Source organism: Dipodomys merriami, unplaced genomic scaffold (genome assembly GCF_024711535.1).
Source record: "Dipodomys merriami isolate MVZ:Mamm:240054 unplaced genomic scaffold, mDipMer1.0.p SCAF_116, whole genome shotgun sequence".
In the NCBI taxonomy this organism is placed as follows: Eukaryota; Metazoa; Chordata; class Mammalia; order Rodentia; family Heteromyidae; genus Dipodomys; species Dipodomys merriami.
Genome location: NW_027202449.1, coordinates 3,424,946 through 3,496,148, shown reverse-complemented (window position 1 = coordinate 3,496,148; position 71,203 = coordinate 3,424,946). Strand labels below are relative to the sequence as shown.

The following is a 71,203-nucleotide window of genomic DNA, read 5'->3' as shown; positions in this document are numbered from 1 at the left end:
TAGAGCTCTGGCTGAAGCAGTTAGAGCGCTTGCCTTAAGCTGAAGAGCTCAGGCACCGTGCCCAGGCCTAAAGTTCAAGCCTCATGACTGACCCAAAAAAATAAATAAAAATCTTAGGTCACAGACTTGGCTCTTGTACCAGTTTCTGGTGTGACCTAGGGCAACTCACAAAATCTCTCTGATCCTGCCTCTTCCTCCCTAAAATCAAAATAACAGCAATGGAGGCGATTGTGGGTGAGGTGCTTAACAGGTTTCTTATTTACACCTCAGGACAATTGAGACAGTTTCTAGAATGGTTAGCTTTGTAGAGAGAAAGACAAGGGCTCAGGCACTAAGATCCTGGCTTGCCAATCCCAGAGGTCTTCAGTGACTGAGCTGGATCTAGAACTCAGAGCTGAGTTGTCTTCCTCCTTCCACCGCCTCCCCAGCCTCCAGCGGGGATGGCGCAGAGTCCTAAGCCCTTGGATGGCTTATCATCAGATCTTCACAACGAATGTCATTCCTGGCCCCTGGTTCCAAGGACTCAGCCGCTAGGTCTTTATTTTTCAACTTAACCCTAATGATGACAATTTTACCATCATGAATTCATGCTCAATGGGAACTTCACATGACCTCTCCAAACGAGCCATCCCAAGCACTGTCGCAGAGGGAAGGCAACCTTTTCTCCAAAATGCCCTGGAAAAAGAAGGCTGTGAGAGCACACGCCTGGCTAGGCAGGGCTGTGGGAAGCTCGGCTCGGGTTTGTTGGCAGTAAAAGACCCTTAAATAGAAAGCAAGAGAAGGAGTGTGGAGAGGCGCCTCACCTTGTCGTCGCCTTGTCGTCTAGAGCCGGGCTGAGCTGCGCCGGGGCGCAGGTGCAGGGGCGCGGTCCCCAGCCAGGCGCGCCCCGCTCCCCCCCCACCCCGGGCGCAGGTGCAGGGGCGCGGTCCCCAGCCAGGCGCGCCCCCCCCCCCCCGCTCCCCCCACCCCGGGCGCAGGTGCAGGGGCGCGGTCCCCAGCCAGGCGCCCCCTCCCCGCCCCCCCCACCCCGGGCGCAGGTGCAGGGGCGCGGTCCCCAGCCAGGCGCGCCCCCCCCCGCTCCCCCCTCCCCGGGCGCAGGTGCAGGGGCGCGGTCCCCAGCCAGGCGCCCCCTCCCCGCCCCCCCCACCCCGGGCGCAGGTGCAGGGGCGCGGTCCCCAGCCAGGCGCGCCCCGCTCCGGTCCCTGCTGGGCACGGTCACCTGTCATCCTCAGGTCCCTCCCCTGCGCCTTCCCGGCCCGGTCCCCGGCCACAGCCCTCCCAGGCCCAGTGCACTCACAGCGACAGGAAGCCACGCGCGCTCGCGGCCCGGCCAGGTCCTTCTTTAGTACCCACTGCCCAGCTTGCTCGGGAGCCGCAGCCGTTGGACCGGCTCCTCCGGGTGCCACCCCCACCCCCGGGCCTCTCTAGGAAGCCGGGAGTTCTGGCATCTCTACGGTACATAGGCGGCTGCTTCACCTTCATCTCTGCTTGGCCATCTTCAGCCCTCCTCCCCCGCTCCCCCACCGGCAGGAGCCCTTTCAGGGTCACTTTCGCTGCCTCTGTCCACACGACTGCCCCCCACCCCCCTCGTGTAACTGAGCACACTGAGACTGAGACTGATGTAAGAGAGTGCTCAGCCCCACCTGTGGCTTTCATGGACGGACATACAGATGGATGGACAGATGGTTGGATGGATGGGCAGCTGACTGGGTGGTAGATGGGGAATGGAAGGATGGATGAGTGGATGGGTGGATGGGTGAAGCATGAGGGTCCTCAGATGACTGAGTTTTCACTCTAGTATCTTTTTTATTTTAATCTACTATCTGAGTTTCTGTATCTGTGTGACCAAATTTTCCTACCACTCTGATTCCTGACTCCATGTATTCTGGTCACTGAACAGACAGTTGGTGAAGGGATCAAGGATTTAAAAGCTGCATAGAAAGAAAGCCGGGCGCTGGTGGCTCACACCTGTCATCCTAGCTACTCAGGAGGCTGAGATCTGAGGATCACAGCTCAAAGCCAGCCCTAGCAGGAAAGTCCGTGAGACTCTTATCTCCCGTAAACCACCAGAAAACCGGAAGTGACGCTGTGGCTGAAGTGGTAGAGGGCTAGCCTTGAGCAGAAGAGCTGAGGGACAGCGCCCAGGCCCAGAGTTCAAGCCCCATGACTGACCAAAAAAGAAAGAAAGAAAGAAAGGCTGACGATCTCATTCAAAGGTCTCCAGGATAGACTCATTCTTTTCATCCTTCTCCTTAAGAAAAGCTCCATGAAAAGCTGGACACTTGTGTGCACATACCTAGATGCACACATGCCTTAGAATGGACCCTTGGCACAGGAAAGACCCCATTTGGTAACTCAAAGGGAGGTTTTGGCTTTATGTGCTATTCATGCCAACAGAACTGAGGTTCAAAGCGGCTCATATGAATTATGATAGTCTCTTCTTTCACTAAGAACACAAAGTCACAAGGGCAAACTCAAACTGTGAGAGACAAACATGAATGACTGCTAGGTGAGGATAGCCAAGTCCCTAGCATTGACCTGTCTCAGAGAGGACCCTGGTTTTCCTGCCTGAGAGAGAACGGCGCAAGTTCTGCTAATGGACAGCTTTGCGGTGGCTGTTCATGATACATAAAACATAGAAGAGAAGAGGAAGGGCCCCAGGGGGTGGAAGGCCAGCTCTACACTTCTGAGACCAGCAGCCAGGGAAGAAGTGGCTCTCTGTGGATATGTGTCGAGACAGATTTCCCTTGATGATTCCAGGATCCTCTGAGAAATAGCTGGATGGCGTGTGTGCTGATAAGCATGAGATGTGGTTAATTTAAATGTTCCTATTCCTCTGCCACTGAGGACTCATTCCAAACAGAAACACATGTCTTCAAGGAAAATTGCAAACTTTTATAATTACTTCCTAAGTTTCCACTGCAATTTAGTGAGTTGATTAAAAAATAGTCTAAACAAGAAATCGGAGAGAGAAATGACCAGAGAACAAAATTGATCTCAGTAGGAATTTATATATCAGTGTTTATTTTGTTCGGATTTTTCCTCAATAGTAAATCCAGGCAGAGGGTACATTTCAGGAAGATTAATTCATGGTCAGTCTTCTTCATAGGTGTATAACACTTTTAAACACGTTATGAAGCACTTTCATGCTTATTAATTCATCAAATGCTCATCAACACCAGGGTTTTGAGTAGACAAAGAATGTCCAGCCAGCATTAACTTAAACTGATAATTTTTAGAATCTCCAAAAGAGTGGAACACTATATATATGTACACTGAGCATCGCTAGCTTTTTACAATAGCCCTGCAATCTCAGTGATTTTTCAGCCACTAAAGTAAATTTCCTACTTTCATTACAGTGTAATTCAGCCTACAGGAAGGAGGTAGTGCTCTGCTCTACACACTAACTCAAAGACCCAGGCTCTCTTACTTTCTAAGCATCATCTTCAACCCCTGTGGTCTCTTCAGCAGGGAAGAGCTTATTTGAAGACCCTTCCAACTCCTATTAGAAGTCTTGAAACTCTTCCACCATTCATTCCCGGCAGTTAGCCTGTCTGAAATTAGCTTGCCTTATTACATTCCCTGAATCAAATCTCTGCGAGAGGAGAGCCTCTTTCTGTTTGATAGTGTCTCCACTGTAATGAAGTGTCTGGCATAGAAATAGATGTGTTCAAATTGCTGTATGATCAAGCATGTGAATAAATGGTCCCTGTTCAAAACTGCAGGTTGTGTGTGTGTGTGTGTGTGTGTGTGTGTGTGTGTGTGTGTGTGTGTGTGTGTGTGTGTGTGTGACAGTACTGAGGTTTGAACTCAGGGCCTCATACTTGCTAGGCTAGTACTCTACCACCTGAGCCATGCTCTCAGCAGGTGAGATGTTGTTTTGGATCACCTTGGGTCCAAAGTCACCTCTATCATCATCAGCTCCACAAGGGGAACAAGAGCAGCCATTAGTGCATCACTGCTACAAATCAGGATGGTTTCTAAAGCACTCGTGAACTTGGGAGACATTCCAAAAAGCAGTCCTAGCCCAAAATGTGGACCACTGACATCAAAATCTGACTGAGATTAGACCTATCCAGTAAATTGACAATATCTGTATGTTTAACACAATCCACAGGTAATTCCTACACACATGAAGGCCTAGATGCATTTTCCTGGGCGTGTTATGATCCAGTAGAAGTACTTCAGATTTCTGAGGAAAGCAGGAATTCTTTGACCATCTCCCATGACTCTTGGACACCAAGTAAGGGTAAGGTACTGGGCAAACACCACAGAACTAAAAAAGAACAGGGCTCAGGTTGAAAGCCAGACTTCTGCCTGCAAATCCCTCATCACCACTTGCTCTCTGCTGCTCTGCCTCCCGGATAAAAACAATTAAGAAGGAGGAATAAATAGAAAATTTCAAGCTACATTTAAATAGTGGTTAATGATTTCAAGAATTGATTTGTTTTGGAAAAGGAAACAAGCATTTATTACTTACAGTGCATTTGATAAAATGTTTTTTTCCGTTACGTATTAAAGAACTCTCTAAGCAACATAATGAATGTTTATATTTCATTTATTTAGCAATTAAGCATCCTAATGTTCTTTTAGAAGCATTTACAGCACTTATTAAGAATTATCAAGCATCCTATTTGGGTCAGTGGTTGTTTCTTTTCCTCAATTTTTTTGAAATGTCTCATTATTAGTACCTATGTCTTTCTTAGTACTGATTAAATTAAGTGTCTAAACAGTGTTATTAAAACTCTATGTTAGGGCTAAGGTTGTAGTTCAGTGGTAGAACACTTGCCTAGTGTGTGCAAGGCTCTGATTCCCAAGATCACAGAAAGAAAAAAAAGATCGAACAGACAAACAAAATCTCATTCTGAGTGTCCTGACCAAAAGCCATTTTATCTTCTAGCTCCAGTGATTGACTAAGAGATGGTCACATGACCATTACTATCCAATAGGGTTCTACGTTAAGACTTTTTCCTGAACTAGTAGAAAAAACTGTCCAAAGGATCTAAGAAATAAGAGTTCCTTCCTTTCCCTTCTTTCCCTCCCCTCCTCCTCCTCCTCCTCTTCCTCCTCCTCCTCCTCCTCCTTCTCCTCCTCTCTTCTTCCTTCCCCTCCCCTACTTTTTACCTCCAATCTCACTTCCTGCCTTCTTCCCTTCCTCCCTCCTTCCCTCCCTTCCTTTTTTCCTTCCTTCCTTCCTAGCTCAGTTTGATCTTTACACTCATACAAATAGTAAAGCAGCATGTTCCAAAAAGAAGAATGTATCCAAAGTCAGAGATTCTTTGAGCTGCAAAGAATCTATTAATGATGGTCAGGCTGCATTGGAATCTGCTACCAGGCTACTCTCAGTATAGTAATACATTTGAAGTAACAAATGACTTACCATTTTAGCCTCTAAATGTGGAGTAACTAAAAAAAAATTTGAATCACAGACTTTGGAATCAGCAGTGTGTGTGTGTGTGTGTGTGTGTGTGTGTGTGTGTGTGTGTGTGTGTGTGTGTGTGTGTGTGTGTGTGTGTGTGTGTGTGTGTGTGGTTGGTTGGTTGGTTGGCATCTGGTCCCCGGACACTGGAATCCTGAAGGAGGCTGTGAGATGGGGTCTGGGCCCTGCGGGACACACCGGTGCAGTGTGAGTGGCACATCTTACAGACCAGGTGCCATTTCACATTCATAATGTTTGCAAGGAACACCCATGGGAGCATTATTGGCAACAGTGCCAAAGGGAGAACAAGCCAAAGGTCTACTGACTGGTGAAGAAATAGATCCATACAATGGAATATGATTCAGCCATAAAATAGTAATGAAATAGTGGTGTTTGTCATATGGATGAACCATAAAAACCCACGATTTATTAATCGCCTACAGAAGCCAGACACAAAGGCCACAAAGCTCATGAGCTCATTGACAGGAAATGTCCACTGCAAGCAAATCCATTGAAATAGAAATCAGATTGGTGGTGGCTGGAGCAGGAGTGGATAGGGACTGTTGGGAGCCATTGCTAAGGGATATCGGGTTTCTTTGGGTGTGTGTGATGAATGCAGTGTGGATTGCACAGCTCTGAACATGGCAGCACTGACTCAAGTATTTTGAGAGGATGACTTGCATAGTGTATGGATTGGATTTCAATAAAGCTGTCCCCAAAGGCCATGCCTACAAGAATGACTTTCTCAGTTAACTGGAAAGTTGTGATGGGGAGAGGAGAGGATGACCCATCCCCCGGACACATCCATAGAAGTGTGTCACGTGAGGTAGTGTGTCACTTGGGAAGAATTTAGGAGCCATCACCTTAGAAAAACGAGCTGGGGGGGTGGGGAGGGGGGGAGGATGGGAAGGGATGGGAAGGGGAAACAAAGGAGGAGGTAACAATGCTTGATAAGAAATGTACTCATTATCTTGCCCATGTAATTGTAACCCCTCTATACAGTATTTTCACAAATAAAAAAAATATATTGATGCAAAAAAAAGAAAAGAAAAGAAAACCAAGCTGGTTTATCTTCCCGGGCTATCTCCACTCACTGTCCTTATTCTCAGAGAAAGGAGGGAGAAAAAGTACAGAGCAGGAGGCAATCTGAGCTTTGAATAATAACTGCTTTCCAATTAGCCGCATTGAAAATTGAGAGTAGACTGGTATTAATTTTCATGATCAAATTACTTCATTTTGCCGCTCTTCTTATTGCGAGGATAATTTTATGCCAGGATTGTTTTAGTCATTCGAATTATGCATGCATCAGTGTTTAGTGGGTGTTTACCTAACCTGCAGCCTACCCAAGTGTTTTTGCTTCCTTGGAGCTCATGGCTAGTGCAATAGAATATTAATAGGCAGTACGTAGTGCAGAGATGAAATTCCTCTCGTTTCTTCATCCATGCTCAGAAGGCATGTTCAGGTGATAAGTCTTGGGAAACAGTATGAATACTATTCAGATGTATCTGCAGAAGTGCATGTGAGCACTGGGGTCTCATTATGTGAACTTGCTGTGTTTCCAGAGCAGATGTTTCATTAAGGATTCGGTTATGGGAGACAAATGAAAACCTACCATTTACTTAGATTTTCTGTGTGGTAGAGAAACTTCCCTCTGTCCCGTATTTGGGTTTCTAGGTCACTGATGGGACGGGGGAACCAGTTTGCCTGTGGAATCCTTTTTCTTTAACCACGATCTGCCTCTTAACGTTGTTCTGTCATCTGCTTCTCTTCCTCCTTTGCCTCATCTTCTCTCTCTTCTTACCCATTTCCTTGCATTGTCTCTTTTGCCAGTTCTTAGTCTGTTAAAACCCAAGAATCAATCCTTGCCCTTTTTTTTTTCTTGGTCTGTCGTGGGGCCTGAACTCTGGGCCTGGGCGCTGTCCCTCAGCTCTTCAGTGGTAGGCTAGCTCTCTATCACCTGAGCCACAGTGCCACTTCTGGCTTTTTCTGCTTATGTGGTGTTGAGAAATTGAACCCAGGGCCTCATGCATGCAAGGCAAGCACTCTACCACTGAGCCACCCTAGCCCCAATCCTTATCCCTTTTTTCCCACTCTCCTCTCCTATATCTGCACCTTTTCCTTCAAAGAACCGTTCGATTCCCTTGGATTCTGTCAACTGTGACCCTCAGCTGGGGATTGCCAGATGTATGTGAGTGCATCTGTGGAAAGCGTTCTTGGAGATGGCCCGCTTTATTTCCACCTCATGCCCACACGTGGGGTATTCCCCCCATCAGCACTTGGCATTGGCTGTGCCATTTTGACACCCTGTTCTCCCTTTAATTCTCAGATTATTTAATTTTGCTCTGCAAAAATCTCTCGAATTCACTCTTCCTTCCATGACTTCTATATTAACTAGAATGGCATCCCAGAGTGGGACCAAGTTCCTCTTGGCAGTCTACATAGGGTTTAGCCCTTCTTAGAAAACCCGTCCAGAGGATGGACCACAGGGCTGCCTTCTTCCTTTCCTTCTTCCATTTCCAGGCTCCAGAGACTTGTGGCCCCTGCACCATTCTCCCTCATCCTATGGGATAAGATGAAGCCGAGAGCTAGGGGAAGAGAGTAGGAAAAAAAAGGATGGATAGGAGGCAATAAGGACTCAAGGGGCAAGCTGGACCTTGGGGCCCTGTGAATGTAGAAGGTAAAAGGGAAAACACCATTGAAAAGTCTTCCTGTCTAGCAGCAGTGCGGCTGGTGGGGCAGCTGGAGAGCACAAGGGTACCATGGCCGGTGGAGAGTAGGGCAGGGAGGAGCTGAGTGATAGAGGACTGGCCTTCTAGAATGTCTCTCACTCTGCAAATGCCAAGACTTAGTTGCATGGCACCCATATCGAGGTTTTATAAATTCATCTGGATTCCATAGAAGTCTCAGACCATATTCCCCCCTCTCCCATGTCTGGCTGGTTCATTGCTCTTGTTGTTGAATTAAGGAAGGTAGCTCCGTAAGCTGCGGCCCATGACTAAGTCGATAGGGTATGTCAGGCTGTTTGGAGGTAGAATTTTCAGCTCCTTATTGCACCCAAGGGACTCGAGATCCTGAGAGTTCTTGCCAATTAACAAAAGGTCTTATAGTACCAGGATGATTTACATTTTATGCTGTCAAGCAGAGATACACAAAACTTCTGATTCATGGAGAGTAAAACTGAGCAACCTCATTACACAAGTACAGATAATCCCCAACCATGGCACATAATGGCTTAGTTGACCAGAGTTCATGCAGACTGCAACAGAGGAGGTGACTAAAATGGGAGTATTAGCTCATTAGTTAATTCGCCTATTCATATATTCAATAAGCTGCCTGTTTGGGCCAGGCCACCATCTTGGCACTATAGAAGATGATGAAGATGATGATGTATGATATTGTATGTCTTCAGAGTTCAGAAGTCAGTGCTCAGTAAATAAGCAGTTGCATAGCAATAACATTTCTCAAGATGTTTTATTCATGATACCTCTTGCAACAATCACTTAGGGTGTGTCTTACACATGAATTTCCTGCACCCCATCCTACTATACTGAGACCAGGAGCCAGAAAGTGTAGCAAATGACCCAAATAAGTTGTTTTCACCTTGTGTTTCTGGAACTGCAGTACTGTACATAGAGCGTGTTTCTAATGGAGAGAACCTCAGTGTGGGGACTGAGAATTGAAACATTGATTCTTCCTCCTTGGTGGGAATTGTGGGGGGGACAGTAGTAGGCTAACTCTTGGAGATGGTATCTAAATGGAGTCCAAGAGGACCAAAGAGTTTAGCAGAAGAGATGGAGTGGTGGAGCCCAAAGAGGTGTGAGGTGGCCCATTGGGAGCATTTCTATGGGGTTGGGCACAGAGGAGAATGATTTGGATCAAGAGAGAATGAGGTCTTTGGTGACACTGAGGACCAAGGGACACTGGGGGTCCCCAGTTGCTATGGCCATTAGCCCTGCACAACCCAGGCCAATTTAATTGGTATGCTGGGCAAGTTTGATGAACGCTGCTGCCTTGTTACCTCCTTGGAGTGACAAGCCAGGCTTGAATGACAAACAGGAGAGGGAGGCTGCGTCTCACACTGATGTCAGAATGGTAGAGAAAGGAGCTGTTGCCAAGAGACAGATAAATGCTGGGAAGACAGCTGTTTGGGACCTTGAAGAAAGCCCTGAGATGGGGAATGCCAACTAATCTTGCCTAGATCTCAAAGTTTTGTTGGTTCTAGGTGGTATCTGGCTCATAATAACATAAAATATGATGATACCACCCACACTACGTTGTATCCTACTTTTCTGGCTTAAAAATATTGTGAACATTTTCCCATGCCATTAAATATTCTATAACAACACAATTTTTAAAGGCCATCTAGCAGTCCATCAAAGGAAAGTATCATAATTTATACAACACATCCTTTCTAATAAACATTTTTGGGATGTTTTTACACTTTACATAAGATAAATATCACCAAAATGAATAACCCTCTTTATAAATCATTATGCACATTTTTGATTATTTTCAAATGGGCTCATTTTAAATAACCATGAACCATGTATTGCTATTTTGTGATAGCATTTTCTATTCATTGTTTCCTTTATGAACTAAAACTTTTCCTTCAGGCTAAAAAAATGGAAAGGAAGTTCTTGGAACATCTGGCTTATGGTGTCATTTACTTTTGATATTCAGCTGTACACCCTGATTTTGAAATGTCTCTTTTCTAATAGTCTCATCCCAGGTTTAATTTCCCTTCTGGAGATACAGATGCAAGTGTGTTTCCCTCTGTGAACCTTTGGCCTCGAGCCATGACTGTGGGAGCAAAACAATGCTGAAGTTGTAATTCCTTGCTGAAAATGATCATCTCTCTATTTGTAAGGCCCAAGGAGGAGGGGGAGAAAACTAGAAAGGAGTGCAGTGCAGGAGTGCATATTAGACCCCCCAAAGACTCTGCTCCCATCGAAAATAGTGAGGTATTGGGCCATTCACCCAGACAATCAGACAAAATCTGAGAGTTACGTACTATTAGTTTGATGATCGATGAGCAGGCCTAGAAGAAGGAAGGTCACACTGTCAATTAAGTCACAGAGTTAGAATTATAACCCAGGACGAACCAAACCCACTGTGATGTGTCAGGGGAAGCTCTCAGAGCTCTGCTTTGCTAGTATTCCAAACTGAAATTTGGTGAATGGTGTAGATGTGTCAGCTTTGATTGCCAGGCCAAGGTGTCAGGGCAGCGACAGTGACTGCCCAGCACTCTCTCCCACCTGGATTTCATCCTCTGGAAGTTATTTTCTTGCCTAAAAGAAGAGGGGATTTCTGAGCTCTGAAGACAGTCCATCTGATAAAATGATCTTATGGAAATGCAGGTCCTTATCTGTACTGATGTTCGTCATCTCTCTGCGACAGAGGAAGTGGACATCATCCCTGGACTGACTTCTAGAGGCCGCGCTGCCATCATCCTCTGGAAAAATGCTTGCTCTGCCTTGGTTGACCAACACAGAGGGAGCTGCAAGGCCTCTTTTCTGCCACAGGAAGGAGCTAGAAGGATGCCTATGCCATCCCCATCCTCTCTACATGGCCTTTCAGTTGAGGAGGAAAGGAATTGGAGACAGCACATGTGAAATCCAGGAAAACTGAGAGGTGGGGTGGGGGAGGAGAGAATGATGTAGATGGAGACATGGAAAGATTTTTATGCATGTGATTCTTGTAGTGTATTCATGAGAAGTAGGACTCTATTAAATAGAGAGCCCTTGTCAGTCTCTAAGAGGATGAGTCAATATAGAGCTCAGAGGTCCTTCAAACTGGCTTAAAAAAATACCTTTGTTCTGATTCACAGGGTATGAGAGGCAAAGAACAATGTATACAAGAACATGCACACTCCCTCTCACACACTTGAGCAAAGCAAGGCCAGTGATTGTGGAATTACTGGCCTATAACGAGCTCTTAATAAATATTTGATGAGCGAGGCAATGGACTAGAAGCCAATTTAACACCAGCGGATTGCCTTGTAACCCCCCCCCCCCTTTTGCGTACTTCATGGATTTATGGACACAAGTAGTTCATAAAGCCAGGCTGACTGGTGGATTATCTACACAGATGGAAAAGTCACTGGCCAGGCAATGAGGGAACAAGTCAGGACAGTTTTGCATGGGCTCCTGGCTTATCTGGAAGGGTAAAGTTCCTGAAGTTAAACATTATCCAATGAGAAGCCTGGGCTGGACCACATACTAAATACTTGGGTGCCACTAACACTTCATGAACACGAGGGAGAAATTCCAAGGTTGCAAAGCAATGGACCTGACACCAGCCCTGCGCAACCCCCCTCCAGCCACCGCTTGTGAGCAAGAGGAGGTCTTGCTGGAGACAGACCCACTGGTTGACTCCACATGTGTGTGTATGAACACAGCACACACACCCCTGTACACAGATACAGGACGATACCTACCCCTATCTGTATATGCATATACACATGTATGTACCCAGAGACACACATATACACACCTTACACATCTATGCCTATATGTATATACACATGCATGCATACTCATGTGTACCTAGAGATAATCTCCCTTACCCCTACTCATACCACACAGACACCTATAGATACACATCTACACTTATGTGCAAATGTACACAAAATACAGACACCTACACATCTGTGTGTATACACACACACCTACACATACACACACTCACTCATCCCTTCCCTCCCCTACTGTCCCCCTTCCCTCCCCTTCCCCCCTCCCCTTCTCTTCCTGGCATAAGCCACCAGTGCTTGACACAATATTTCAATAACAGAACTTGATTTAACTCCGAATTCGAATTGCCTTCTCCTTTTTTGCCCCTCACTGTAAGAAAAAAAGTTATAAAATATATAATATTTGTATTCTTACCACTGAATGCTTAAAATATTAGTTATTATTCTAATGTTCAAAAAGCATAACATGCAATCCTGGGAAAAAGCGATACTGCCTCAGCTTTCCTGAAATCATGACATGACCTGTGCTAACCTGTCCATCCCTTGGACTTTGGGTCATCATAACATCCATGCCTGGCAATTCTTCACTTGCTGAATCATTCTGTCACTATGTTATACTCAACATAATATTTTGCAGTTATTACCATAGCATGATTTCACTAATGTTTTAACTCCCAAATGTGTCACTGATTCAGGAACTTAGCACCAGATCAAACATTCCGTTGTGTGCCAGTGATGTCCAAGAGAAAGAAGGCCAGACTAGAGAGCATTCCTCATGTATCTGAGAGCAGGAGGGGCTGACATGTTCTGTGTGGTTCCAACTGGGAAAGCAAGACCAATGCCAAGGCCACGTTCATGGGGAAGACAATGCTGAGCTCTGCTGACCAAAAAGCCACGTGTCAGGGCCAGCGACAGGCCCATTCTCAGAGGCCCTCTGGCAATATCATGATGACTCCTGGGGATGAGTCCCAGACAACTCCCAGGTTGTAGGTGGAACATTCCTTCTTTGGCTTCCAGTCTAAATGCAAGATTCTAAGAAAGTTCTTTGGAAGAGTCTTAGCTTTTTTTTTTTTTTTTTTTTTTAATGACTGCAAAGTCTCCTTTGGTAAAACATCTTGGCTTTAGAAGGAATCTTTGAAAGGCACCTGTCCTGGCAGAAGGACATGGCATAACACTGACCCACTTCCAATGGATCCAATTGTCCCTTTCCTCTTGAGTGGCTGAGAGAAAGCTCACCAGACACGGAGGCCTGCCCCAGCAAGGCTGTTCTCAACGACTGCTCTAGCACAGAAGAAGAAGAGATGATTCCATCAGTCGCTGGAAGGAAGACCTCGTTCAGAAGTAGGCTTCCGATAAGAGGAATTTGGATCTCAGAAGAGGTGGAAGATCTCCTTGCCTGGACAGTCTGTAATTCTAGGTGCTCCTCACTTGGCAAAAAAGCCTTTCTTTTCTGGGTGGTTGCCTTGGCAGATCAGAAACTAGACCCATCTTCATCCCTATGGAATCTCTCCATGTCTGGCGCAGAGCTAGGCACAAGACACTGCTTAGCCACACGCTCCTTCCTGAATCCACTGCCCAAGTATGAATTCAGAGTGTTAGGCAGGGTCTGGGGCCAACAGGGAAAGAAAATGGACAACCGTGATCACAGCAAATGGATACGAAATTCGCCCCTCTGTTCCACAGTCTAGTAGGAGACACAAAGTGTTCTCCAAAAGAACAACTTTTATCCGTGAACGGAGCTGAGGACAATGAAGGAATGCACTAGGTGTGGTGGCTGAAGATATTCAGGGTTGGGTGGTAAGGCGATGACATTTAAAGCTCACACCTGAAGGCTGGAGGAAGCCTTGGGGGAAGAGCTAAGTGGAGAATAAGCCAAGGGGAAGGAGTCTGGTGGGGACCTGCCCGCTGCCCAGGGGAAAAGGACTCAGAGGCAACGAGAGCCCCAGCAACGAGGCCCGCTTCCCTTCCCTCTCAGCGCCAGGCACCGTGCAAACAAACCACGGGCCAGGGCGTACCCCCCCTTTATTGTGGGGGAAACTAAGGCTCAGGATAGGCAGGTAACTTGCCCACTGCCTCATGGTGATTAAGCAGTAGGCTTCTAACTCGGTTGAACACGTGTGAGACTGGAAAGACCAAGTCCTTCCTATTGTCTACCCTTCTGTCTGGACTTTGACCTTGCTTGGGAGCCTTCAGCTTGGGATCCCCGAGAGCCAGGGGCTCTAGGCAAGGCCCCCTGAGCTGGGAAGCAGCTTCGCGTGTTACCTTCAACAGAAGACTTGCCTGGTCTCAGGTGAGCACGCACTTGTCAGGAAACCCACATCTGGATCCCCGATGTGGAAGCCATCTCTCCACTCCCCTTCAAAGACCCACAACAAACTAACTGCTTCTAAACCATCCTTGCAAGGGACGCCCTTTATCCACTGGGGGTGGCCGCAGCGGTCACTGCTGATGGAGCCACAAGATTGGCAAGAGGTCCCCCTGCCCCTACCCCTCCGGTGGCTGTGTGCATGGCTGGCCAGCAGGAAGGACTGAGGCTGGTCAGTGGGGACCGAGGGAAAGTTTGAGGCTTACACCCCTAAGCTTCCTGGTCTGGGGCCAGCCCCATCTCCATACCTCAGAGGAGGATGAGGCTGGAGGGGCAGGTCTAACCTGCTGTCACCCCACGAGAGTCCTTTGTGCGAATTCTCCCCCACCCTACCCCTCCCACAGTGCTGGGTCATCACAAGTTGCTGCTTCAACCCAGTCTTGCTTGGGTCTTGAGCTAGCCCCAGTCTAGGAGGGTCCCGTTCCAACTACGAAGTTGGACCAGAGTCAGAAGGTTGCTGAGCCAGAAGCAACTTTCCTGATGCCTGTCCCAGCCCTCTTACCCACGCCTGCCCTGTTCTCCGGTATGGTCCTGCGCCTCAGCCTGTACTGACTAAAGCGTGGATGTTGAGAGAGGTCCATATGCCATGGGATATTTACTCTATCCTACTCCCTCATGTGTGTGTATGTGTCCTGGGGCTTGAACTCACGGCCTGGGTGCTGTCCCTGAGTTTTGCTCAAGGCTAAAACTCTATCACTTGAGTCACAGCTCCACTTCTGACCTTTTGGTGCTTAATGGAGATAAGAGTCTCTTGAACTTTTCTACCCTGGCTGGCTTCAAACCTTGATCTTCAGATCTCAGCTTCCTGAGTTGTTAGGATTAGAGGCACGAACCTCTGGTGCTCCTCTTAATTTTTTTTTAAAGCAGACACAAAACCACAAGTCAGCAGCTTTTCTGGTGTCGTAGGCAGAGTACACTGCTTTTATTGTTTTGGCAACCCTGGTGTTTGATCTTTAGGCTTCATGCTTGCCTAAAGTTTGCACTTTAGGCAGGAGTGGCTTTACCACTTGAGCCAAGCCTCTAGCCCTGCTTGTCTGCTGGTTGTCTTGAAGATGAAAACTAGTGAATTTTTCTGCTCTGCCTAGCCTTCAACTGCAATCTTCCAGAGCTCAGCTTCCTGAGTAGCTAGGATTCTAGGTGTGAGCCATCCACATCTGGCTTAAAAAAGACATTAAATACCTAAAAAGAAAACACATCAAGAGAAGTGAAGTTATTCAGGCAAGACCAACTCTTAAAGCAACTGGTGGTGCTGCACTGGATTTACACATGGGAATCTTCATGCAAAGGGAGCTTTAGGCTTTGCCAACATCTGGCCTTCATTGGCATTCTGGATTCTTCTCAGGAAGATGGCAGCAGGCAGTGGCTGATCTGCTAAGCTTTTGGAGTTGGTGATCCACATATCGCTTCCTCCTTCCTTCGATCCCTCCCTTCCTCCCTTCCTCCCTTCCTCCCTCTTTCTTTCATTCATTCTTTCTTTCTTTTTTCCTTCCTTCCTTTCTTTCTTTTTCTTTTCTTTCCTTCCTTTCTTCCTTCCTTCCTACCTTCCTCCCTTCCTTCTTTCCTTCCATCCTTCTTCCCTCCCTCCCTCCCTCCCTTCTTTCTTTCTTTTTTTCTTTCTTCCTTTCTTCCTTCCTTCTTCCTTCCTTCCTTCCTTCCTTCCTCCCTCCCTCCCTCCCTTCCTCCCTCCCTCTCTTCCTTCCTTCCTTCCTTCCTTCCTTCCTTCCTTCCTTCCTTCCTTCCTTCCTTCCTTCCTTCCTTTCTGTCTCTCTCTTTGTGTGTGCCAGTTCTGGGGCTTGGACTCGGGACATAGGCACTACCCCTTAACTTTGTCACTCAAAGGTGGCATTCTACCATTTGAGACATACCTCCACTTCTGGCTTTTTTTTTTTTTTGCTGGTTAATTGGAGATAAGAGTCTCATGGACTTGTCTGCCTGGGCTGGCTTCGAATTGGGGGTCCTTAGATCTCAGCTACCAGAGGAGCTAAGATTAAAGACATGTCTGTAATGGGTGCCTGGCTAAGATGGCTTCTAAGCAGGGCAAGTCACTGGTGGAGTTGGATTCCCGGCGATGAATAGGTAAGTGCAACTTTGCTGTTCCTGGCTGGAGTTTTCCTCTGTGATAATTGCTACTCCACAGGATTTCTAAAGGTGCAAATGAGATTAAAAAAAAAAAAAGTAGGGAAGGGCTAGCATGCAATAGACTATGTTTACATGGTTTACATTAAGCAGCCACTAGAGTAGTTAAGGTAGTAAATCCCAGAATCTGGGTGTGGTGGCTCTAGCCTGCAATCCCAGCTTTTTTGGGCAGCAGAGGTTGGGAGATCAGCCCAGGCCAAAAGAAGTTTTGAAACTGCATCTCAGCCAATGGCCGAGAGCTGGTGTCTATCATCACCAGCCGCACCCGGCGGCCTGCGCTCAAGTCAGAGGTGCCAGGGTTGGTTTCTTTCCCTCCCTTTCTGCCTCTAACCAGTGTGGCTCAAGCAGCACAGGTCCTGCCTAGCAAGGATGAGGCCCCGCCTTTAACCTTCAGTGCTGCCCTCCACCAAAATAAAAGACTGGCCCCACTGGCGTGCAATGTGGAGTGAGTCTCTTCATCGCTTGGGTCTCCTCTCCCATGCACTGTTTCTTTTATTTCTGTATCTCATAAGGAATTGGTATTCATAGAGGCTGAGCAGGGGGACTGCTGAGCTGGACGCGGAGCTTGACGGAGAGAGAACAGTGAGAAGTGGAACACAGCTCCTGTCTCAGGAAAGTGCGGGTGTCAGCCGGTCAGAGCTCTGGTGTCATAGTTGTCAGCTCCTCCCGGGCTGTCTCCCTTCTGGGAAGATCAGCATCCTTTTTGTTAAAAAAAAAAAAATTCAGTGCCTATACTCTGTCCTTTAGCCTTTTTGCTCAAGGCTAGCACTCTGCCACTTGGGCTATATCTTCAATTCTGGCTTTTTGCTGGTTAATTGGAGATTAAGAGTCCCATGGATTTCCCTGCATGGGCTGGCTTTGAACTGTGATCCTCAGATCTCAACCTCCTGGGCAGCTAGAATAACAGGCGTGGGCCAGTGGTACCTGGCAAAGGCACATTTCCTGGGCTAAGGATTGTCTTTCTTTTGGTTCAGGATCCTTCTTAAGCCCAGGAATTTAGCCTGTCTGGTGGGGGGGGGGGGGCAGGAGCGGTGTGTCAGCAACCTGTGGACACCGGCCAGATTGGGGATCTAGGTAGGTAGATTCTAGACTGATAGCCCAGATTTACCCTCTTCCTCCCTCCCTCCCTCCCTCCCTCCCTCCCTCCCTCCCTCCCTCCCTCCCTCCCTCCCTCCCTTCCTCCCTCCCTCTCTCTCTCTCTCTACACACACACACACACACACACACACACACACACACACACACGCATGCACGCACGCACACACACTGTCTCTCTCACACACATATCAGGAAACAGGCAGACACTCTGAAGGGGGGGGTCCAAAGGCAAAGACTGTCCTCTTACAATTTCCTTTCTGTCATTTATCCAACTCATGAGTGATGAAAAGACGCACACATGCAAGCTGGACTTGTGGGCGAGTCCCAGTGTGTGCTGTGTGTGCAGGGTGGTGGGAGGAGGAATGAGCAACTAGGAAGTGCTCTGGTGTTTATATTGCAGTGTGCACTGTTTAAATCACCCACTGGGAATAGGTGTCTGTGTGATTATCCTTAATCCATGCTCATTCAAAGGGTGTCAGGGCTGCTTTTGTTCCCTCCCCTCCCACCTCTCCATTCATACAAACTCCGCTGCCTCCAACTAGCCTTTGCCCACTCCATTCCCCGAGCAAGAGAGTGTACACAAGTCGTGGAGAATGAGCATGCTTTCTTCTGAAGCTGTGTGTCTCTGTCTGTCTGGCACCGCAGTGCTGGGTTGCTTAGTGCTTTGCAGATGCAAGTATTCAAGGCCTTTGCAGAGCTGGATGCTGTGCCTGGCTGGCATCTGGGGAGGGGCTTGCCTGCTCAGCCTCCCCTTCTTCTGGAGTTTGATCCTCTTCTCCTTGTCCTGCTTTCTTCTGCACACCTGCACAGCTGACGAAGAGCTGCTACCCGCGGATGAAAAGGCCGTGCTGGTGACAGGTAAGCAGACAGGGCTACAGCGAGCCCACAGGACGGGATTTGCTGTTCTCTTTGCTTCAGCACGACTCTGTCAGGTTCGCCTTGAACATCAAAAAAAAAAAAAAAGTTAGCATGGAGAAAATGAAAGCACGTAGCCACAGCATTTCTTCGGGTATTGCTTTGGTGTGATCTTTTTATTTTTATTTTTGGGTGGAGGGAGAGGACTGTCTTTAGGGTAAGAGGCAAAGTATAAGGTAAGCTGCCAATTTCTTAGGAATAAATATGAATAGCACGTGTTTTATTACACCTGGGAGCACTCCACCCATGTCTTTAGGTTTAAGTGCAGCTTTGGTGAGAGATTCAATGTCTGATCGGATTCTCAATCTGGCCATCTCCTGTAGGTCTAAAAGAAAGCTCGCAGGACCCAGTCTCTCTGTGCCTCTCTGGGTTTCTGGGTCTCATCTGTGCGGCAGCCTTTGCCTGCTGGCTGCAAGGAGCCTGTGCCCTGTCGGAACCTTTTCTGTCCAAGTGTTGTCCTGACATATTACTCTTAATTAGATCAAGTTATCAGCGTGGCCAGCAATTGAGTTGCTCATTAGCTAAGCTGCCAATTTTTTTTCTTCCTTCTTTTGTGTTTCATTCCACGGAAAGTGTGAAGCCAAATTAAATTCCTTTGAGTTGTAAAACAGGTTTGTTTAGTTGAGGAGTTTGAACTTGGAGAGGGCTTTAATGAGAATTACACAGAGTTGTCTGTGACCCAGAATGGTCTGGTGAGATGATGAATTTCAGACTTCAGCAGAATCTTTTGCTGGGAGGTTTTCCCGCTTTTGACCGTGACCTTGGGGAATGAAGGAGGCATTAGGTGTGGTTGGAAGAAAATCAGGAATCGTGACAATTCACAGAGGAAGATGATTTTTGTATGTTTTTGACCTTTTTGCTCTAATCCAATAACAAAATTCTTTCATGAAATGAAATACAAGTTGGTGCTTGCTGGAGTTTTGAAAAGCTGCAGATGATGAGCTCCTTTAAATTAAAAAAAAAGTAGACAATTCAATCCCTGGGACATTTATCTGCATGAATGGCTGGTCTCATGCACCCAGATTCTTGCTTCTGGGAGCTTGGCTGGGTCTTTTACGGGGTCCCGACAATCCTGATGATCTCCCAGAGCATCTGAAGTGCAGATATAATGGCTGTGTGTGGCCGGTAGCAAGCACACAAGAATTTCAGAGTCTTTCTAGGTCTGACTCAGTTTTTGTACTTTTTCAGTAGCATGGAAGAAAACAGAACAATTCAGCATTTCTCCAAAAAGAAAAATTAGCCATGCCATGATGGAGACTCGGGGTCTCCCGGAGGTCTAGTTACTCTTAGAAAACCAGTTCCAGGGCTCAGCACTTCTATAGCTAATTAATGAGCATACTTAATCTCAGGATAAACTCAGACAAACCTTGGGGTTTGCAGGAATCCACACTTGCTTGCTTATCTCGTCAGTGCTCTTTACCCTCTGTGCTTGAAGCTGGAACTATGTATTTAGACTTATAAAATATACACCCAGCTCAGAGAACCCACGCAGTCTTTGTGACTTTTGACTGTGTCTAAAATCTAAGATAACCGACTTAGTTAGGCAACTCAAGCCCTGTGACTAATCCTGAAATGAAATGCTTAGCAATTAGGAACACTGAGAATGAAGACAAGAAGTACAAATAGTTGAGGGTGACTGGAATGTTACCCCTAGCTTTTGCTGTCATCTTCACCCGGGGAAAACAAGGCTCAATATTCTCCTGAAGTTTCCAGACCTTTGTGAATAAATTCCTTCAATGAGACTAGAAACTTGTTTAAAACAAGAACCAAGCAGAAAAGAGAAGAAGCCGCTTGGAATTTGGAAAGCTTCCTTTCCTTTTGGCATGTGCTACATACATTGGTACACATTTTGGTAGGGCAAGGGTAGGCAAATAAACATGAACGTGCGTAGAAAAAGTGAGTTTTGCCAGGTGCTGGTAGTTCATGCCTGTAATCCCCAGCTACTCAGGAGACTAAGATCTGAGGATCATGATTCAAAGCCAGGCTGGGCTGGAAAGTCTGTGTGACTCTCATGTCCAATTAACCACCAGATAGCCAGAAGTGAAGCTGTAGTTCAAGTGGTAGATTGCTAGCCTTGAGCAAAAAAGCGCAGGGACAGCGCCCGAGCTGTGAGTTCAAGCCCCAGGACCAGGGAACACTCATACCCATTGTGCAAATTGCTAGGAGGTTAAGGGAAGAGTTTGGAAACAGATAAACAAAAGGAAGGAAATTGTTTATAAAGGAAGTAGTTTGTGAATAATTGAAGTAGAATACGTGGATGTTTTTCTGCCCCTTGATTTCTATTTTCTGCAATGTCATTGTATAATTTATATCATACACACACTTAAAAGAGAGTTAAAATTTAATGGATTGAGTTGGTTTTAGTTTCTATTTAACCATGGACTCAGGTGAAGGACAATTTATAAATATAAGTAAAAAAAAAACAACCAACTCAACTTTTGTCCTTTGAGTCTTTTTTTCATTTTGCGAAGGTGTTCAAAGCTCGTTTGCCTCCAAGACAATATAATTATAGTATTCATGTGCAGAGTGTTTGAACATGTGTTTGTCTCCAAGGTTCTGGAGGCTAAAGTGGCTGTTTGATACATTAAAAAAAAAGACTGCGAAATTAACTGACATGATCGCACGAAACATTTCAAGCTTAATACCGAGAGAAAAGCCTTGATAGTCTGGCAGGTGTGGGTTTGGATCTCAAATGTTCCCTGCCTGGGGTGTGTGTGGGGTCCCCCGAGGCTGAATGAGATCAAGACTGGGGTCACAGAGATGTATTAGGAGGGTTTCCCAGCCAAATGGACAGGGAACAGGGAGGCCAAGTAAGGACCTCAAGGGAAGTCCTGGGGGGGGGTCACCTGGGCAGATTGGGAGGTAAGGTGTATAATCTTGAGGACATCGCATCTGTCAATCACCAGTTAAGGGCATCACAGCTGTCAATCATTAGTTAAGGTCAGCCTCATCCCCTTTCTATGCCCCCTGGTGGTGGGAGGGAGGAGAGGACCCTCAGCCTCCATAAACACTTCAGCCTCCCTCTGGTGGTGGTTCCAGAGATTAGTGGGTGGATCTCGAGGGTCAGTGCACAGAAAAGATGGTTGAGGGATCCAGGAACCATCTCTGTGTACCTAACGCTAGACGTACGGTCGTTGGTACTAGCTTGGAGGTTTTTTTTTTTTTTTGTATGTCGGTCGTGGGGCTTGAACTCTGGGCCTGGGCACTGTCCCTCAGCTCTTCAGCTCAAGGTGAGCGCTCTACCACTTGAGCCACAGCGCCACTTCCAAGCTTGGAGCTTTTGGGTTTGTTTTCTCCTCTGTACACTGGAGGAGGCATTGGCAGTAAACACTAACTGGGGATGCAGTATGTGCCACTTACCTTCTAGAAGCAATAGGAGCAAGTGATCGAAGCAGAAGCCCTCTTTCCTAGGACTCATGTTCACTGGGGCTGGACCCCCTTTATCTGAGATTACATAGGATCTGTCCTTCTCGCCCCCTCTAAACATTTTGGGAGGGGCGCAGGCCACTGTACTTTTCCACTCACTCTGGCCCTCCCGGGGCTTTCTCAGCTGTGATGTGATAACTGCTGATTTGTTGACCATAAAGCTGGAAGCTTCAAAATTCAGCGGGGAGGACACACCCGACTCAGGCCGTGTGTGTGTTGGGGGGGGGGCAGGAGGCACTGGGGGTGGGGGAGAGACTCTTTCACTGTTTTCCAGCCAAAGTGGGTGTGCTGGGAGAAGGGTCTCCTTAAAAATTAGTTTTCTAGAAAAAAAATAAGAGGAAGGTACTCCAGGCTTGTCAGTTAAGCATCTACCATGCCACACCTAGCTTATGACATCAGCGACTTTTTAATGGAAAATTTCACAACAGGATACAACTGATACAGAAAAGCAAAGTGTTTTTTGTTGTTGGTGGTGGTCCTGGGGCTTGAACTCTGGGCCTGGGCACTGTCCTTCAGCTCTTCAGCTCAAGGCATTTGCTCTACTACTTGAGCCACAGCACCACTTCTGGTTTTTGGAGTGGTTTATTGGAGATAAGAGTCGCATGGAGTTTCCTGCCTGGGCTGGCTTTGAACTACGATCCTCAGATCTCAGCCTCCTGAGTATCTAGGATGACAGGCGTGAGCCACCACACCCGGCAGAAATGGAAAACGTTTTAAGTAAAGGTCTTTTATTTATTATGCTCTCAATGAGGAGTAAAAGGAGGATAGCGCCTCCTGAGAATCATTCCTTAGTCCTTTCAAGGCTCTAAGAGTTGGGATGCCTCTGGCATCGTCTTGAGATTTGAACTCCTTTGACAATAACATTAGAGTAGTAAATGACATTGACAGTAGACTAAGAGAAATAACCTTTCTGTGCTCAGCACGTGTGTGTGTGTGTGTGTGTGTGTGTGTGTGTGTGTGTGTGTGTGTGTGGCTGGTGACCAAGTCAGAGTCTCTCATTGAGAAACACCAAACCCTTTCCACGCATTTCACATGTGGTTCTCACAACCTTGATAGTTTCCCATTTTGTGAACTGATGGATGTGACCCACTAGGTAGCAGAGGTGAGATGCCCCTGCCACCCGAAAACGTCCTTCTAACCATCAGCAGCAGCAACGTTGTAGCTGCAGTCAGTACTGGACCACAAAGTCTCCCAAGATAACACGTCTCTACTCAGTCGGCAAGGAGGTACTGGGCATCTGTTAGGGACACATGGCTCTGCTTGGTGCAGCCTTGGGCAAGTGGCTGGATATAAGGGAGTCATACTAGGAGCAATGAAAGGAGAGCATCACGGCCAGGAATAGGGCCTTGTGAAGAGGTTGATGATTTGAGAGATGCCATATGCTAGATTTGACCTCAGAATTGCATTCGAAAGCCACGGAAGGTGATTCAAGTAGACTGTCATTTGTAGTTGGAAATACAGAAGTAAAAATGATTGAACAGAGTCCTCGATACTGCAAGGGGGGGGATGGCTGCGACATTGAGTCAGGACTGCTCCCTCCCTGCCCCCTCCCTCTCCCCTCCCCTCTCCCCTCCCCTCTCCCTTCCTCCACGTCTGTAACCCAGTCTGTCAGGGTTTTTGTTTGTTTGTTTGATAGTGCTGGGGAATTGAATCCCAAGCCTTGAACATACTAGCCACACCTCTCAGTCTTATCAGATTTTGTTTTTAATAAACACATACTCCTTTTTTTTAATCATGAAGCTTATGCTTTCTCTTAACTCTCCATAAGAAAGCATGAAAGGGTATTGTTGAACCTAGGCAGTTCTGTGAGTGTGAATGGTGATTTTATTGGGAGTTGTAGGTGCACCGTTTGATTGGAATGGAAACTTGCCCAGCTGTGTTATGAGCAGCCTGAGGGCAGGGGCAAGGTCACTTCTGTGAGCTTGGCATTCTTCTTAGGTTGAAGCAGGTTATACCCAATACAATGAGAATTAGTGAATTATGAATGTATGAATGATGTTGGTGAAATGTCCTACCTTTCCCCCCTGCCTACTAATTGGATACAACAAATTGTCCAGCTGCCCACTTACTTAATCCTTGTCTCTGCCGTCTTTTTGTGATGGTCACCTGCAACTCCAGGCCTTAGCTGCCATCTCTGGGTTTTCCTATCTCTGAGCAGGCATTGTCCGGGGTCCATGTCTTTGGCTCTATGTTGTATGTGTCCTCGGCTCTTTCCCCAAGAGTGCTCCATGTGACTGTCCTCGCCGCTTGCATTTTTCCTCCCTGTGTCTTCTCAGTCCTGACCCTTATTGTGAGTTGTCATTGCAGTTTTTCTGCTAGAGAGACAATCCAGGAGGCACTGGATTTGGAACCTTTGCTTTAGGTAAAATGTTCAGAGGTTTTCTTTTCCTTTTTGCCAGTCCTGGGGCTTGAACTCAGGGCCTGGGCAATGTCCCTGAGCTTCTTTTTGCTCAAGACTAACACTCTACTACTTAAGCCACAGGGCTACTTCCAGCTCTTTCTGTGTATGTGGTACTGAGGAATCAAACCCAGGGCTTCATGCATGCTAGGCAAGCACTCTACCACGGAGCCATATTCCCAGCCTGTTCAGATGTTTTCTTTCTTCCTGAGCCCCTCTTACCCTACAGGGTTGGAGGAGGGCAGGCCATGCTGTTGATGGTTTAATGTCTTATAGTGCTAGGGAATAAAATAACATACGGGCATCTCTACCTTATTATTCAGAACCTGGCATAAGGTTGTGGTGAAATTTGGGGAAGGTAGCTCTTGCCTAGGAGGGTTAAAAAAAAAAAGAACTGATAGTGTGGAAAGAAGATTCATGATTTCACCGATATTGATCGGGCACTCTGTGCCAGCTGTTGGAAACAGAGACAAATAGCATGTGTCCATTACCTCTAATAGATGTAGAATGCAGTGTGGGAGATAGATAAGAAACAAGGATATGACAAGGAAATGCAAGATCTGAGAGGGGAGAAGTGGGCAGAAGTGAGAGGAGGGAGGAGCATGGGAGACTGGGCGCAGGTCATGAATTGGAAATGCAAATCACCACTTAGAAGAATGTCTTGATGGACGATTCACATGAACTTCTGATCATTTGAGTGTGATGGGAGGGTCTTCGTACTCCAGTGTCTGTCTTCTTTTCCCCTGACTCCACCAATGACCCAGCAAAGAACAGCTCACCCCACCCAACTGCTGTTTTGCTGCAGAGCCTACTGCACCCAGGGCCTCCTGAGCAGAACTCTCACCAGCCCCTCATTTTGACTGTCTGGCTTGCGAAGCTAGAGGGGGCTGGGTGTCCCCAGCATAAAGCTTGGTGTCCACACGGGTGTCCACACAGGCTCCCTGTGTGGAGCAACTGTTTCAAGAGAGGAATAATGTCTCGGTGCAGAGGTCCATGTTTGTAATCCCAGCTACTTAGGAGACAAAAACAGAAGGATTGAGAGTTAGAATTCAACCTGAATCGATTTAGTTTCTCAAAATAATAATGATGGTGATGATAAAGAAGAAAAATAAATAATAACAATAATAATATAATAATAACAAGTTGGAGATATAATGTAAGTGGTAATGTATTTGCTTAGCATGTTAAAGGTTCTGAGTTCAATCAAAATAAAAAAAGCAGTGAAGGCTATGGAGAATGAATCCTAGGATGTGAAAATGGCTATTACTACTCAGAGAAACCGTAGATCTTAAGAAATTGAAAAGGATCTGACTTTGAGAACAAGATAATATTTTTGCTTGAGACGTGTTGAACCCAACAGGCCAGCCTTGGATCCAGATGCCCAGGTAAAGTGAAGAGAGGCTAACGTTCAAGAAAGAGCTTAAGAGTAGAGGAAAAAATAGGCAATTTGTCCACATAGGCAGGGAGGACAAAGCTCTGGAAGTTGAGAAGGCATCTGAGAGGAGAGTGTAGGCAGAGATCAGGGTGAGGAACTGGACTGTGGCCTGTGTCGGGAGGTGGAAGGTGGTACAGGGTTTCACGGAAGAGCCTTATAAACACCTGACTTGGAGAAGAGATTGAGTGGAATGAGGGGAGATGGGTGGATGCCGTTCCATGGGGTGCTGATTAGAGAGAAGTGCTTTAGGGAAGGGTATGGGATGGAACATCAAGGCAAAGTCACAGTCAGTGAAGTTATCAGGACACTCTGAAGTTTCGCGAATGCTATGCAGAAAGGAGGGAGCAAGCTGGGAAGTTATCTCTAGGCAACAGTAAGATAAAAGAAGCCATTTTGGGGAGAGGAGAAATTTGGGCGTGGCTTAGACATTAAAAGCAGTGATTGTGAGAAAATGATTATGCTAATTAATGAAGTAGGAGCAAAACTAGAAGCCGCGAGTATCTCATCTCTTGCTCTAGTTAGTGTAGGGGACAAAGGCATTGGGAGGGGATGGGAGGGAAAAACAGAGAGGGGGAGGGAAGGGGAGGGAGACACGGCTCACAAAGAGCTGTACTCTGACTCATGTAACTGTAATCCCTCACTACAATAGCAATAAAATAATAAAAACAGAAAGGCAGTCTGCTTATCAGTGGCTTGAAGAGGTAATTGCACATTGAACTCTTATCTTGAAGGCCCTGCCAAGTTCAATTAGATCTGGCCAGCTGTGTCCCTTTCATGACCTTTATCAACATTCCCTATGAATAAGGGTTGGTCTAGTGCCATCTTTGCCCTTGACAATGGTTCTTCACTGGGGATAAGTTCTCCTAAGAGAATATCTGGCAATGTCTGGAGATAATTTAAGTTGTCATAGTTGGGGTGGCTACACCTACTGATGAGGCTAGGTTGTTGCCTAAACCTCTGAACATGTCATGGCAGTCCCTACCTTGAGAATTTCCTGACTTTAATGGCCAGTGGCTCAGAGTTGAGGCACCTGGACTTATCCCATGAACTCCCTAGACTGGAAGCCATTCATGTTTTGACAGAGAATTCAGTCGACCACTGAAGCAATGGAGATAGAATTTCCCACAGACACAGAATAGAGAGAGCTCATTGGGTAAAGCAGGAAGGTGAAGCTTGGTTGTGGACACTGTGTGTCCAGGGATTTTCTCCACTTGGAGGTAGTTCCTCAAGTCTCGTTCAACCCACCCACAGAGGCCTGGGCACCCCATGCTAGAGCTCAGACTTGCTCGTTTGATGTAAGGCGTGTACCTGGTGTTTCTTTGGAAAGCCCTCATACAGGTGAAGCTAACACGCAGGCCTACACTGCAAATAAACCACTGCTCCAAACGTTGTATAAGCAATTGTTTTCTCCAGTGCTGTGTGTCTGCAATTGCAATGGTGTGCTAGGCATGCAGGTCTGACTTAGAGGGCTGAGCTCTTAAGCTGGGGCCATTTCCCCTCTGGGTCTTCCATCTTGGTAGGCTGTACCATTTACTTCTAGACAGAGACTAGAATCCCAAGAATTACCTTTAGTCTCGGTTTCCTATTCATCTGTTACTTTCAGAGTGCATCTGAATACATCTTCTGCTTTCTCTGTCTCCTGCCTCTCATCTAGCCAAATTTGCCTTTGCTTCTTCCCCAAGCTGGCCTCTGGGATTCCACTTTTAGCTATTTAATCCATTCTCTAGGGAGCATCCTGAGTGTCTACGTCCCTTCAAGTGTCTAAGACCCTTCAGAGCATTTTACTCTTGAGAATAGAAATCCAAACTTCTGCTGGAGACCAGAAGGCCCTGCAAGATCTGGACCTCTGCATGTATATGCTGTTTCTTTCACCTGGAACATGTCCCGCCCCCATCCTTTCATAGGGCTGACCTTTTCACCTTCAAATTTTCACCTACATCAGAGTTTCTTACTCTGGGGGCTATTGCCATTTGGATTGGGAAGGTATTCTGGGCATTGTAGGGTGCTTAGCAGTCAACTTCACCTCTATTCTAGAATGCCAGGAGGACATCATTCCCCAGTTAGGATGATAGGAAGGTCTCCAAAAAAATGTCAAAGGTTCCCCACACCCATACCATCACATGTGAGTGAAAACGACTTAAGTAGTGCTTTGATCGTCACGTGTTTAAGTCTCCGGCGAGTTTTCTCAATCCCCAGATCCTGCTTGTTACAGCCATAGAACTCCCCCTCCACCCCCTTGAAATGACCTATGCAATTATCTGGTGAATGTCAGGGCTTTTATCACCCCCCCCCCCACACCACCTCTGATTTCATTACCTTGGCTATTTCACTCAGTTCTGGCATACAATAGTGCCATGCAATAGAACAATAGTACCATGTCATTGTGCTGGCCGGCGGTGATACTCAGAGCCAGGTGGTGCTCAATAATTATAGCTGTGCACGCCTGAAGGCCAGCAGGCTGCGGCCGGCTGCCCAGGTGAGAGTGGGGAACTAGCTCGGCGGAGAGGAGATGAAGTTGGGAGGCACCGCTGGACCCGGGAGCCGTGTGGCCTGGGAGAGCGGAGGGAACCTTGTAGAGCTTTTACTCCACAATATGCCGAGTGGCAATACGAACTGCGGAGGGTTTCACTGGCTGTGTAGTCTCTCCTGCCCGCTCCCAGACCCAGGGTGGTTTTGGCTGCTCTTCCAGTGGGCTCTTGGCTCCTGGCACTCATCTCCTGCTGGGCTCCGTCACTGCCAAGAACAGGTGCATATTGTACTCTCAAGTGGAAAGTGCCAAGCACATCATTAAAAAAATTGCAGGAAATGATCTTGCTGTAGTATGACCAGGGGTCAAGTTTAGTTATAATTCAACAATATGGTAGCATGAAGTCAGATAAAGCAATTCTCCGAGGGCAGTTTTCCTTGGGGAAAGAGGCCACGACATGCTCTTCCGTGGTGGATTATGGGACCAGGGAGGCTAGGGTCCCCTTTGCTCTTTTTTTTTTTTTGTCAGTCGTGGGGCTTGAACTCTGGGTCTGGGTGCTGTCCTTGAGCTCTTCGGCTCAAGATGAACACTCTACCACTTGAGCCACAGAGCCACTTCCAGTTTTCTGGAGGTTCATCGGAGATAAGAGTCTCCTGGACTTTCCTGCCCAGGCTGGTTTTGAACCGTGATCCTCAGAACTCAGCCTCCCGAGTTGTTAGGATAACAGGCATCAGCCACTGGTACCTGGCCAAAGTCTCCATCTGGAAAGGATATCTAGGTAGAAAAACCATCAAGAAATCTCAGAGGAGGTTGGAGAGATTGGAAGAAATCTTTCTTCTGGTTGTGGGATATTGGAAGATATGTCCATCTTGCAGGTCTGCATCAAAGAATGACTCGTAGACTTATCAATTAAGAGCAAAGAGCAAAGAGTCAGGAGGACCCAGGAGGACCAAAAGACCCAACTAAAAGTGTTTGGAGAAAGCTGAGCTTGTTTAGAGGCGTTCCTATCTCCCATCTTTATAATATAAGCTAAGCATGCTTGGACTATTCCCAACTGCCAGTCTAACCTTTCAAACACACACTTCTCCATCTCAGGCTAACCTTGCCCCTGTGTCTGCTGTCCTGTATTTTCTCAAATGATAACCTGAAATTAAATATGCTTAGGAATGTGCTTGACCCTCTATATTTATGTTGGTGCTTTCCTATATAACTATGCATGGTTTTCCCAAACAAAATCCCCATTCCTCCTTTGGGTAAAGAAGGTGCTGCTCTGGAAATAACTCCTGTACTCACCTTACCTACTACAGCTAACACAGCTTTCCTCACCCTTAAGGGAAACTCCGAGGAGCCTGATGTCATAGTGTTTAGTCACCTTTGTGCCTTCAAGAGGCCTACTTTCCTCCTCCGAAGATTACAGTGCAGTCTTTCTGGATTCTTCCTTTTCTTCCCCCTGTAGGGCTTGGAAACAGATCCTGACAACCTGCCTGCAGGTATCCACTCTTGATCCCTCTCACATTCATTATTAAACATTCTAATCGCATTTGTATGTGTGTGGGTGAACTTGAACTCAGAGCCTGGGCACTGTCCCTGAGCTTTTGTGCTGAAGGTTAATGCTCTACCACTTAAGCTACAGATGTACTTCTGGCTTTTTGCTGGTTAATTGGAGATAGAAGTTCAGAGACTTTCCTGCCCAGAGTTGGTTCTTCTACTTTGATCTTTAGATCTCAGTCTCCTGAGTAGCTGGGATTATAGGCATGAGCCACCAGACTGGGCTTTGCATTTTCTTTACAACAATGACACAGCAGCAGAAACAAGTCTACTACACTTGGAGAAAGTGTTCATTCTACTGCTATTTCCTGGTCACATAAATATTTTGCTCATGCTTGGTTTGCTGGGTCGTGGTCATGATTTCTAGGTCTCATCATTCCATTGGTACTGAGACTAATCATAACTCATTGATTAAAAATGGTTGCTCAGAGCCGGGCACGGGTAGCTCATACCTGTAATCCTAGCTACTCATTAGAGTGAATCTGAGGATCATGGTTTGAAGTCAACCTGTGCTGAAAAGTCCCCGTGAGACTCTTACCTCCAATTACTCAAAAAAACATGGCTCAAAGTGGTAGAGCACTTGCCTTGAGCAAAAATGCTTAGGGATAGTGCCTAGGCTCTGAGTTCAAGGATAAGTGACCTGAAATGCAAAGAAAAGACACCAAACTTCGTAGTATTTGAAGCCGGGAAGGTCTGGAGGAGGCTCATGTACCAAACAGACTAAGGTGCACTCTAGAGAAAAGAGGAAATAAGTGAAGTGTTACCAATTTTCCCTCAATGAAGAACAGAGATGGAAAATCAAGACAAGAAATACCAACAGAACCAATGATGAATTTAGCTTGATTTGGGAACATCGGTAGGCGAGGACTGGACTGGGAGCTCCCACTGGCAGTAAACCCCCTGAGGGCGGGAAGTTGGTCCATCTTAGTAGTTATTTTTACCCTCAGCCTGCAGCCCCATGGGGAAGAGAGAAGCTGAATGACTAATGAGTGGCTACGGCTAGGGTCTAAAGGTGTTGTAAACAAACCGTGAGATCGTGCACAGAGGAAGCTTGACTTGGGAAGAAAGCTTTGTCTCAGGTTGCTGGGAACTAATACAATACTAGGTTACTAGGTGTACATATACCTAGTGTGTGTGTGTGTGTGTGTGTGTGTGTGTGTGTGTGTGTGTGTGTGTGTGTGTGTGTGTGTGTGTGTACCATCCCCTTTTTCAGCTCAGAAAGAACTCTGTGCAGAAGTAACACAGGAAGGAGCTTGAATGGAAGGAGCTTAACCTCCAGGGGATATAAATGGAGAATGGATTCCAGGAAATGGAAATAAGAATTTTTGGTCTTGTTTGTTCATCTTTGGTTGTATAGGGTTTGTTCTGTCTTTGGTTGTATGGGGTTGGGGGGAAGGAGGCGCACAGAAATGTAGAGATAAAGGGTGAACAAATGCAGCAGTGGTACTCACTAGACACTATAGCAGGGATTGGAGGGAAAATCTGGAGAGAGTGGAAGAAAAGGTGACATTGTCCACCATGAAATGTACTCAGTACGTGACTTAGGAGATGGTAACACCTCTGTTCATCACCTTTATAATTACAATAAAAAATTCTAAAAAAAGAAGTGGGGAATGGAATGCGATTAAGCAAAGGCGAGACACTTCCCAGCAGGCTCTTGAGAAGCACCTTTTCAAGGTTAATCTCAGAATCAAGTTAACCTTGAAACTTAAAAACAAGAGTGAAGATTGGCAACGTGTACAACAAGTCCTTAAATGCTTCATCTAGACTATTATTCTTTCTGAGCGTTGTCCCCATAGGTGGAAATTCTTCTCCTGGGAATGGGCCATGAAGCACAGATTTGTTCAGACTGGTAGTTTGGGCAACAGACAATGAGACTCACTCACTTCTCTTGTCTGGAGTAGGGACTGACCCGTAGAGCTTCATTCAACAACAAAATACAGGGCTGTCCCAGTAGATGGCAGGCATTGTGCTGTGGGCTAAGGATTCAGGAGCTAAAGCAAGATTCTTGCCCTCACTAACTTGCATTCTGGTGAACAGGCAACTTTAGCAATGCATAGGCCAACAGTGAAAGAAATCCCGAGGTATCCTAGACAAAGCATTGAGGATAATGTCTCATATATCACAAGTGCTCAGGAAATGGTGGCCTTTAGTATAGTTTTTATTACTCAAGTTATGATTTGCTGCCCAGATGATCCCTTTAAAAATCTTTGTTCAGAACTTCCTGGTTACATGTCATGACTTGAAAGCCATATGTGAACTGGCCTTGCACCAACTCTTCTGCTTTACCTCTATTTAATCTCTTCTTTATTTATTCTACTCTGTCTGAAACACCCTCCTAAGCTCTCTCTGATAATTATGTTCCTGCTTACGACTTCTGGAGCACCTATCTGGTGTTGACAGTGTTTGAGTACCTGTATGATTTTTCTTTTTCATGACCAGAAGCTACTCAGGTTTCTACATTATTCTTTCTTCTTGCAAGGGACTCTATTTGTTTCTACCAGCACATACCCTCCACAGCCCAGCCACATGTCTACAGGCTGAGTGCATTTCATTCAAGAGACCTGGTCCAAAAAAATTAAAAAAGCACACCCAAATTTGCATTATTCACAACCTGCCTAATTAAAGACTTGCCCCAACAAATCATGGGGAATGCTTCTGCTCAGCAGTTAAATAATTTAACTTGTTAAATTATTTAAAAGTCCCTATGTGGCAGTAGCATAAATACACTCTGAAACTATATCATTCTTAACTCTTAAAAATTTATGGTAGTTTCCCTTTCCACTTCACATATCAGTCAGGACTGCACTTGTATTTGTACAATTAAGTGTGATTTCAGATTCACTGCAGACTTGCACAAATGGGATACTAGTACCCGTGCTCGCTCTACATGGGTGGGTTTCTTGGCCAGTAGAAGCAGAATGATCTTAAAGGGCATTGCTTAAAGCAACTTGGTATTTACCCAACATCTGTTGGGATAGGCGTTTAGTTCCACAAGCGTATGTTGGGATATATCTATGTCTAAATCATTTGTCTTTATCCCTATCATTTCTATATAATCCCTATCAGTTATATCTACATGGATATTGGTCTCGGGTGAAACATCCGTTTTGGTACTGGGGTTAGAACTCACAGACCTGAGCCTGCTTGCCTGGTGCCTTACCACTTGAGCCATGCTTTGCTTGTTATGTTGGAGATGGAGTCTCATGAACTTTTTGCCTGGGGCTGGACTTGAATCGTAATCCTTCTGCTCGCAACCTCCCAAGTAGCTAGCATTACAGGCACGAACCACTGTTAGCCAGTTGTACTCTAAATCTGGAGCACTCTAAATCTTCTAACACCTTTCCCTGTTCTAAAGACACTCATATTCCTGAGCCCTCCTAAATGCCTGTTCATTTAACACATGGTACCTGGGCCTTGTTCTCAAAAGTAGTATTTCATCTCCTATATATATGTATATATATGTGTATCTATGTATATATATATGCATATATATGTATACCTATGTATATATACATATATATGTGTATACTTTATAAATTCATTGCCAATTTCAGTGCCAGTACCGGGGCTTGAATTCAGATCTCAGATCTCAGATCTCAGCCTCCTGAGTAGCTAGGATTACAGACGTGGACCCCTGGTACCTGGCTGGACTCCAGCTATTTGTACCACATCCATGTCTAGGTCAAGATGACTCTGTAATGCCCTAGCTGTGAGACTGAACCTTCTGTGCCTCCATTTCCTCCCCTGCAACCTGAAGAGAATAAAATTACCTGCACCTCTCCCTACCCTTCAGTGGCTGGGTAGGGAGTCTGGCTGACATTGTGTGCTTACACATTTGAGGCTCGTCCACTGATAGTGATGCCTGTGAACTCCTCTGGCCTCTTAAGAGGCCCCAGCCTTTTCTCTAGGTTCCTGGAGTACACAAAGGTTCTCTGACGCCAACAGGGGTTGGCTCCCAAGCCTCGTGCTTTCTCCAGGCCCCTGACCCTGCACAGGCCAGTGCCAGGATGACTGCTCATCTTTCAAGTTGGTGTCAGCGTTAGCGCCAGCATTCTGTCGCAGTCACTTACTACCTGCAGGGCCTCGTGTGAAACACTCTGTCTTGGCAACTGCCCCAGCAGCATAAGAGGAGAGTAGGATCCGAACCCGACTTCTGGGCTAAAGACATGCTCAAGTGATACAGTGCCTGCCCAGAAAGTACCAGGCTAAAAACAAACAAACTCTAAACTTTTCACACAAGGAAGTAGCAGCTGCAGCCAGTTCTGCATACTTTTCCCGAGCTTGTAAGCAGCCAAAAGGCAGGCAAGCAGCCTGATTCTTTCTGTTTTTGTCAGTGCTGGGACTTGAACTCAGGGCCTGGGCACTATCCTTTTTGCTCAAGGCCAGCACTCTTCCACTTGAGTCACAGCACCACTTCCGGCTTTTTTCGCCATACTGAGGAATCAAACCCAGGGCTCTATGCATCCTAGGAAAACACTCTACCACTGAGCCACAGCAGCCCCATTCTTAACCAAGATGCCCAGCAGCCTGGCATTAGGGGCGAACTCTTTGTCTATTGTTATGCTACATATAGTGTCAGTTATAGAAAGAGCCCTCAAGTCAGCACGTGAAACAACTTCACTAAGCACCACACAGACATTAACCCATTCCATAAGCCCATTCCACAGACCTGGAGTCTGAGCAGAGAGGCAGGCTGGCCAGGCAGGAACACAGAATCAGGCTCAAGTGCAGGCCTCTCACCGTTGAACACAAAGCAGATGGTTTCTTGTAAGCTTTGGCTTTATAAATTCATTGCCAATTCCAAAACAACCTTCTTAATATGGATGGTGTGCTAGCCAGGATCTTCTGGGAGTAGAGAATCCTCACCAAAGTTAGGATAATAAAATATGTTTATTGAAATTGACCAGAAGGATAAAAATGTTCAACTAGTCATTTGTAAAGAGTAAAGGAAGGGTTTGGACACGCCGGGTCCAGCCTTCTTGTAAGGTGGGACCCAAGGCATCTATCTGTGAGTCTCATCTAAATCCTATGGGAACAGGGATTCCTTGCATCAAACCATTACCTACAAGACAAGACAAGACAAGACAAGGTGGGAGGATTTCTTCACTTTTACTCCTTTCTAAGATTACAGGGCTTCTGTAGAGTTCATGTGGTCTCTGCTCAGTTTCCTTCTCTTGCCTCCATTGTGCCGGGCTATTCCCAAGAACTTTCCTAAGATGGGAAGATCCAAGATTTCACAAAACTGTTCAAGGTGCTGCCTTTCAAAACATCTGTGAGGTCATTCTATAGTTATGACTGAAACATTGCTTCCTTGCTCTTGTTCCTTTATCTGCCACCCTGGCTTTCTGCACATAGCGCCATGTTTAGGAAGGTTCATTCATGTTGTTAGTATCACTATTTCATTTATCTTTATTGATCAGTAATTCATCTTTATGGCTAGAACACATTTTGTATATACAATCTGCAGTTGATGGACTTTTGGTTAATTTCTTTTATTTTCTCCCTTCCTTCTTTTCTCTTTCTTTCTCCCTCCCTCCTCCCTTCCTCCTTCTTTCCTCCTCCCTCTTCCCTCTGCCTGCCTGCCTGCCTGCCTGTCTTCCTTGCTTCTTTCCTTTCTTCCTTCCATGTTTCCTTGCTTTCTTCCTTCCTTCCTTCCTTCCTTCCTTCCCTCCCTCCCTCTTTCTCTCTCTCTTTCTCTCTCTCTTTCTCTCTCTCTTTCTTTCTTTCTTTCTCTCTCTTTCTTTCTTTCTTTTCTTTCTTTCTTTCTTTCTTTCTTTCTTTCTTTCTTTCTTTCTTTCTTTCTTTCTTTCTTTCTTTCTTTCTTTCTTTCTTTCTTTCTTTCTTTCTTTCTTTCTTTCTTTCTTTCTTCCTTGTGCCAGTATTGAGCCTTGAACTAAGGGCCTTACCTTTTTCACTCAAGGCTGGTACTCAGCCACTTGAGCCACACTTCCAGCTTTATTGGATGGTTAATTGAAGAGAAAAATCTCACTGGTGTTGCCTGCCTTTGAACTGTGAGCCTCAGACCTCAGCCTCCTGAGAAGCTAGGATTATAAGCATGAGTAACCACTACCAAGCTTCAGCATGGCTATTAGAAAAACAAATTGTACAAGACAAACAAGTAGTTTCTTAGAGTGTAGGTGGAAAATGTTACGCTGTGGTGTTGTTGGTTTTTCTCTACGCTCTCTAGGTGCCAGCCACCCCTGGATTGGATCAGCAATCTCCCTCAGCTCTGCTCTTCTCACTCATTCCTTCTGACCACCCCCATTACCCACCCAAGTCTATCCCATTCGCCTTTCTTTACATAGAGAAAGTTGTCAGTCTCGGCTTCTCTTGGCCTTTTGCAGGCTCTGACACGGGGTTTGGCCATGGTTTGGCCAAGCATCTGGACAAGCTGGGCTTCACAGTATTCGCTGGAGTTCTGGATAAGAAGAGTGCCGGAGCCAAAGAATTGCAAAAATCCTGCTCTTCACGTCTCTCCGTGCTGCAGATGGACATCACCAAGCCAGAGCAGATAAAAGATGCTTACAGCAAAGTCGTGGAAAAGATGCAGGACAAAGGTACTGCCTTGGCTACCTGTGCCCTCGAGAGCCTTTCTCCCTGTTTACCAGTGCTGGACTCTAAGTCTGGGCTCTCTGATGACCATCCTCTCTCCATGCACCAGCAGCTACCAGAGCTGAGCCCCAAGCACAGGCAAGAGCTCTGCAGACAAATGCGGCTCTGTGCTTCTGAACCTTGCAGAGTGCCCTGCCCCATTCTCTGTGTGTCATCCCCCATGAATTATTCTCCCATGAATCTCATCCTTGCTGGCTTCCTCCAGCAATACCCACACACATTAGACCTTCCCAGATTAGGAATGAAATAGGCTTATAATTATGGGCCTCCATTACCCACCATCCTTTCTCTTTCCCTTCCCTAGTGGCCATGCTTTCTGAGGCCATGTCAGCCTCCATCTCTTACCTCTTTATAAGTCAAGTAGATGCTGGCTCTAGCCATGCCTTCCTAACTGGCCTGGCAAAGTTGTCAGCATTCACCTGAAGACTAAGACTTCACCTCTCCATGGTAAACTCACACTCTACTCGTTGGTTTTGGGATCTCCAGATTTCCTGTTTTCTCCTCCTAGCTCACTGATCATTCTCTGTGGTTCCAGGATAGGTCTCTTTCTTTATCCTTTATCCATAGGTAAACCAACAAATTACAGCTCCTGTACCAGGGCCAGCCACTGGCCTGTGCTCCCACACAGCATACTATTCACATATTTTTTATTAATCAATATTAATTATTATTAAACTATTTTATCCAGCCCTTATTGGACTTATTGGCAAGCTAAGAATCCTCTCGCAGGTGAGCCTGTACAAAGCACAATTGCACAGTGGCAATAAGTTCTGCTCCACAGTACAGTGGAATGCAATATTTCACAACCACATATTGCATATTTAATAACAATCGAGAAGAGAAGAGTTCACATATCAAGACATGAAAAGTATGTGATCGAGGTCTATCACCTGTTTTCTTGTGGCCTGTGAGCATGAATGGTTTTCTTTTCTTTTTTTACACTTTTGAACAGTTCAAAAGAAACCAGAGGAGGAATAGTTCTGACAGGTGAAATCTGCACAGCACTTAAATGCCAACGTAAGCAGGATTTCCCCAGAGCTTCCCCCTCCCCCCCCTGCCCCCGCCCTGTTCACTGGCTGTCCTGGCTCATGCTATGAGCTCACAGAGTTTGCAAAGCTAAATATTGATCAGGTGACCTTTTTTTCTGATAACCCCAGGATGTTCTCAAGCTGTACACTTTCCACCAGAGGCTCTTGTTCTTGGGGACTGGGGGCTGGTGGGGGTGGGGTGGGGGTTGACCTGGAGTAGAGATCAGTGACCTAGGTGAAGCAGAAGGAATAGGACTTTTTTTTTCTAGTTTATGCATAAAAGAGGACCCAGATCATTCCACATTATTGTAAACATGGAGTAAGGTCCTTACACACTCTTTTGTGAGAAAACAGGAAGAAACATTTGAAACTTCAACACCAGACACAGACTTCTTACTACCTTCTATGTGCTGCACCATCCTTTCCCACAGACCACCAAGACCCTACTTCCCTGATGGAGGTGAGGGCTGAGAGCTATTCCTTTTGGTCCCTAGGGATGTGGGCTGTCATCAACAATGCTGGAATCATCGGCTTCCCCATAGACGGCGAGCTCATTCCCATGAACGATTACAAAAGATGCATGGCTGTGAACTTCTTTGGCTCTGTGGAAGTCACGAAGACATTTTTGCCTCTGCTTAGGAAATCCAAGGGCAGGCTGGTGGCTATCAGCAGTATGGGAGGTGAGTCACCATTGTCGCACATGGTTGGTCGGTCAGTCATGGAGTGACAGTCACAAGATTAGGTGCTTACGTTCTTGGTGGGCTGGACAGGAAAGCTAGGGCATGCAAAGGCAAGGCTGGGTCACTCTTGGCTTGCGTCTCCTCTATGGCCCTTATGAATCTTTTCATACGCAAACTCTTATCTGCTGTCTAAATGCATGTTTTCAAAACTCTCTGAACCCTGCTCTTTGCTCTTTACCCTAAGCAAGGCAGGCAAATATCGCTCCCTGTTTACACTGCGGAAACCCCATGAGTCCTTCTCTGTTGTGTTACCAAGGATCGTTCCCTGTGATGGGCAACCTCAGTACCACAGGTCAGGATGTAATATTTGCTGACTTACGTTGCCCTACTTCAAAAGAACAAATAGTCAGACAACAATTCAAGTAAACAATGCCCGTGCATTGGATGTCCCCAAAGTCTTCTTGAGCTCTGGGGAACAAACAGTTCTGGGGTTGATGTGCTAGTGGCTTGGGAGGAAACATGATCTGAGAGTTCACTGCTGATATTTTTTCTGGGTTTGAAGCAGGGAACATGGAGGGAGACTCAGGATAATGAATATCTGTTCTCTGAAAAAAGCCCTGCTGCCCTGGCCTATCAGATTAGCTTGAATCTGGTCTCTCTGTCACCTCATGAGCTGGAATGATTAACCCTGTTTGGATTATTTGAGGCTGCAGAGCAACAAATAACCCCATAGAGACAATTGCAGGCTGCTTTTACACGGGTAGCTGGTCTGCTAGGCAAAGAAAAATCCCTCCAAGTGCGTTCTCATCTGAATCCCTGGAATTTTCAAATACCCGAAATTATGTCATGATACTACACAGATATGAGGGGTTTTGAGATGGAGATACTAGCCTGGATTATGTAGATGAATCTGACATAGTCACAAAGGTCCTCATAGGAAGCAGGAAAGTCAGAGTCAGACAGAAATCAGCACATACTACCCAGCTTGGCTTTGAAAATGGATGAAGTGGCCACGAGCCATGGCAAGCAGACAGCTTCTAGCAGAGGGAAAAGTGGAGGGAAATAATTTTTCCGTAGAGCCTTCAGGAAGAACCTGTCTTGCTGACATCTTAAGGATAGTACATGGGGACTTACTGACCTCTAGCAGGAAAAGATAATAAGGTTACTTTTCTAAGTTGTTGGCAATTTTTTTTAATGACATCAATAAGGAGGTACTATAAGTAGTTTGACCTGGATAGTTTAGGCCCACTTCAGTTTCTTTTCAAATAAGGAGTACTTCTCCTTTATTGGTCAATCAAAGCTCACTCAGCTTCTTGGTAGTTTTAACTTTAACTTAGATGTTTGTTAGCCCAATGAGCTCCCTTCCTATAGCTTAGCATGTTCCTTCCCCTCTCCACAGCTTGGCACGCTCCCTTCCTAGACAACACCAGGCCCCTGTAACAAAGGAAGTAAATAATCAGCCACCAACCCCCTTTACCTTGGGATGGCACTCCTCGGGGGCAGCCACCACCCTAAGAGGTGGTAAGAGCCCCTTAAAGTGACCTTCAGGTCTGGGCAGCTGCAGGACCCTTATCTACAACTCGGGCAGCAGCTATAGATCCTCATCCACCATGATGAAGCCCCTGGTTCACACGTCTACACAGGGGTCTCCATCTCCTAGCCTCTTCTGGCCCCTCCTAAACTTCCCAGGTTATATAGATCACCTCAGACAATAGCCAGCACTTCTTTTCCCTTCTCTCCTGTGAGAAGGGGTCTTCTGGCCTCTTTACTGGCAATAAACCTTTCTCTGTACCTGAATGTCTGCATGGTTTTCTGGCAAAGTCTAATTTATTCTAACAACATTCTTTTTTTTAAATTTTAAAATTGTTTTTGTTTTATTGTTTTTATTGTTTTTTTTATTATTTTTACAATTACATGGGCAAGATAATGAGTACATTTCTTATCAAGCATTGTAGCCTCCTCCTTTCTTTCCCCTTCCCATCCCATCCTCCTCCCATCCCCCCCCCCCACCAAAGTTGTAAAGTTCGTTTTTGACATAAGGACTTGTACATCTCTTTGTTGCAATGGGTCCACCTGTATCCCTATTTAAACGATTTGTTTTTCCCCTTCCCTTCCACAAATTGTAACAACATCAAATACAGTGAAAGCAGGGTTTATACCGTGGGGGAGGGATATACAAAGCAACAAAGAAATAATCTTATAAATGTGTCTAACAACATTCTTAACAAGACATGGGTTCTTAAACCAACAATAAACGCTCCTTTTGTAATCTCAGTCTGGCTCTCTTTAGGCCAATATTTATCTGTAATTTACATCATATCCAATGCTTCTAATTGTCTATTCTAAATGCTTTCCTTTTCCCCAAATTTAAAGTCTGTTCCAGCTCAGCCTGATGGTATATTCCTGTAACCCCAGCTACTTAGAAGAAATAGGAGGATTGCAGACTGAAGATTGTTCTGGACAACAATAAAAGACTATCAGAAAAAATAACTAAAGCAAAAAGAAAAAGACATAGAAAAAGAAAAAAAGAGAGAGAGAAAGGCTGGGGGGCACAGTACCTATTTAGCAAGTTCCAAGTTCAATAACCATTAATCAATCAACCAATTCTGTTCCTCCCACTTTCACATAACCAGGTCCCCATGGACATTTTCTCCTCATTCTAATTTATACCATAGTGAGTTAACAGTTAGCATTTTGTTACATCTCCCAAAGGCAAAGCAATTCAGAAAATAGCTTTTATTAGGCCTCAAGGATAGATTGAGAGGAAGGCTAAATTTCATACCACAAAACATATTTTAATGCACATCCCATTTGGTTGTGTCTCTGCTTGGAAACATCTTTAGCTTCTAGCCCCTCATCTTGGAGGTTACCTTCATTTCTCTGCCTTTTCTCGTTCCCAAGTCTTGACTGTCTCCCTTTCCTTTTCTGCTAAATCCAGAATGTTCATCGCTCATTTTCCTTCTCTCAGGTGCTCAATAAACCAAACAAAAGTGAGCAAATACACACTGTAAGGAGAGGATTATTATTATAGTCTGTATTCACTTCCTGTCTGGAATTCTCACAAGCAGACTGAAGCCATCAACGTCCCTAACTTTCCTGTCACTCATTCTCTTCATCTTTTCCTTCCTGCTTTTCCTTGCTAACTCCTTGCTACTCCCTGGGTCTCTCCTTCTATCCCAGGGTCCTGGTTCAAGAATAGCTCATAATCACTTCCTCTGGGAGTCAGTATGTTGGAGCACACTACTTGCTAGACGGGGGACAGTCCAAGTAGCAACTTGGCTAGGGGCTTAAGTGGCTACTCTAAGCCTGCATTTTCTCCCCATAAGTGGGTGAAGTAAAGGCGCTGACCACACAGAGAGGTCCTGAGGAGCAAGTGAAATAATCTATATGAAGTTCTCAGCATTGTTGCTCTTATGCAGGGGGCAGATAACGACGATGGAATATTCCCTGTAGATTTTTCCATCTGCACTCTATGAGATATGTCTCCTAAACTACTATATTTACCATGTCTCCTCTCCCACACACAGGTTAGCGCTTTATAGACACTTCCAGCAAGCTAGTTCCATAAATATTTAACTACAGATCTAAAGAATTTAGGGGCAACTCTTTGTACAAAGGGCAGGTGGAAAATCCTCTTGTTTGTGAGATCTGAGAACTTTTTCTGGCCAGTTTTCCTCTTAGGAAATCACCTAGTAAATTGCAAATATAGAGTCGTGCATAGTGCTTGCATGTGAACAGTTGAAAATAAACCCTTCTGAAATGGCTCAAGCCTCAGGGGCTTGGAGTTGATTGCGATTTGAATCTTGCCTTTTGACAGGTCAAACGGCAGGAGATAGGGTAAAAATCAGGACAGCATGCATTAAGGGCAAAGGTACTGAGATTAACAATTCTCAGTCTCTGCCCTCCACATTTTGGGGAGGGGTGATTCCTTCGGTGGGTGGCTGGTTGTACCATACTTTGGTAACAAGGTCCCAGGCTTTGCTTTATTTTTAAAAATTTCATCTTAAAGCTTAATTTATTCTTATGTTGTTTCTTTGAGTGCTGATGGCTCACATCTGTAATCTAACTACTCAGGAAGCTGAGAGCTGGGGATTGTGGCTCAAAGCCAGCCCAGTTGGGAAAGTCCATGAGACTTTTATCTCTACTTGACCAGCAAAAAGCCAGAAGGGGGAGCTGTGGCGTAACTGGTAAAGTGCCAGTTTTGAGGGGAAAAAAAAAAAAAAAAGATATTGCACCTAGGCACTGAATCCAAGTCCCAGGACCCGCACACACAAAACATTTATTGTTGTATATTAATTGTATAAAAAGTTTTCATTGTAATATAACTATACATACATGTAATATGCTTTGAGTCTAATAACCAAAAGGCTTGTCACAGTCTGTGAGATTGTCAAGTTACAAGGAAACCATCAGGTATTCTTTCAAGCTTCTGCTAATGGAAACCTGTCTTTCCTGCAGTCATGGGTTGATTTGTATTTATTAGCATGGAAAGTGGCATAAAGGAGTGAATTTCCTTACCTGACTCCAGCTGAGTTTGGTGTAGGCAGAAGCTGGCTGAGAGCCCTCATTGCAAAGCTAGTAGCGACAGACAAAGCTGCAGTAGGCATGGGGCCTTGGTGCCTACTTTGCTGAAAGGCTGCAATCTTCTGCCCTCTGCTGTGTAATTTCTGCATAGCTAGACCTTACTTTCTGGTGTTGATAATTATGGCCGACAACTATGAAGCCTTGTGTCATCTCAGAGGACATGAAAACAAGTGATCCACCAAGTGAATGCTGGAGGGGCTGGGAAGGTGGCTCAGTGGTAGAGCGCTTGCCTTGCATGCATGAGGCCCTGGGTTTGATTCCTCAGCACCACATAAGAAGAAAAAAAAAAAGCCAGAAGTGGCACTGTGTCTCAAGTGGTAGAGAGCTAGCCTTGAGCTGAAGAGCTGAGGGACAGTGCCCAGGCCCAGAGTTCAGGCCCCACGATTGGACCACTCCCCCCCCCCCCCACAAAAAAAAGGGAATGCTGGATTTGTCGCTGGCCAGGTAGAGAACAAAGCCATGGAGAGGTTCACAGAGGCAGAAAAGCTTGCAGGGGAAGGGTGTATTCATGGTACCTACATTAAGTCAGAATAAGAAGGTGGCTGTCTAGGTCCAGGAGGGGTGGAGTGAGCGTCTGGTTCTGCAGATGGTTGGTTAAAACATGTCCTGTTGGTGACTGGGTAGATTTGTCTCAAGTTGTTATAACAAAATGCCACAGACTGAATGCCTTAAACACTGGAAACTTATGTTCTAAGAGTTCTGGAAACTGGAAGTCAGAGGTCAGGGTGCTAGCCTGGCCAGGCTCTGCCTTGCATATGGCCCCTCTTTTCTCTGTCCTTACATGGTAGAGGGAGGGAGGAAGCCGTCTGGTGTCTCTTCTTAAAAAGATGCTAATCTGTCTGGAGGGCTCCATCGTTACTACTTATTTGTGTCCTGAAGGCCCCATTTCTAAATACCATCACATGGAGGGGTGGGCTATCCACGTATGGATTTTTGAGGAACACTATTCAGGTAATAGTTCTCCCACAATACAGCTAACCTTTGATATGTTTCTCTCACTAGGGATTAGTTTGCATATTATAGAATTTTACCTAAATATAAGCATGGCATAGAATAGATATTCATTTCTGTTTGCTTTTCCACTTCAACAATAATTACTTTTAGACATCTATGTGGCTATATACAACAAATTCAATCCTTTTGATGGCTGAGTTGTGTTCCATTATATAGCTGTACATCTGTCCATTCACCCAGTAAATGCTTCGTTGACCAGGGAAAGTTTTGGCAAGATATGGAGCTATACTATTTTGGGTCCAATGGAAGTTTGTTTCTTTAGTTAGGAAGGCCAGAAATCTGACTCAAGGTATTAGCAAAGCTGCTTTCTTTCTGAAGTGTCTGGCAGAAAACTTGCCCTTGACATTTGCTTTCCATAGTGGGTGTAGATCATCCTGGGAGTTAGAATCCATCCTCTAGGATGCTCTTGGGTTTTTTGGGGGTCAGTCTTGGGGCTTGAACTCAGGGCTTGGGCACTGTCCTTGAACTTTTTTTGCTCAAGGCTAGTGCTCCATTTCAGGTTTCTGGTGGTTCACTGGAGATTAAAGTCTCACAGACTTTCCTGCCTAGGTTGGCTTTGAACCAGGATCCTCAGATCTCAGCCTCCTGAGTAGCTAGGATGACAGGCGTGAGCCACTGGCTCTGGGCTAGGATTCTCCACTAAGATCATCTCATCCTGGTTACATCTTCATGAACACTTATTCCAAACAAATCACTTCCCACTTTCTGGGCTAGGATGCTCCACTAAGATCATCTCATCCTGGTTACATCTTCATGAACACTTATTCCAAACAAATCACTTCCCACTTTCTGGATTCCTTTGGTGCTATCTTTTAGACCTCTTTCCTTACAATGGATCTAATGACAAACCTGGCTTAAGGTTCAAATTCCAGAGTCCCTAAGTTAAATGTGATGAAGGTGAGACAATGGCTATCTGTCAGATGACTAGGATCTTTCTCATACCTTTCCGAGTTGGTCCCCATGTGCATACTCTTCCTCATTGCAACAGGTAGGTATTAGCTGAGTTTATTCAATATTTCTGTAGTGGATTGAGTAGTGGATTCCTCAAAAGATACATGATCAGAATCCTCAGAATGAAGGTTGGTTACACTGGAAAGACAAGTGGTTGAGGCTGGTGATCCTACCACCTAAGTCACATTTCATTTAGAAGTTGTGGCGGAGGATGAGCTTTCTACTGGGCTATTGATTATGGCAGCTACAATGGAGTTGCTAAGAAAGATGGAGGCCAACAAAGCCACATAGACAGGAGTAAGAATATCTGCTCTCCTGATTACAGGTGGATGAAAATACCACCTATGATTCTTTTTCTCTCCCATGTTCCCATAGGATCAGTCCCACTGATGAAGATGGCTGCCTACAATTCAACGAAGGCTGCCCTGACTATGTTTTCATCTATTCTGAGACAAGAACTTTCCAAGTGGGGAGTAAAAGTCATCATTATCCAACCTGGAGGCTTCCGAACAAGTAGGTGTCCTAGCCTAAAAGCCCCTCAAAGTTCATCTGGGAAGGAACCCCCAAAGCCTTTTTGGTCTAAGAGAGAGCATGAGTTGAACCCCTCCGTGTTGTCCAAGAGCAACATAGCAAGACACTAAAGGAGTGAACACAGTAGTAGCCATCCAGAGCTGGATTCCACTCTGATTGGTACAGAGGTGACTTGAGTGGGGTTCAACAGAGCCAGACAAGTCAGAGAGCAAAGGGTTGGTTAGCATGAATGGGAAGAAGTTAGGGTCTCACCCTCCAACAGAGGCTGGGAGACAGAAAAACCTTCTTCTTGGGGATGATTCTATTTCAAAGCAATGGCTCTCTTTGGACCTTCAGGGAATGATTTAGAGTTGCAAGAGTGCTTGATGCCAGATCCCCACGTATGGTGCCTGGCTTCCTTCAATCCTGCCAGGAGCATCGTATTCACAGTTGGTTGATGAGCTCCTAGGAGGCAAGAGACCAGAAAGTAGAGAATGGGAGACCCAAGCATGGAGCAACACGCTTCATGTTTGTATTTAACTAAAGGTAGAGGCAAGAAAAGTCATCCATGAGGTGACAGACAAAGAGATTCTGGGACATTCAAACAGTGCCCCACAATAAAAATAGCACACACATTGCATGCTTAGCAGATATAATCTCCTCCTCTGCTTTGTCTCACTTAATTCTCCTCACCTGTGCTATAGACCTCAGTCTCCCCCTCATACAGTGAGAAAGCTGAACATGGTGAAGTTTTAAGGAGCTTTCTTGCCATAGTACTAAGGTGAAGCAGAAATGGGGTTTGGATCTGGGTCATATTAACACATTTATTGTCCCCTCAAGTGGCAGGGAATGGGCAGGTTGTACATGCCCCAAGTGACAGATGGTGGTTGACAGATATTGAATAGCTTTCTGCCCCATAAAGCAAGCTTCTAGGGCTGTAAGATATTTAAGTAGTTGTCAAAAAGTCCAGGAAGTAGAGAGGGAAAGGAATCCCTTAGCTTGGAAGGCAGGGACTTGGGAGAGGGATAGAAGTTCACATAGGCAAAGGCTATGTTTAAGACTCAGAACCAACTAAGTAATTGTTAGGGTAATTGTTTCTCTAAGTGCAGCATTGGGGCTATTGAAAGCGCTTTTACATTTCCATAATTGGATGTCAGGATCTTACAGGTCAGCCCTGTCCCCTCTCAACCCTGGTATTCTGAGTCACCCAAGCTGGCACACAAAGGCTCCCCCTGCAGAGGACTCAGCATTCTTGTACTGGGCAGGACAGAGTGTGGGTGGCTGCGATCTTATTGGAAAGTGACCTGCTGTAGCTGCTGAAATGGAAAATGAATGTGCCTCTTGACCGGGTGGCTGCACTTTGGAGAATGTTGCTTACAGAAATAAGAACCAAGCGCAAACAGGTAGATTGTGCAGGTCTATTCAGTGTAGGATCGCTTACTGTGGTGAAAGCTAGCAAGGTTTGGAAAAGCTGTCCATTAAACTTTTCTATTGCCTCTGGCTTAGATCTATAGGCATTGATGTTCTATGGCTTAAAAGTATAACCATTAACCAGGAGTAAGTGAGGTCTGTGTTCTATTACCAAGAAATAAAAGCATTTTTTGAAAACTATATCTATGTATATTCCTTTTTAAATTTTTAAACATTAATTGATTGATTTTTTTTGTGCCAGTACTGGAGCTTGAACTGAGGCCTGGATGTTTTCCTTTAGTTTTTTCACTTAAGGCTGGCACTCTACCACTTGAGCCATATCTCTACTTCCAGGTTTCTGCTCATTAATTGAGATAAGAGTCTCTCAGATTTGTCTCCCTGGGCTGGATTGGAACTAGGATCCTCAGATCTCAGCCTCTTGAGTAGCTAAGTTTACAGGTGTGAGCCACCAGCATCTGGGTTCTTTTTGCATTTGTTCCTTCCTGGTAAAATACAAGGAACCGAACTTATATATATATATATATATATATATATATATATATATATATATATACACACACACACACACATTTGAACAGTATGAATGGTAGAAAGACATCCAATCTAATCTAGATAGTGAAGCAGTATTTCTCGATATTTTAAACTAAATATATAGTTTAATTTTATGTTATATGCTCTTATAGAAAGATATTTATAGTTAATCATATATGATTTATATAAAATTTAACCTATGTTCATTAACTTAATCTGTATTAAGATTGTATTAAATTACATTTAAAATATATTTTAAACATTAAATTAAAATTACATATGAGACACTTTAAGTTATATGTTCAATTTTCTCTATCAATATAGATTTATTTCTATAGTTAATAAATTATGTGTATGCTGTATATGTATATGCATACAGTATGTATATACATAGAATGTATTATATATAAAATCACAGATATTACATTATGTATTATATATGTAACAGTCATCAAAAAAACATGCACTAAAACATCTGTAGCTGCCTGTGTTGGTGGCTCATGCCTGTAATCCTAGCTAATCAGGAAGCTGAAGTCTGAGGAGTACAATTTGAAGTCACTGGGCAGGAAAGTCTATGAGACTTTTATCTCCAGTTAACAACTAAAGAGGTGGAAGTGGAACTGTGGCTTAAATGGTAGAATACAAGCTATGAGCAGAAAAGCTCAGGGACAGTGCCCAGGCCCTAAATTCAAGCCCCAAGCCCCATTTCCATCCCCTTTCCCCCCCCACAAGTCTCTGTAGCATATTCGTAAGAGCTTCATATTTGTAAAAGTCTCATCTCAGTACCAATATATTGGATCAATAGTCTCTGGCATACTAATGCCACGGGATGCTATGCAGTAAAGAGAATGAGTCCACAGTACATACGTGGGTGGACCTTACAGACACTGTGATGGCTAAGAAGTTGATGCTGCAGAGTATACCACATGACTGCATGTGGGCAGTACTCAAGACCAGGCAAGTGAAACCTGCTTGTTTCCTGAGCGCAGTAGCTGCTGGTTGCTTGTTATCTTTCATCTCGCAAAAGTCCAGTCATTTGTGCTGTTTCCTGTACATAGTTTTGAAAGCAAACACCCATCCTTACCCGCAGAGGCCTACCTGACTCTTTCTTCCTTCCAACATCTAACTCTTTCTTCCTTCCTTCCCTCTTGTATCCCAGATATCACAGGAACAAGTGATGTGTGGGACAAGATGGAGAAGAACATTCTGGAAAACCTCCCCCAAGAAGTGCAGGAGGACTATGGTCAGGACTACATTCTCAGGCAGAGGAACTTCCTCAAGTTCATGCATATGAAGACCAGCCCAGACTTGACCCCTGTACTAGAGGCCGTCCAGCACGCCATCTCTGCTCAGAACCCTTCTCCCTTCTATGCTCCGGGGAAGCTGACTTACCTATGGGTCTGCTTTGCCTCCGTTTCCCCTACCATCTTATTGGATTATATTATACAAAAACTGTTTGGCCGAGGACAGGACATGCCCAGAGCTCTAAGCATGTCCAGCTAGGAAAACAAGGCCTGTAGGCAGGAAGACCTTGAAGGAGTGGGAAAAATTATAATCTTAAAGAGAAACTGGAAGCATCTCATTAAAATGATTTCTTACTTCCATTCATACTTTGGAAATTATTGGTTGAATTGGACGTAGAGTTCAGAAGGCTGGAAGGAAGCAAGAAGCACACAGAGGAAAAAAAAACTGCGTACTTACTATGTATGCACCAGATGCATCTCAGATACAGGCACACCGCAGAAGAGACATTGCTGGTTCTGACCACTATAGTGAAGTAAATAGCACATTCAAGCAAGCCATGGAAGTTTTGGATTTCTCAGAGCATATGAAAATTATGTTTAAGCCAGGCACTGGTGGCTCATGCCTGTAATCCTAGCTACTCAGGAGGCTGAGATAGGAGGATTGCGGTTCAAAGCCATGCAGGGCAGGAAAGTCCATGAAATTCTTATCTCCAATTTGCTACTAAAAATAAAAATAAATACATAAATACATAAATAAAAGCCAGAAATGGAGTTGTGGCTCAAATGATAATGTGCTACCCTTGAACAAAAATGCTCAAGGTCAGCACCCAGGCCCTGAGCTTAACCCAAGGATCAGCACAAAACAAATAACAACCAAAAAACTATGTTTACCCCACACTATTAATTCTATTAATCATGTAATAGCATTATGTCTAAAATATAATAATTATATTATTTGCTGAATATATGTGATATTTAATAATCATTATATAATATATAACATATAATATTATAATATATTAATTTTGAGACATAATGCTATATGTGAAATATTATATCTTAATATATTTTATATCTTAATTAGAAATACTTTATTGCTAACAAAAAGCTAAGGACCACTTGAACGAACTTTTAGCACATCATATGTTTCTGGTATTGAAATGTTTTTTTTTCCCCACAATTGATCATGGCTAACTGATGGGGCAGGGAGTACTCGAGCTTAGGTGTGGGCAGCAATTTCTTAAAGGAAGACAGCTGTCCTGACGCTTCCTTCCATGAACATTTTCTCTGCAGTGTGTGAGGTCGTCTGGTAGCATGTCTCTCACAGTGGAACTTCTTTCCAAACTGCACTGTATCCTGTCAAGTGGTGTTGCTGCCTAATTGACCAAGGTTCTGTAAGATGTTGTCATCTCAGAAGTATGCACAGAATCTTCACCAGGACTAGATTCTGTGTGAAGAAACTACTTCCTTCGCTCCACCAAAAGAAGCCATGCTACCCACTAAAGTGTTGCCAGGCAGTTGCAGCCACTCGGTGACATCTTCAGACTCCACTTTTTTTTTTTTTGTCTGTTATGGGGCTTGAACTCTGGGCTTGGGCGCTGTTCAGCTCAAGGCGAGTGCTCTACTGCTTGAGACACAGCACCACTTCCGGTTTTTGAGTGGTTTATTGGAGATAAGAGTCTCACGGACATTCCTGCCTGGGCTAGCTTTGAACCGTGATCCTCAGATCTCAACCTATTGAGTAGCTAGGATTACAGGCATGAGCCAACAGCGCCTGGCCTTTCAGGCTCCACTTCTAATTGTAGTTTTCTTGTTCTTCCTGCCACACCTGTAGTTACTTCCTCCAAGGAGGCCTTGAGCCCCCCAAGTTGTCCACCTGGGTTGGGATGGACTTTTTCTAAACTCCTGTGAATCTCCTCCCATAAATTACCAATGTTCTGAATGTGAATCATTTCTATGAGATTTTCTATCAGAAGAATCACTACCTCCTATAGATACCTATGAAGTTGAAGAAAGGGGGCTGAGGCTAAGTGAACATCTTAGAGCCATTCTGGTGCCTCTTGCTGGGTGGAGGGAATTCTCTATCCAGTGCTGAAAAGCCTAGAAGTGAGAGAGGCCATTCATCAAATGCAGATGCCTAGCTCAAAGTGAGCTAGGAGGGCTCTGCTTCAGAAATGCAGGTGGCATAACCTAGGAAAAGCTTTGCATAAGAGATTGCTCTAAGTCTGCCTTGATTACCACCCTAAATGGCTTGAACCACCTGCCTCTGAATAGCTTTTACGATTTCTCTATGTGGAAGGTTGAGGCCTATCTTCCCTAGATGGAAATTTTTTTTTCTGGTACCTGAGCTTGTACCTGAGTATGTCCATATAAGGTCTGGCACCTTGCCTTTTTAGTGGGGAAGGGGAACCCCCCCTTCCCGCCATCCTAGGTGATGGGTGTACCTGAATCCCTGGATACAGGGGCGGGGACTTGGACCATAGGTTACTAAAACCTGTCAGTCCAGTGTTGGGACTGGGAGTTTCCTGTGACCCTGCCCCCTGACCCGACCCTGTTTAGGTCTGGACCAGCTCAGATGCTATTACTCGATGCAATATGTCTCTGTGTTTGTTTGCTGTCTCCTGGCTCCGGGCTCCTTCTCCAGTCACCATGGAGTCCCACTTCAGCTCTTCTATGGAGCTGATTTGGTTTGTTGGTACTGTTTTTATTCTTATACAACTTTTTTTTTTTTTTTTGTCTGTCGTGGGGCTTGAACTCTGGGCCTGGACGCTGTCCCTCAGCTCTTCAGCTCAAGGCGAGCGCTCTACCACTTGAGCTACAGCGCCACTTCCGGTTTTCTGGTGGTTTATTGGAGATAGGAGTCTCACGGTCTTTCCTGCCCGGGCTGGCTTTGAACCTCGATCCTCAGATCTCAGCCTCCTGAGTAGCTAGGATTACAGGTGTGAGCCACCAGCGCCCGGCTTGTTTTTATTCTTTATTTCCTCTCTAGCCTTCACAGTTCAGTTTCCTAACAGTGTTAAGTATATTTGCTGGTTGCTGGTCTTTGAGACAGGAGCCTGGCACGCAGTCACTGGTCTTTTAATAAAGACTCCAAGAGTCAACCTCTCAAAATATGACTTCTACATTTTCTCGACATATAACAAAATGTATTTGTGTGTGTGCGCACACACATGCGCGTGCACATGTGCGCGTGCAAACGCACACAGGGTGGGGTGGGGGATGGCGGGGATCTTGGGACTTGAACTCAGGGCCTGGGTGTTAGTCTTTCCTTCTCCATCTTCTTAAGCAGTCTGCCACCTTAGACCTTCGGCAAAAACAAAACTGCTTCCCCGGAAATCAGATGACACAGGCCTTTCCCAAAAATAGGTGAGGCAGATAGCTGCAATCTCAAAAGGCAGCCTTTCCCCCAAATGCAATTTCCTTCTCCCTTGTTTGTGCAGCTACAACTGTAATTATTAACCCCTTCCACAATGCAGTGTCCTGCTCTCCTGTTCCACAGGAACCCAGCCCTATAAAACTGTGTTTATATCCCTACCCAGTGGCCACTCTGCCCACCAGGTAGCCTGTCAGGTTACTGAGATTAAAAACTCCTTTTCCTTTGTATGTGACCACATGTCTGAGTGATTTTTTGGGGGGAAGCCTTTCACTGGGCATTGTCCTTGAGTTTTTTCTTGCTCAGGACTAGAGCTTACTGCATGAGCCACAGCTCCATGCCCAGCTTATTGGGGAATAAGAATCTTACTGACTTTCTTGCCCAGCTTGGCTTTGAACTGAGTTTTTTTTTTTTTTTTTTTCAGATTTCACCCTCCTGAGTAACTAGCATTAAAAGCGTGAGCACCTGTGCTTGGCACAGTGCATTTCTTTTTTTGAGACCAAGTTTTTCAGGATGCTGTCCTGACTGGCCTCAGGATTCCCAGGCTCAAGTGATTCTCTTGTCTCAGAATCCCAAGTAGCTGGAACTGCAGCCATGTACCCCTGTGCTAGAGAGCAAGCAGGCTGCTGGACACATGATCTGTTCTAGAAGAGGGGGGAAGGTTGTCTGAAGACAGTGGAGAGCCACGAGTGGAGCTGCTCCCGCTCCGCAGCTTCCCTGAGGCTGGAGAGGCGGCTGGCTCAGAGTGTCACAGGGCAGGGCGGCTCATACCTGCTCACTGGCAGGGAGCTCCCACATAATTTTAGGGTTTACTCTTAGGAAATATAAAGACAGGGCTGAACTGAGATGGAAAACAACAACAACAAAAAAGCTTACCAGGAGGATGAGGCAAACGATTTTTTTCTCAGTTCCAGGAAAATCTAGCAGCCTTTGGGGAGGGAGGTAGGCTCTGAGAGGAGGGAAAAGAGAAGCGGAAGGATCTTGAATCAACTACCTACTTATTTGGAAAACCTTGCTTCTAACTGTGAGAGACCAGATAACTGAAGGTATGAACAAGGGATCAATTATATTTCACTTTCGGAACGGCACATGGGGTTTCTCAGAATACAAAAAGCATTACACACGAAAAAAATGACGTTGCCTTGATTGTGTCTGCTAGAGGCCAGTAAGTTCTGATGGGAGAGGGAAGCCTCTGATATATCCACAGCTCACCGCATCTAGAGGCTGGCATGCCACACTAGTGACTTGACAATTGGAATCCTGGCAAGGAGTGTTTCCCCTCTGCCTAGATTTGCCATCTTGCTCAAGAGCTGGGCTGGAGGCCAGGTTCCTTTTACACCTGGCTTACCCAGTATCAGCGGTGAACCCCACCCGTTCCTCTTTAATCTCTTTTTGTATTTTACCAGTGCTGTTAGCAGGGGAAGAGACACAGAAAGGAGGGAGAAATCAGGAAAAGCAACCAGTAACGTGTGATTTTTTTTTTTTTTTTTTTACTACCTGAAACCAGTAAAAAAAAAAAAAAATCTACAAATAACTCTATTTGTGCTTCTGGAATGGTACATTAAATTTATTATACTGGTGGTGAAGGCAGTATATTCTTTAAGAACTGCCATTCTGGAATGGAAATCTCATACCCAAAACTCTGGTAGGGTGGAGAGCAGACGGAGGGATTTTTACGTTTGTCGTGTGAGCTTTCTTCCTCTTTTGCTTGCCCTTCTTTCTGGGCTTTTGGTGAGACTCTCCTTAAAGAGACTCCACTTTTCCATCACAGGGATGAGTATTGTATTGTGACTACACTGGCCAAGTAGCTGATAACTTTGGTGCCAGTGATTGGTTCAGAAAAGGACACAAAGTAGGCAAATCAAAGATTATTTTGGGCACAGTGATTGTTACTGGCATTGGAAGAAAAAGGATAGCATTTTCAGCTCCTGAGTTATAGTGCCCTATGTTAAATGGGAGCTTCTAGAAGCCACCAACAAGAGAGTTGAGTTGAGGGGCTGGGAAGGTGGCTCAGTGGTAGAGCGCTTGCCTTGAGCTGAAGAGCTGAGGGACAGTGCCCAGGCCCAGAGTTCAGGCCCCATGATCGGAAACCCCCCCCCCCCCAAAAAAAGAGAGTTGAGTTGAGAATAAAGCCAGGATAGAGGCAAACATAATAAAACAATGAAGGAAAAGCAAGGTCTAACCACATAGTGCGAGCCTCTTGATATAACCATACCTGAAGATCTAGTTCCAAGTTATAGGAGCCAATACATTTTCTCGAGAGCATTTCTGATTGAGCTTCTGACTTTTGCAACAGAATGAATTCCTGACAAATATTCTCTCTGAGGACAGTTTGGTGAAGAATGAGGACTAAGAATGTTTAACAGAGCTGGGCACTGGTGGCTCACGCCTGTAATCCTAGCTACTCAGGAAGCTGAGTTCTGAGGATCATGGTTCATAACCATTCCCGGGCAGGAAAGTCCAGTTATCTCCAGTTAACAACCAGAAAACTGGACAAAAAAAAAAAAAAAAAAAAAAAAAAAGGCTGTATCACGATGTGCTAGTAGGGAAAGAAAGAGCTGAAAGTAAAGACAAAGAGAGAGAAAGAAGGAAGGAAGTGAGGGTGGGTGATATTATGGCTCAAAAGTCCTCCCTAGCCATCAGCAAGTTTCCTGTTGAAACTTCTGAGTCTGTTACAGTTTGGACATGAAATGTCTCCTCAAAAGGTCCTTGTAGTGAGTATTTGGCCCTCAGCTGGTGGTGCTACCAAGGAGTGATTAGATCATGACATGTTAACTTCAGAGAAGTGTGAATAATGAGTTAATTGCTGAAAGGGATGGAGGAGGTGGGGCCTAGCTGAAGGAAGTAGGTGAGGGTTTACCTCCCTCTCCTGTCTCTCTGCTTCTGGCCACTACAGGATGAGCAACTTTCCTCCACCATGCCCTACTGCTATCCCATTACTGACGTGACACAGGCCTAAAAGCAATGGAGCAGGCCAACCATTCTGTGAAAGCTTTGAAACAGTGAGCCAAAATAGATACATCCCCCCTCCCCCCTCAGGTTCTTTTCGTGGTTATTTCTGGTACAGAAACAAGATGGTGCAGAGCACAGGGTCTTCTTCCCAGAGTCTTTGAGCACAGCCTCTCAGAAACAAGCAAGACAAAAACCCTTGTCTGAGACCCGTGTTGGATGTTGAAGACTTTATCTGAACATTGGTAATTCTGGAGTTTTAGAATTCTAGTTGGCTAGGACACCAGTGTAAGGTACGTCGTGTCTGACATGATAAGATATCTTGTCCTGGGTCAACATAAAACTTATTTACGATATTGCAAAATGTAGAGATGACTGAAGGGGAGAATGCAAACCTACAATGGGAATCAAGACGACCAACAAGCTATTCCAGCCTTTTGTCTTCAATTATTTTCTCCTCCCCGGTTCCTCCATTAGTGTGAGACTGTTGTGGCCACAGATAATTTCCCCAGAATTTTACCACAAAGATGCTATTGTTTAGTTTCCTATTCTTCCTCCTCTTTCTGTAACAAGTAATGCATGATTCACTGCTAGATGTAAAGTAATCCCTCACTTTGGCATTTCTTCATGCTCTCCCCTCTCTGATACGAACTATTTCTATACAGAAAAAGGTCCATGCTGTGCTTTGGCCTGGATGTATTTCTCAGTCAAGACTTACTTAATTGGGCAAGAAAGTTCATTGAGGAACACACATGCATGCTTTCATCTTGACTATCCAGATTGAGTTATAAGATAGGCCTGAAAACATTATAAAAGGGCTAAGCGTGTCAATACCTGCTGGATTTTTCTGGAAAGGTGAGAGGGGGCAATTCCCCAGGTGTTATTATATGGAAATTCAATCAGTGGGATACAGAAAAGACACACTATGAGAGATCGAATTGGGAGTCTTTATTACAATGTCGACATTGTAGTCTGATGTCCCCAAAAATTTGCAGTCCTGAATGTAGCTAGCACAAAGCTGATAAAGGCAAAAACCACATCGAGGCAGATGCCACATGGTATTGGGGCTAGCAAAGCATGTTTTACAGAAGCAAAGCCAGCTATCTAGGGGGAGCAATCAGGGGAAATCAAAGCCAATTATCTAGGGGGAACAATCAAGGACAAACAAGGGCAAAACTTTCTTGGTGCTACATAACCCATGACACACCTGCAATTCAAAGAATGACCTTATCACCTCTAGAATTCTCAGAAAGTTTCCATCATCCTTTAAGATGCCAAGATGGCGGTGAGGACAAGATGGTATTACTCAGACCCAGCATAAGCTCTTTCTTGATTTTTTGCTTTTCCTTCTACTATGGAAGGCATGGGTCTAAGCCCTGCCTCTTCCACTTTTGTTGGCCTCTAAGACTCAGGTATGTGAACAAATATAGTTGTCATAGGCTTGGACTAATGATTGAGTGACATGAAGAGAGCAGGTAGAAGCCTCCCACAAATGGTAGTTGGGTTTCTTGTTTCTTGGTCCTTTGGGGAGACACTGTCTATGCATCCCTTTCTTTAACAAATATCCTCCATTGTTGTATGGGAACCCAGTTGTGAGAAAGAGAGAAGCCACATTTTGGGGAGTCTTTATTAGAAAGCTGGTGAACTGCAGGTGGACTCCTGTCCCAAAGACTCTGCAAGTCTTCAGAGCCATGAGAGTAAATGAAGAAAGAAAGAGCAGAAAAACAATGCCAACAAGCCAGATCAACTTCAACAGGGAGCTGAAGTGGGGCAGCATGGTGAAGGGAGGAGGGCCAGGAAATATGAGGCATGGCCTAATGGGGCCGGAGCTGGTCTGGGCCTAAATAGGGTCAGGTCAGGGGGAAGGTCACAGGGAGCCTGAGAGTTCATGACCCAAGACTGGCTGGTCCAGTAACCTATTGTCCAGGTCTCTGCCCTTGCCCCTAGGAATTCAGGCATATCCATCACATGGGAGGAGAGACTTCACCTTCCTCCACCATGAAAACAAGATGGTGCCAGTTAAACCCAATTCTCTTCAGCTCCAGGTGAGCGCTCTACCACTTAAGCCACAGCACCACTTAAACCCAATTCTCTATCATCTACCACGTAGCCAAGATGGTTCCAGTTAGACCCAGTATCCTGATCTCACCATCTTTTGGGTGGAAGAGAAGTTTAGAGAAGGACAAATGTGAACTCCTTCATTGACATGTTCTTTCTTATAGTTCTGTAAGCATTTGAAGTTGTCAAAATCTCCTGCTTGAAAATTACGCTTGACACTTATATTTCTTTGAAAAATTGGGAAAACGTCGACTCATTAGTGTATCAAATGAGGCAAAAGAACAGTAATTCAGTGTCATCACGGATCTTTCATTCCTGCCCTCAATGAAATGATAAAAGGGGACAGAACATTCTCCTTGTCAGCACAGACATACAAGGAAGCAGAGGCTGGAGACTGACCGGGGAACATGTGACACTGTGCAGGAAAGGGAACTTGGAACATCTTGCCCTGTCTCTGTCTCTTGCAGGGGAGTGGGGGAAGGGGTGGGCACCATGACTTCTGCTCTATTGTAATTGAGTGTGTAATTCCTACCTTTTTAAGGGCTGGGAAACAACTCCACTTAGTTAAATCAGGTTGTGACAGCATTCAGCAAGAAGCAGGAAAGGGGGCCTGGAACAAAGGAGACACGTCTTCCTTCCCAGAGCTCACCATATAGTAGGTGGATAAAAATATTCAATGCCTTCTGTACCTGTGAGTGCCACCTATCGGGATTTAATCACTTGAACACTGAAGATATCTGGGGGAAAATTTCTTCTGTGTTGAATATGTACAGATTTTTTTTGTCTTGTCATTCTCTAGACAATACAGCACAACCATTTCCATGGTCTTATATATCATGAGGCATTCAGAGATGATTTAAAGTATTTGTGAGAGCTGAGCATAGTGGTGCAGTCCTGTAATCCTAGCATTCAGGAGGGAGAGGCAGGAAGACTGGAAACTTGAGGCCAGCCTGGGTTATACGGTGAGTTCAAGTTCAGCTTCTACATAGCAAGCTACAAAGAGAAACCCTGTTCTAAAATATAGCAAAGGGGGTTGGGGGTTTAGCCCAGGGGAAGGGCTCCCGCCCGGCGAGCACAAGGCCCTGGGTTCGGTCCTCAGCCCTGGAAAAGAAAAAGAAAAAAAAAGGAAAAAAAATAAAATATAGCCAGGGTTGGAGGTAGCATGTTCAAATCCCTGGATTCCTACCATCACAAGGTCAATAAAGAAAATTAAAAGTAAAGTATATGAGAAGATGCACATCGGTAATTTGGAAATACTGTGTAATATGACAAAGGGGATTTGAGCATCTGTGAGCTTGATGTCCATGTGGGGTTCTGGAATGAATTCCCCCACATGAACTAAAGGAAAATCCTACTCTCCTCAGACTCTTGGGAGTTCTTGTCCAGCAAGACAGTAGAAACAAGAGATTATTCATGAGAAAAATCCCAAGATGGAAAGTAATAACGATGAAAGAAAGAACCCCAAATAATCCTCAAAACCGATATAACCCGCAAGCACTAAACAAAAGAAAAGGTTGGTGCTATGGTTTGGATTTTGAATATTCCCCCAATGACTCATGTGTTAAGGGCTTTGTTACCTTATTTTCTGGCCATAAGATGAGTGGTTTTGTCCTGGTATGCCTTCCCATCGTATATTGTACACTACAGACCCAAAGCAGCAGGGCCAACAGATTACAAACTGGTTAGCTCCATGACAATGAATTGATACAAAGCTCTGTGTTCTGTAGTTCATCATTTCAGGTATTTTGATACAGAAGCAGAAAGCTGAGCAATGCTATCAGTGTATATAGCTGCATCCATACCAGACAAAGTAGACTCTAAGGCAGGAGGCATTTTGTAATCTCATTATATATGTCCTGTTATATACCCCATGTACCCCATCTGCCCTGAGATGCCTAGCTGTGCTACCTTCTCTAATCTGATCTGGAAAGTGAATACTAGGCCAAGTCCTGGCTGTCCCCTCTGCCCACCTGGTCTAGAAGTAGGAGGAAATCATGTTTCAACAACAGGTTTCTCTCTTCATCTCTCACCCCCCGGCATTGCCGTGTTTCTTAACTCTGACTTACGTGTGGGACATGTTGTCAGATGCTGGGGGCACTTCTGGGAACACACACACAGTGCATTCCAGCTCTCCTTTCAAGTTGACATGACACGGAGAACAGAAATAAGCAGCAATTATAGTTATTTAATTAAAGGTATGATCAGTGCTGTTAAGCTGAGTTCCCTGGGACCTCTCTACACCTGAACCCCAGAGGCTCCTGATCCTAGCTGTTCCCCACTTGAACAAAGATGGGGAAAACTGGTTCTTTGGTGTATACCCCACCCACGAACCTAACCACCATTGGTACTACTGGAAAGAAGCCAGAAAAGGATGAAATCTTTGACAAGTCGCCCTGGAAGGGTAGAAAGGATAACAGGTCTTTCTGAACAATGAAGTGACTGCAATCCAAACCTGATACCTCCATAGGACACACAGTTCTCTTTATCCTGCTTGTGCAGTCAGCTCCCATGTAGAATCTCAGCACCATGTCCACAGGCCCTGGCCCACGAGGAGGAGACTGTATTCAGGCCTGTAGTTAATGAGTTGCAGGATCAAGTTTCTCTGGTAATTGACTGTGACACACCTGAACACAGACCTGACTATGCACAGAGGCCCAACAGAAAGTGAGGGCAACTTTGGCTAATGCTGAGTGACGGATGGCACTTAATGGGAGGAGGCCGTGCCTAATTTCACATCGTTTTAGTTCACAGAATATCAGGTAATGAGCCTCATTGAAAAACTGGCTCGTGCCTTTCATCTGACTTTTTTCATTTCTACTCTGAGAGTCCTGTAAAGCAAGAATATTGTGCCTTGATCATTGTAGGCTTCTAAATCCAGCCAATGCCAGAGTCCTTTCTTGTTTTTGCCAGTATAAGTTTCAAGGTAGATGTTGGCCTCAATTGATGGCTTTCATGAATCAGTAATAGAGATCCACATACTTCTGAAGATGTCTAGCTTGGTAAGAAGAGCACAGACTGGATTTCAGGCCCTTTTTCTTTTAGCATGGTATTTTGAGAAGTGTACAACCCGTACAGCCTTGCATGTCCATCTAGGTGAACACTGTTATGTTCTGGGATAGTTTCTGTCATACATTCTTTGGAATTCACCTGCAGGGCCTGCGTTAGCAAGTTAGGATTAGCAGAGGAGCAAACAGCGATGGCAGGGGAAAAAAGTGGTTGTCTAGCTTTAATTCTTTCTCTCTGGTCAGGCTCTCTGCTCCAGGAAAAGTTTTGGATGCAGTGCAGGAATTCATCAGGCACCCAAACAACACCCAACAGGTGCAGCAGAAGAGATCAGATGACAAGGAAACAAAAAGAATATTAAAGGGGCCAGACTCAGAAGACTCAGGAAGAAAACTTTTTATAAACCAGAGCCTCCTTTTCGATGTTAAGTTACAAGAACGGGGCCATAAAGGAGCTATCTGCATTGCCCTTCTGCTTTGGCATGCTGAGAAGCTGAAAGACTTGCTCAATGGGTAGAGGACATGTTGGGCAAATGGAAGCCCTGACAGCTCATTTATTGAGCTGGGCTTGGGGCAGGCTTATCTTCTATAATAATGAGCGATGCTCCATCCTGGTCACCTACCATCTGATTGTCTGATGATTACCTCTATTTCCTTAGCTCTGAGAGAATAAAATGTGCAGAAAGGCCACGTTTTTTGAACTCTTCCTCATACACTTCGAGCTACAGCCCTTTTTCTTTTGTCTTCCTATACTGCTCTCTACTTTATCCTGTTATTCATTGGACTAAAATCCATGTTAAATTTTCCCCCTGTGAAACCCTCCTTTTTGTGAGACTCCTTGAGCTTTTAAAATTTTTTCTCTTCAAAGCCAATCTCAAGTTCTGGTGACTTTGTATAGAAACCAGGAATCTGAGGGACACCTCTTACTGTCATCCCAGTACCAAAGGCTGGGTAAGCTTGGGATCTCAGTCCAAGACCAGGAGCAGTTGTTGTTGCTTCTTGCCCTGATCATGTTTGTGTTTTTGTTTTGTCAGCCGTGGGGCCTGGGCGCTGTCCCAGACCTCTTCTTCTCAAGACTAGAGGTCTAGCACTTTGAGCCACAGCTCCACTTCCAGTTTTTGAGTGGTTAATTGGAGATAAGAATCTCACAGGCTGGCTTTGAACCATGATCCTCAGATCTGAGCCTCTTGAGTAGCTAGAATCATAGGTGTGAGCCACTGGCAGCTGGTTTCTGCTCATGGTTTTGTAGGAGGCAGCTGGGTGAAGCATCTCTAGTGGAGGAACGTGAGGGGGGAATGGATGGAGGAACCAATGGGGGTAGGGTGGGAGAGATGGGAGCAAACACAGAGAGAAGGGGTTCAGCAAGCAAAAGAGACTCTCTGGGGGTTAGACGTTGGTTGTAGAGCAGGTGGGATGCTTTTTAATGACTTCTGAAAAATATGCAACAAAAGTAACAGAGGTGATGGAATCAAAGTGTATTATATGCAGGTATGAGAATATCAAAACAGAAACCACTTTGTGCAATTAATACATGCTAACAAAAATGGGCATGAATGGAGGTCAGGGATCATTTTCCTTAAAGATAATCTAGTTTCTTCTGCGTAATTTCTTACCCAGATATTTTCTTCTTTGTGCTATTTCTACGTAAAAAAGCTACTGATTATGTAGATAGGGGTCTATTTCTGTACTCTCTTTTACTAATGAACGTGTGTGTCCTACATTACTGCCATCTGTGTGTGTGTGTGTGTTTGTGTGTGGTGTCCAGGATCAAACCAGGGCCTTGCAAAAGCTAGTCAGGTGCTCTTCCATTGAGCTAGATTTTTTTTTCTTTTTTTGTCTTTTATTGGATGGGTTAAGGTTTCTTTAAATATCTAATTTTGATACACTCTATTTTTCAATACCTCTGGTGATTACTCAAAATTTTAATATGTACACTTAATGCTATATTTAAAAATGATATCAACATAAATTTGAATTTCTAGTTTTCTCTTGAATAAGATGAGGACCTTGACACGATTCATTTTTCCCTCAATATTCCCCTTCCATCTTCCAGGTGATTTTTTCTTCCTAAAATTATTTTGAAAACCAGATCATTACACTATTTACAACTGAAATATATATTTTCCAAGTAATTATGCAACTTATGGTCAATATGCATTTAGATTTTCCAACCAATATTTATCCATTCCTGACCTTGTGGCCCTTTCTTGCATGCTGTAACTGTCCTTATTTTTCTAAGCTTACTCATTTCTAAGACCACTACTTTCAGGAAGGGTTGGTGAAGAGGAGCAGTCCTTTGTTTTTTTGTTTGTGGAAACAGAATGTCATCCTAGAATTCTCCGTATCCAAATGGCCAATTACCAAGAGTGATTCTTCTAAACTTCAAGGTCCATCTCATGATGAGTTTCTCTTGTTTGGATCTTCATATGGCCCACACATTTTGATTTCTGCTTACTACCATAGCTAAGCTCCCACAGGGATGATGGGAACATTTTTTGTGCTGCTTTCAGATTGTGCTATTTTTAAACTTGGAAATTCTGCATGCGTTCCTACCATCATTGTGAGCAGCCGAGTGGTTAGAGCCAGACAGAACAGCAAGTGCACAAACCCTGTTGCAGTATGGGATTTGGAGAGGCTGTGTGATTGTGGTATGGAGATGGAGGGGGAGAGCTCATAGTGTGATCTAGTTCACACCAGGCTGGGCCCAGGAGTTTGGAGTTCATTCCCAGTGTGGTGGAAACCCATGGAAACATTTTAAGCAGAGAAGTGACATAAGAGTTTCCAGATTTATAAAGTAATTTGGCATTTTCTGCTGGCTTCCTCATTTTCTTCCCCAGCCCCCTGATTTTACTTTCATATACATATGTCTGTTTCCACCATCCCCAGGCACTTTAAAAAAAGCTTTCACAATATAAATAAACTACAAAACCCCCACAATATTAGCCTGCAGATGATAAGAAAAATTGCATCAAAGCACTGGCTTAACCCTGGATTATAAATTGTATGACTCATATGAAGTAAACAATCATTTGCATTATATCTGATCAACTTTTTGTTGAATTAAAATATGCAAGCTAATTATTTAAGAAATGGATTGAAAGAGATTATTGGGGGGGAGAGATAGAGTAGGGAACTATGGACTAAAATTTTTTTGAAAGACATATCAACTAGTAACAATGTACAGAACTTGTTGCAAATTTGATTTAAACTATAAAAGATATGGGATTTATTAGCTGGAAAAATCAATGACATTGTATGACATCTGTATTTGATTCAAAATATTAGAGTGGAGTAAGAATGCTGTGGTAAGATGCTTGTGAGTAGACAATTTTTTTTTGGTCGGTCATGGGGCTTGAACTCTGGGCCTGGGCGCTGTCCCTCAGCTCTTCAGCTCAAGGCGAGTGCTCTACCACTTGAGCCAAAGCGCCATTTCCAGTTTTCTGAGTGGTTTATTGGAGATAAGAGTATCACAGCCTTTCCTGCCTGGGCTGGCTTTGAGCTGTGATCCTCAGATCTCAGCCTCCTGAGTAGCTAGGATTACTGGCATGAGCCATTGGCACCTGATTTCATGTAGTAAACATCATCCATATACTTACCAGCCATCCATCCATTCACCCACTGGCATATCTATATGTGCTTTTATCTAATTATCAATCTATGTTTCACTATCCTTAAATTTTTTTTGCAAACAATTATTCAATGGTTTGGCTGAGAGTTGCTGTCTTAATTTTTGTTACCCCTCAGATCAAGGACCAAGTGCCAGTGTTTCTTTTGTGCATGCAGAAAAATCTTGGGGAGGGGCTGGGAAGTTGGCTCAGTGGTAGAGCGCTTGCCTTGCATGCCTGAGGCCCTGGGTTCAATTCCTCAGCACCACATAAGCAAAAAGAAAAAAGCCAGAAGTGGTGCTGTGGCTCATGTGGTAGAGCGCTAGCCTTGAGCTGAGGAGCTGAGGGATAGTGCTCAGGCCCAGAGTTCAGGCCCCATGACCGGACCAAAAAAAAAAAAAAAAAAAAGAAAAATCTTGGGGAGAAATAAGGGAAAGCTGTCACCTAATTAAGCACATCAGTACCAAAAATGACCACAACTCATTCCTGGAAAATACCTCAGGATTGTCCCAGTGGAGTGGTTGGTGATGGGACTCTCAATACCAGCTGCAGTCAGCACTTTATTGAGGGCTGGTCTGAAAAGAAGTCAGCTTTTAGAATGCTGTGCCCAGGCCAAATGTTCTACAGCTTTTTTTTTTTTTTTAAATCTTTATCTGGTGAGCCTGGTATTTAAATAGGACTCAGCAATCTTAAAAAGGATGTTTTCTTATTACATGTAAATTAATCTCAATAGCAATAAATCTCTTAGTTGACCAGTCAGCCAGATTAAAAAAAGACCAAAAGGGCCTTTTTTTTTGGTCCTGACATTTTCCAAGGGTCCTGACATTGTTAAAGCCTTCAACTTGAAGCCAATATAATTTTTGGCATCTTTTCTCAGAGAAATTCAGTGGAGGAAAAAAAAAGCCTATTCTTCCTCCTCCTCCTTCACTTTTTTTTTTTTTTAAAGAATGAAAGTATTTATTCTTCATCAAGGAAAATGAAGAACGAGTTAGTTTATATTCAGGATTTTATACTGAGTTGATTTAATGTGAGTTAGAATTTTTGGAGAAAGACAGCAATAATTCTACTGCTTTAAGTATTAAAACCAATAAGCTTCCGACGTGCATAATTCATATTCAAGAGAGAGCTTTTTCTAGCTTCATAATTATTACTTCCTCCCATGGTTAAAATTAGTGGCTTCTATTTGGTGGCTTTCTTGAGGGATATGTTATCTCTCCCCGGGAGAGATCAGCTCAGGGAGACTTCAGGCATCTTTTAGCTTTTCTCTGTTGCTCCTAGGCAAAAACATTGGCAATATCACTTTCTGGTTTGAAAATGATTGGCTGCCAATCCACGGGGTGGTGCTGGAGGGTATTTTCAACTCCCCCAAAGTCCCCATCTTAACATTCCAGGTGTTTCTGCCTCCATATGAGGCCAGAAGATTGCTTTCTTTTCCCAGTGAGACTGACCTGGTGGTTTTCTGTTTAATTCCTGCTGGAGGTTGTCAGCTGCTTTTTGCTAGAGGTGACAGAAGTGACCTCAGACTTGTACATATGGCCACTGGGAATTGTGATTTCTGAAAATCCGGACACCAACTCTCCCAGAATCAAGGGGATGGAAGCCATCAGGTGCTGAACAATTACAAATTCAACAATGCCACCCTTGCTGTATTGTATAAGGATGAGCCTGCAATTTAAAATGCTGTGATTTTCTTCCCTTGAAATTCTCTGTATCAACATCCACACTATAGTTGATCTCATATTGCTTATTGGTCCTGACTAATGTTTTCTTTCCTTCAAATCTTATCACACAAGTTACTGGAGATGGTGGGATTCGCAGGGTTTCTAGTTATTTTTATAGGGGTTTTGGTTTTTTTAGGTTGTAGTTATTTTTGTTTTTCTGACTCTGGGGACTGAGCTCAAGGCCTTGTATTGCTAAGCAGGTATACTTTGCCACTTGCCTCCATTTTTGCTTTAGTTGATTTTTCAGAGAAGTTCTCATGTTTTTTACTGTCTAGTTTTGACCCATGATCCTTCCATCTCCATCTCACAAGTAATTAGGATGAAACGCTGTGTGCTACCGGAGTTTCTGTTCTCATGGACTTCAGATTCAGGTCAATGGTAAATGGTAGAAACTAGACATATTTCTACTCTGTTCTCCATTTTTGACTCCATTTTGTTTTCTCAATAAGATGCTGAGATGTGTCAGGTTCAAGGGTTACACAGGCATTATATATGATGAGACAACCATCATATGACATAATCAAGGCAGAGGTGAGAGATGAGTTGTGAGGATGAGACCCTACCATAACTGGGAGAGGAGAGAAGGGAAGGAAGTCACCGGGATATACATCGTGCTAGCACTTGCCAGATTGTTCCTGCTTGATCCTGAAGCAGTTTTGCAGCAATGTAGGATATCACATTCAGACAATGCTGATCAAAGAGATAGCAGCAATAGACGCATTCAGATATGTATACCTTAAAGAGAACCCTCCAATTCTGTATGGGCCAAGTCCAAGGACTCTTGTTTTTTTAAGACAGGAAGGAAACTAGATAGCTCTATATGTAGTGACAATCCTGGAAGCTACAGAGTCCCTCTGGACAGGATATCACTGACGAACTTCTTGAATCTTTGTTTCCCAGTTAGGACGAGCCAAGGAAAGCCAACAATGCACTTCTAACTAGCCATTCAGGGTGTCCACTTCTCATTGCTGTTAATTAACCTACTTTCAGGTCTCTCATGCCAACATCCTCTAGTCAGACCACACCTGTGCTCTTGTTTCTGTGAATTAAAAAGCTTTCTCATTCCTCTGCTTGCCTTTGTGATTCTGCCAAAACATAAGTGCCCACGGCTGACTCCTTTGCTACAGCAAGCTCAGAAATAAATAGCTTCTGCTTTTCTCATTTGGTCTTTGTTTATTTGCACAACACTGCAGTTTAAATAGGATCCAAGGGCCAACCGGGTTCCGTACCATCCCAATTGCTATTCCTTTGTTTATTCATTCACAAAAGAAATATTTATGTAAGGCATTATGACAGACACCAATAATCCTAGCAGTTGGAAGTTAAGTACAACCCTGGACCAAAAGAAAAATAAAACTCATTTACCAACAACTTTAACATAGGTCAGGAGCAAATGAACAAAACATAAGCTACAGTCCCCTTCTCACAGGATAGTGTCCTGACAACTATGGAACAGACTTGATAACCTGGAAATCCAGTCAATAAGCATTAATGTGTTGGTGCAGAATTTTCTAGAAGTGTTACACTAATTGCTGGTTCCACAAGGCAACTTCCAGGAAGCTGAAGTTGGGTGCTATGTCAACAGTTATACAATTGAATGCAAACTTGAGAAATTAAAATTTAAAGTCCAACAAGCCCATAATCTCACAGGTAATACTTTAGAATAAGTCTCTATCGGTCAAAATTTAGTCAGATAGTTCAATTAATTTTACATGTATTAGAGCAGTTCCCATGAGTGAAGTGTGAAGAAATGACTAGAGCATGATGTAATACATCTGTTAGACAAAGACAATACATTTGAAGATGTGGCTTGGTAATAAATTCTAAGGATGTTATTCAGAGATTAATGTGGAGGGAAAAAAGCTTGTGAAAGATGAGGTTTACTTTGGTTTATTAATGCTCACGATAGTCCTAATTACCACTCTCTGATAGTACAGGTTATTTTCCAGCCTTGGTATGTGAATGACCTTCCCTCCTACTTTGTCAAAAAAGGATGTTCATGGCTGGCTGCATGTAGAAAAGACAGCTAAAATGGCCCTTTCTGAAGTATCAGTTCCTCAAGCAATTTCAGCTTAATCAACAGAGCACCTTGGCATTGTTTTAGCTTCCCATTATTCTTTCACAGAGAAATTCAATAGAAGGAATTGTTGGGCACTAAAGAACTAAAAAGGCAAAAGAGGACAGAAAGAAACCAGCCAAAAGCTGCCACCCGTAGAGAAGAGGTGGAGTCTTAGTGCATAGGAATGGAGGAGACTGTGCATCAAGACACTGGACAGATGCTTGGGGAATGGAAACTAGGTGCTGGTGATATCTCTGAGGGGCTGTTATGGGGCTGTATTACCAAGTGTATTAAGAGTCACCCCTGGAATGAAGACTAGCCTTTGCAGGGCTGAAGTACCATTATGGTAGGAAGCAAAGAGGAAACAGGCATAAAGCACAAAGTCCTGTCTCTAGCCTTGCCACCTCTCTTTGGGCCTCTCTATTGGCAGATCTGAGAGGACCCAGCTGACACAGGAGAAATGAAGTTGGCTTTGTCTCAGACCATCACTAAAAACTGAATACTGCTGGATCCCTGCTGTAACTGTGGTTCTCCATCAAAAAGATTCACAGAGAGCATCTGTCCTGAATGTGCTGACTTATTACTGTCATTAATTTCTAAACAATGTAACAGTGCATATCAAGTTTATGTTTGCCAGCCTAAGTAATCCAGAGATGATTTACAGTACAGGAAGTGCAAAGGTGATATACAAGGATCAGGCCCTTGCCTGTAAGGCACTTGAACACCCTCAGATTCTGAAACCCTGAGTCCTAGCACAGACATCTCCCTGCTCCATACCTAAGAATGTAGAGGGTGAAGTTAGACCATGAGAAGGAATGGCTTAGTATCTGTTAAAGCCCAGCCCTCAGACCATTCAGCATCCATATACAAAGTGATTATGAAGATAACTCTAACAAGAGAATCATCTCTTTAGTTAATTGCAAATGTTCTTTACCTAATTGCAAATGTTCTTTCTGCAAAAAAGATACCCTCACCCTTTCCAAAAAGAGACATGAAGTTCCAGCAGACGTCCTATCAATTTCTGGAAAGGTGATACGAGTCATCTCTTGACTTAATCACAACTAAATTTGGCCCTGGAACCTACCTGAACATTGACAAATAAAAAAAAAGTTGATTCCTAAAAACATAAAACTGCTACAGAAACTTGTTTCTGGTCATTCACAGGCTTAATAAATTCCACTTTCCCACCCCCACCCCTTCCACAGTCCATGTTTCCTCTTCTCTCAGCTCCTCCCAGTTTACATCTGGTAGAGCACCCCAGAACTTCACTGCCTAAGGGCCTACACTGCTCCCCTTTGAGGTGACTGTTTTCCATTAAAAATCTGTTATTTGTTATGGATTGGAAGTGCTAAAATTCTGTTTAGTCTCCTGTGTTCAAGATATTGTAGCAACAGCACAACCCCCCTTGGCTGTCAGAATTACTTACATCACCAAGTAAATAAACTCCTTTGCTTGTTGATCTAGTGCTAAAATAAGATGGCCTGTTTCCGCCTCAGCGGAACCCGTGTCTTGTGGTGGCACACCACTTCCTCGAATCTGTCAATGGAGACAAGAGCAAACCACCATTTACAGTAAGAGGTGCTCCCTCTACCATTGCTTGACTCCCGACCACTCATCCTGACTGAGCCACAGCCCCAGGCAGTGATCCCTAATTCAAAGCCCCAGTTTGATTTCATCAGGTGGAGTGCTGTACTCTGCCCTGCGCCCGGAGTCTTCAACAGACCATTCCACCATCCTGCTATACCCACTGCTCCTGGGTGATTGGGGACAACCAGGAGTAAGTCCAAGGACTCATGGATTGTGGTACTAGGAGGTATGGAGAACTTCCAGCTGCCTTTCTCCAAGAGGGAAAGAAAAGAAAGTGTGGTTCTCATCCTTGCAATGAAACAGCCAGATTCTTAAAATTCACATTTTCCATAACTTGTGGAAAGCTGAGTCACAGAGCCACCCAAATCTAGATTCGAGGAGAGAAAACATATGGACAAAATGAAATTGGTTAATTCTCAGAAGTACTAAATAGGTATTGCCAGCCAGACATGCATACTATTTCATATGTTTCTGAACTTGGCATTTAGAGTTCAAAGTGGACGATCATCTAGTTGATGCTACGTTCTATCAGCCTGTTACCACAAGAAAGTGACCACTGCTTTTGACCCAAAAAGGGAAATATTTTATGGCTCAACCTAATACATAATTCTAGATACATATTCCAAATTGATGGCTGGTTTTTACAAGTTACTATTTGCATAAAAGTTACGTTACTGAATTCGACTAAAATTATTATTTGCAAGTATGAGAAAAATGAAAAAGTACCTGAAAAAAGATGGTTATTACATAATATTTATTTATTTTTTATTTGGTTCGGTTGTGGGGCCTGAACTCTGGGCCTGAGCGCTGTCCCTCAGTTCTTCAGCTCAAGGCTAGCACTCTACCACTTGAGCCACAACGTCACTTCCGGCTTTTTTTCCTGCTTATGTGGTGCTGAGGAATCGAAGCCAGGGCCTCATGCATGCAAGGCAAGCGCTCTACCACTAAGCCAACTTCCAAGCCCAGAATACTTAAAGACATTAAATGCTTCACAGGAACAAAAAAATACTGCTGTGACTGCACAATAACCTGACACCATGCACATACGTCAAACTGGAGAGGAGGCATGTTTATTATATAAATTTACATATAACAAATTCTCATGACATCTGGTTCCTAAATGGATATATGAACTGGCTTGACATGATTATTAATTTAAGAGTAAAATGTAAACTTTACTTTCAATTATATGAGTCAATCTGAGATAGTGACAGAAGAACTATACATATATATAAAAAGGTAAAAAATCTTTAGGAAAGCAACGTTTTGTATGTATGTACACTTAAAGATCAAGGGCTGAAATTTCACTACTGATAAAAACCACTAGAAAAGGATGTATAACACCCATCACACATCTGTTTCAAAAACAGCATGTCTCAGAAATTATACATTTCTTTACAAATAAACACATTACAATATGAACTATAGAATATTGGTTGAGTTCCAAAATATGCTGCTTCTACAGCATCCCGGGACCCTACTTTAAAGCATTTAGTTTAGTCTTGGGGCTTTAAGAACATCTTCTTTGCTTTTCTTGGTTTTATGTTTCCATTTTCATCTTCTTCAAAATTGGCACGATCCCGCTTCTTAGCAAATTTTTTTCCAATTGTCCCCACCAAAGTTTCATATCTGTAAAGATGAGAAACAGCCCAAGTTTAATTTCAACCCAAAAAGTAGGAATCAGGTCTTGTCAGGAATATGAAACCAAATGCAACAAAAATAAGAAATATAAAAGTAGTTTGAAAGAAACCATTTGATCTAAACATTTATGAAATTTGCTAGGATGATTAAATTTTTTTTTGCTGGTTTTGTTTTTGCCTTTCCTTGCTTAAACTGACAAGTTCCTTTTGGAGCGTGTGGATGAAGCTCTAAACAAGAGCCCTCAGATCGTGGTTCAAAGCCAGCCTGGGCAGTAAAGTCTGTGAAACTCTTATCTCCAATTAACCACCAAAAAAACTGGAAAGGGAGCTGTGGTAGAACACTCACCTTGGGGTGAAGAGCTGAGGGATAGTGCCCAGGCCCAGAGTTCAAGCCCCAGGACTGGCCAAAAAAAGAGCCGTCAGACCGTAAGGTCTGCTTGCATGCCTAGGCAGGCTGGCAGCTGAGACCATTGAAAGCAGACCTTAGTTTCATTCCCGCTGGGCACTGGTTTTAATGCTTTAGTATAAACAGTGGGTCAGGGAAGAAGAGAGGAGAGCCAACGGCTGCCATACCACGTTATAAAGCAGAACCAAAGCAACACTTACCTTCTGGCCATTTCTTCATCCGACACATCAAGCTCGACTGTTTCCTCTTCCTCTTCCTCATCTGCTTTGTTCTTTGCATTCATCTGAAGCATTAATTTCTGAAAAACACACCAGTGCCAGCCATGAGGGTTAGAGAAGGCTTCCTGAAAAAAGCTGCTGTCAAACTTATTTAAAGGCAAAACGTTTGTCAAAATGTCTAAGGTATTCCCTGTAATATTTTATACCACAGTGCTAACAGAGTGCAGCTCCAAATCAGAATAGGACAATGCCCCGACAGACCTAGTTAGCTACAGTTCTCTAGAGGCTTCCTGGAGAAATGGTTCCCAGCTAGGGATGGCT

At 44.5% G+C, this 71,203-nt stretch overlaps 3 protein-coding genes across 5 annotated transcripts in view; 1 reads left to right on the top strand and 2 right to left on the bottom strand.

The window, feature by feature from the left end:
* LOC138822806 (short-chain dehydrogenase/reductase family 42E member 1-like) overlaps nucleotides 1-1,328 on the bottom strand; it is a 6,816-nt gene extending 5,488 nt beyond the window's left edge. Inside the window, exon 1 of the mRNA XM_070015730.1 lies at nucleotides 1,298-1,328. The gene's annotated coding sequence lies outside the window, so the exon portion shown is untranslated. The remainder of the gene's footprint in view (nucleotides 1-1,297) is intronic.
* A 16,571-nt stretch (nucleotides 1,329-17,899) lies between these two features.
* On the top strand, nucleotides 17,900-48,628 carry LOC138822877 (estradiol 17-beta-dehydrogenase 2-like). Of its 2 annotated transcripts, XM_070015852.1 has the most exons (5): nucleotides 17,900-18,345; nucleotides 36,024-36,236; nucleotides 37,814-37,999; nucleotides 44,924-45,061; nucleotides 48,180-48,628. In XM_070015852.1, exons 1-5 carry the CDS (start codon nucleotides 18,081-18,083, stop codon nucleotides 48,521-48,523), a joined length of 1,146 nt encoding a protein of 381 aa, XP_069871953.1. In that variant the 5' UTR covers nucleotides 17,900-18,080; the 3' UTR covers nucleotides 48,524-48,628. The 2 variants fall into 2 exon arrangements, with proteins under 2 accessions (XP_069871953.1, XP_069871954.1); XM_070015853.1 differs by lacking the exon at nucleotides 37,814-37,999.
* Nucleotides 48,629-69,666: 21,038 nt separating this feature from the next.
* The window catches only part of LOC138822876 (M-phase phosphoprotein 6), a 6,815-nt gene continuing 5,278 nt past the window's right edge, over nucleotides 69,667-71,203 (bottom strand). For both annotated transcript variants that reach the window (XM_070015849.1, XM_070015851.1), the window contains exons 4-5: nucleotides 70,865-70,962; nucleotides 69,667-70,247 (exon numbers count right to left, since the gene is read on the bottom strand). In XM_070015849.1, coding sequence (XP_069871950.1) covers nucleotides 70,115-70,247; nucleotides 70,865-70,962 — 231 coding nt within the window. In that variant the 3' untranslated portion in view covers nucleotides 69,667-70,114. The remainder of the gene's footprint in view (nucleotides 70,248-70,864; nucleotides 70,963-71,203) is intronic.

Coding starts and splice junctions, on each gene's coding strand:
- LOC138822877 (XM_070015852.1), top strand. CDS start 18,081: ATGAGCATGCTTTCTTCTGAAGCTGTGTGTCTCTGTCTGTCTGGCACC. Junction 36,237..37,813: donor GGAAAAGATGCAGGACAAAG/GTACTGCCTTGG, acceptor TTTGGTCCCTAG/GGATGTGGGCTGTCATCAAC. Junction 45,062..48,179: donor ACCTGGAGGCTTCCGAACAA/GTAGGTGTCCTA, acceptor CTTGTATCCCAG/ATATCACAGGAACAAGTGAT.